Below are 72,089 nucleotides of genomic sequence, written 5' to 3' on the forward strand. Positions count from 1 at the left end.
TGTAAATAAAGACACCAGACTTTTGAAAAAAATCCTTTAATTGAAAAACCCCAAAAGGCATGTTTTAGACAAGTCTTATTAAAAAAAAACAAAAAAAATTGATACATTGACGTAATCCAGGGCCAATCACGACGTTCGGAGTTGTCCTCGACAACTCGATGAATTAAAACAATAAATAGAAATATTTTTTTTTTTAAACCCAACGCCCGCTGACCCGTCTGCTCTTGACAAGCTCCCGCCGCAGAATGCATTCTAACAGATGCTGGCAAAATATAAACAATTAGGCGGAGCTAGCGGTGAGAGCTAGCTAACTCTGCCCAACTGTTTACATTTGTACGGTACCTGACAGGTGAGCCATGAAAGGACAAAGTCATCATTACTTTGCCAAATCATGGTTCTTTAATCCACTGCGCAGGGGCGTCCCGAGGCTGGGTGACACCCGGAGCGGTGTCCGAGTGTCAACCCGCCAAGACGTCACCGCGCATGCGCGTGACGTCACCACGCGTGTGTGCGATGACGTCATCGCGCACGCGCGGCAGTATTCTGATACCTGCCGGCGGCCATCTTGGTGATGGACGCCGGCAGAGAGAGGAGGAGATAGCCACCCGGCGGGATAAGGTATGCCGCCGGGTCCCTTCCTCTCTCCTGATACTGTCGGGCGTTCGGTCCATGACCGAGCGCCCAACTTTTCAGAGGGGGGTGACACCAAAATGACTGAAAGTCATTTTGGTGTCGCCCCTCCAATGGTGTCACCCGGGTGTGGGCCGCACCCCCCTTGTGACGCCACTGCCACTGCGGTCAGATGCATTGCTTTGGCCAATCAGGGCTCAGAAGGCACTGTGCGGTACGAATAGCCCGCCAAATGCCGAACACAAGAACTAGAGATGTTCGAGTCGAACTCTAATGATCGAGTCCATCACTAATGTTGGTATAGGAGGACATACAGACCATTTTATTACTACATGAGATATACTGTAGAATCCTCTCATTCTACTGAATGCTGTCTCTGCTTTCAGGCTGGACTACTGTGAGCATGAGTTGTTACTTAAAAAGCATGAATAATGTATAAATAATGATGGCACATTATATAATGCTGTCTGATTTAGTTTGCACACATCTGTTTAATGATTACAGGCATTTATAAAGCTACTGTATACATACTTTTTTTTTCTGCCAAAATGACAAACGCACTGTATACATACTTTACATTCATCAGCCCCTGCCCTCAGGAGCTTACAATCTAAGGTCTCTATTAGGGATGTCCCAATGTACCAGGCATTTTCACGAGTACTTGTACTCGTGAAAATGCCCCGATTTTTAAGGCCCGGCCCTTTACCTTTTTAAACAGCAGCGGCCGTCCGAGTTCCCGTACTTTTGGGGACCTCGGCAGCCTGCTGGGGACCTGCAGATAGCTGTCCACGGCAGTGCCAGTCGGGTACTTTATCTCCTCCTTCCCGGCGCAGCCATGGACCGCTCCAGGGGTGGAGCTACCGGTGATGCAGCCAGAGTGGCCGCCCCATGGCTAGAAGCTCGGGGTTCCTGCCCCCCACTGGCAGGGGAGGACTTGGCTGGGAGATGGATGGAGATCGGGGAGCCCAGCAGCGGAGATAGTTGGCCGGACAGCCGACGGAGACGGTCTGGACATGGAGGAGGCCAGGGCCCAGCATTGCCGGTTTGAACGTGGAATAGGCCAGGTCCCAGGATCGCCTGTCCGGACGTGGAGGTGGCCGAGTCCCACCATCGCCAGTGAGTGGAAGTGACTGCAGAGCCACTGCAGATGTCCACATGTCGCCCGGATGAGATTGACACGCAGCCTGGTGAGAGGAATTCTGTTTTGGCTGGCTATGTATTCGCAGAACACATGTCCCCAAAGCAGAATACTATTCTGCCTTAGGGACATGTGTTCTGCTTTGCGGAGATGTATTCAGTTCTGGTAACATCTGTATTTAGCCCAGGTGAGCAACTGCCCTAAAATCATCAGTCTGTGTTGTTTTAGAAAAAATGTCACGTGTCCCTTTAAGAAAAGGTATTGGTAATTGGTATCGGCGAGTACATGAGGGACAGTACTCGTGGTCTTAAAAAAGTGGTATCGGACATCCCTAGTCTCTATCGCACATACATGCAAGGGCCAATTTAGAAGTGAGACAATTAACCTTTCAGCATACCTCCTTGAGTTTCTGAGATGGAAAAGAGGGACACCTTCCAGCACAATATATTTAGGACACACCCCTGCCATGTCTTCAGACCTCAGACCATTAAGAATTTATATGCCAAAAATGATTGGTTAAACCCAGAAGTGTTTTTTTTCCCACCATTACTTTTCCTTTATACAGTAAACTTTCTGTTATCTAGCACCCACGGGGATTGGTAGGTGCGGATAACTGTAGTTTCTGGTTGCTTAAAAGTTAATATTAACTCTTAAGCAACCCCACCCGTGGCCTCATTCACCTGGTGGCTAGCTTAGGCACCTGATAGGTGAATGTAAGCAGCCGGGAGCAATAACCAGACTGCTATTGGATATTTCAAAATTACAATAGCCAACAGCAGGCTGGCCTCTGAAACCCTGGCCACTGAGCCGAGGAGGGGACCTGAGAGAGAAAGTCTGCAGTTCAGCTTGCGTGACAACTAGGGATGCACCAACACTGTTTTTTCTATAGATATTTTGTTTTCGGTACTTGCTGATAACGAGTACCGATACCGGTGCTTCCACTGACATGGAGCCAGCTTCTGTCGTAATGACCCACCTCCGGGCTTCCTGATTGGCCGGAAAGCCGGCTCCATGCTGATTGGCTTGAAAGCCAGCTTCCCAGCCAATCAGCAAGGAGCCGGCTGTTTGACCAGCTTGATGATGATTGACCAGGAAGTCGGCTGTCCAGCCAATCAGCAAGGAGCCGCCTTCCTGACTGCCTGGGAAGCCGGCTCCATGTACCCCTATGGCACTGCAGGTCAGAGGAAACCTTCCTCTGACCGGAAGTTCTGGTGTCGGGGAAGGTAGCGGAGCATTTGGGCGAGTACGGGTACTCGCCCAAATACTCGGTATCAGCACTGATACCGATACTAGTATAGGTGCATCCCTAGTGACAACCATGGCTCCTTCCATACACACAGTGGTGGACTGAGCGTAGCCACCCAGGGACAGAAAGTGTTTTTTATTTGCAGGATTACCAAAGTAAAAATAAATAAAAAGTATACAGTTACCGCACCTAAGGACTGGTGAGCTGCAATATATCACATTTTTTGTTTTTGGGTTGGGATACACATGGGAGCGAATTATACATAATATGTGTGAATGTTCGTTTTGGGGAAAAATTCACAAAAAAGAATGATCTTAATAATGTTTCCCCCAGTTTGAATATAGAGTGTAATAACACATTATGGTCATTAGAAGGCGCTGGGGAGCAATTCAATATTGTAGTTATTTCCTATGTTCCTCATTTGCATCAAGTGGTGATGATGTATTACAACATAAATATGAACTGGGAAAAATATACTAAGAACATTCATTTTTGGTGATATTCGCCTAAATCAAACATTCATAGATATTCACAGACCCCATCGCCTGAGAATCTCTATGAATTGTTATAAACAGACCTCTATAAATTATAAATAGATGTAGAATCACTGTGATATAGTAGGGGATACGACAATGCATGTCTGCACTTTTTTCCCCCAATAATCAATCCAGATCAAACAAATATATATTACCCAGCAAAGTATTGTTTGACATTTTAGCCCAAGCACTTACAGTCATCATGTTTCCAAACAGCTCCAACTTTCTCAGCTCGGCTTCCCTGAACGTCCTGTTTAGTAGGGACAGAGCAGTCTCTAGCAGCTGTCTATCTACTAGCTTGGAGAAGGGAGGCAGGAGACAGAGATCAGGGAGCAGAGGAGTGACTGTGTATGTTTCTGGAGACACACACAACTTACTAGCACACACAAGGGTGGCTCCATAGGACCCTGCAAGGGTAGTGACTTGTCTTGCTCTGCCTGTGTGTTTCTGGAGACACACACAGCTTACTAGTACACACAAGGGTGGCTCCATAGGACCTTGCAAGGGAAAGGAGCCACCCTAAAACAGGATATCAAGGTGCTCAGCTGATTCTGCAGAGCGCTAAGGCTTTTAAAACAAATAAAAAAGCAGCATCCATTGTAAGCGAGTTAATCAGCATTTGGAATAGCTTAACAACCTTTTGACTTTACTATCACTGTAAGCCGTATTTAGCCTACAATGGCATTTCCTGTACAAGAATGGTGAGGTCTTCATACGTCATTGTGATCGCCGTAACGTTCACATAAACTAACATTTGTGTTCTGGGTTTGCTGCTTCTAGAAGAATGTCTTGTTATCTGTAAGAGACAACAATGAGCACCACAACAATGGCACTTCTAATATCTCAATCATACACCTAGACCTGCAGAGAGAAACAATTCCTTACATAGAAGATCGATCACACACACACACACACACACACACACACACACACACAAGCAGCCTCAACTAATGGTAAGAGAACATGTACAGCGGCTAGAGACAGAGACATGTCTAGTAAAAAGATGACACGTGTACCTTGAGGAGTGAGCGGCGTGTCCCGGCAGGTGAATGGCCACTGACACAGAGGCAGCATGTATTCCGTGTTTTATATTTCAAAGCAGGAATGCCCTGTGCCCTTGGCATGTAAACCCGCTTATCTATCAGCGCAGTATATTTTTGATTCCTTGGTGTCTTTGACCTCAAACATCTGGTTATACTGTAACCAGCCCTTCCCCGATGTAGGGGAAGACGAGGCAGATCGCTGATAGAGAAGATACACCTTAACCCTGCTGTGGCCAAAGCTGTGCTACTAGCTGTATATTTGCTACCAACTCCATCTATAGAACTTAACCACTTGCTGACCGCGGTGTTACACCCCCTTCCTGGCCAGGCCATTTTTCAGTATTCAGCGCTGCGGTACTTTGACTGACATTTATTCCGTTATGCATTGCTGTACTGAAATGAATTGTATACCATTTTTTGGGGACAGATAGAGCTTTCTTTTGGTGGCATTTAATCACCACTGGGGGATTTTATTTTTTACTATGTAACAAAAAAAGTACCTTAAATTTTGAAAAAAAAACCTGTTTCCCTATGAAATGTAATGAAACATTTATTATCACCCCAATTTTTGGGTAAAATATAAAAGACGGGGTCACGTCGGGTAAATAGACACCAAACATGTCAAGCCTTAATATTGCGTGCGCCCGCAAAATCGCAAAAAAGACGAACACACCGAAAATTAGCCATAAGCAATGCTTTAAACGCTTTTACTGCTCATCAGTTTAGTCTTATCAGTGATTAATTGCCCTAAAATGATTGTTCTCACTGCGACGTTCACGGTGATATGTACCATGTGCGGCACAATAGGAGCAATAGTCGTTTTCGCAAATAGGCGCACCCAACGCATGTCTCCGTGTGTATGTGGGGGGTGGGGGACTTTAAAAAAATGTAGTGGTTTTTGTTTAATTTTTTTGGGTTACACTTAACTTTATTGCTATCACATGGGGGGATAAGAATTCCCCTATGTGATAGCCAATTTACATGACAGGTCCTCTTAATGGAGACATCAGGGATCTCCAAGAACCCTAATGTCACCTAGGGACCCCCAATGAAGCTGATGAAGCAGAGATCTTCTTCACCAGCTTCTGTAGCTGGGAATGACAGCCGAATGCGGAAGTATATACATCACTTCCTGCATTCGGGGACCGGAGAGGAGATCAGAGGGAGATTGTGTACTATCTCCCTTTGATCTCCTTTCACAGAGCAGCTGTGCCGGTCCCTGCAGCACCAGGCACAGTGGATCTCGGGACCGGCGACAGCAGTGAGAGTGGCAGCAGCAGGGGGGTGGGTTGCAGGGGGTAAAACCGTACCATACAAACGATTGGGCGTGATTGCTTGTATGTAAACAGTATGTGCTCGCTTGAATGTAAACAGCCATCGCTGTTCACATTTTTGACAGTTCTAAGCCTTGTTCACACCAAATGCAGAGCAGATCTGGATGAGTTTCTGCACACGCAGTGCAGTGGGTTGTGCCGCGCTTTTGATGCGTTCCGGGAGGTTTTTGGTAAAAAAAAATAAAAAAATGTTTTTTTATTTTAAAATGGACTTTCAGTGCGTTCCAGACATTTGCATGCGTTTTGATGTGTTTGCATGCGTTCTAGAGCAGGTAAAATAGGGCCTACTGCAGTTTTTTTACCTGCTCTGGACCTGAACACTGCGATGTGAACTGGAGCTAAAAATACCATTGTAATACATTAGACGCAGTTTTGCTCCGGTCTGTAACTGCTCTGCTCTGCACCTGCTCCGTGCTTGGTGTGAACAAGGCCTTACAAACTCATGTGCGTGCTGAGTGCCACGCACGAGTGGGGGAGGGGAAGGACATCTAAAGACACCCACCTACTCCTATAAGGCTCCCGTCCGGCCGTTTATCTACGGCAAGCGGACGGGAGGTGGTTAAAAAAGAACTCTGGGAATTTAAAAAAAAGTACCCTTGCTGTAGGGCTAACCCTGCACTGTAAGGGTTAAATGATAGGATTGTGTAGAGCCTTGGTTCTAAACTGGTGGCTGGTAACCCAAAAGTGGGTCGTGACCCTGTGTTCAGTGGGTCACCGAGTGCCTTCCACTATTCGAGGTGAAAGGCTCCTCAGCCTCACCCAAACGCAGCACTGTCAGTTCTCAAGCCAAGCAGCCATTCAAAATATACTGCCTGGTGCTCAGTGTAAGCTTGAGATGAGGTGAGATGGGAATATAGCCGTGGGGGAGCTCCATCCATACGTACATTGCTTACGTGTTCTATGGAGGTGCCTGTACCAGAGTGACGTCACATTCTGGCTCCCGCCACCTCTACAGGGCGCACAAGGGAGCTGTACAAGCAATGCACATATGGATGGAGCTCCGTCACAGCACAGCAACCCACGCTGGACCCCAGGCTGAAGATCCACCACAGTTCCCGTAAGGTAGGGAGACTGGGTGGATCTTTGCATTTTTTTTGGGAGTATGTATGTGTGTGTAAGATTGTGTCTGTGGTTGTGTGCGTCTGTCAGTGTTTTTGAGGGCCCTTTCACACTACTACAGTGTGTTAATCTCACACTCCCATGCGATAAACGCACTGTGCCATGCAAAATCGCACTTACCGCAAATTCTGGCGTGGGAGGTTATACCATTTTTTGGGGACAGATAGAGCTTTCTTTTGGTGGTATTTAATCACCACTGGGGGATTTTATTTTTTACTATATAATGAAAAAAGTATCGAATTTTTTTTTTTAAACCTGTTTTCCTTATATTATGAAACATTTATTAATACCCCAATTTTTTGGTAAAATATAAAAGTCGGGGTCACGTCAGTTAAATAGACACCAAACACATCAAGCCTTGAAATTGCGCACGCCCGCAAAATCGCAAAAAACAACCACACCTAAAATTGGCCAAAGACAACACTTTAAAAGCTTTTACTGGTTATCAGTGATTGATGATCCTAGAATTATTGCTTCCACTCTGACGTTTGCGATGATATGTAACATGTGCGGCGTAATAGGCGCACCCGACACATGTTTGTTTGTTGTTTTTTCTTTTGTGGCTTTAATTTTTGTTTTTTTACACTTAAAATTATTGTTATCACATAGGGGGGATAAGAAGCCCCCTGAGTGATATCAAATTATATTGACAGGTCCCCTTTATGGAGACATCTCTAAGACCCCTGTCACCTGGGGACCCTCAAACCAGCTTCTGTAGCCGGTGAGTGACAGCTGAATGTGGAAGTGAGGTAATAAATATCACTTCCGCACTCACAACACCGGAGGGGAGATCGTGTACGGATCTCCCTGCACAGAGCCACGTGCCGGTCCTGGGCCCACATGGAGCACAGGAAGCAGCGGCGGAGGGAGCGCACGAGGGCACAACGTACAAGCGATCAGGCGACTCTATAGACGCCGGACCTCTTGTATGTAATAAGCCAACTCTGGCTGTTTTAAATTTGGACCGTTTTTCTCGTACGCGGGCACAAAGGACGTTTTAAAACGCCCACCCGCATCTAGAAGGCACCTGTCCGGCTGTTTATGTACGGTCAGCGGGCCGCTGGTGGTTAAATCTAAACTCCAGGCAAACAGCTGAATACACAGAAGCAATACATATATGGGAGGACCTACCAAAGGATTTGTATTTCTGTCCATCCAGTCCTGCAATTTTCACAGCTTTGTCACAGAGCACAGACCTGTCTGCTAGGAGACACTTTCAATTCCCCTTGCCCCACCAAGCAACTGGCTCATCTCCAATCAACGTACTCCTTGCTCTGCAGTACAACTGATTGGTTACTTGTGCTGCTTCTCCCTCACATTTAAAAAATACATTAATGTTGTATCACAGATTACAAAGCTGTATTTGTCTTATAGCTACCTGAAGTTCACCTTGAAAACTACAAATCCCATCATGCACCTGCCTCTGGGAGTCATAACTTTGGCTGGGAGAGTCTTGCAATGCATCATGGGATTTGTAGTTTTACAAATGACAGAGGGCCCGAGTTTGCCTATCCTATAAAACAATAAACAGGCCCGTGGAAAAGTAAAAATCGTTCGGATCCATAAGGAGTGTACAAGCAGGAGAGCTGAAGTGGATGCTGAAAGAAAAGACAAAAGCCTCAGAACTGTCACCGGCCATCAGCTACAGCAGCGCCTCTTTCTCTCTAGGAACCTTCCCTCCTGCACTTGATTCCGGCGGAAGAATTAGATAGCGCACAAATGTCAAACATGGCAGCGCCCGCAAAGTACCGTGCTGTGGAAGGTCGTCGCTGCTGATAAAGCTGGTTTAGCCTCCATTGGAGGTGTATAAAGGAATATGGGTATATGTAACCCGTGTTGGAGGGGGCTGTTCCGTACCAAGGCCGTGTGGCACTCCCGGTTGTGGACGGCCTCATATAAGACAGGCAGGGAGTGCACCCAGTGGATTACACTGCCCGGACTGGGGGTACAGGGGGAAGACATCTTAAAGGGAGTGCTGGGCAGGGGGGCCGTGTGTCATGGATGTCACCAGGACAAGTGCAGGAGGACAAGGACAAAAGGGGGCACAAATAAAGAATGCTTGCACCCCAAGATCTGCAGAACCAACCCAAAGAGACAGCTGGGGAAATCTCTCCTCCATGGGCATCAGAGATCACCGACATGTCTGAGTGACCAACCTGTGTTTTCTGTCATCAGTAGGAGACAGCTCAGCCTTCTGGCTCAGGATGGACGATGGGGGGTGAACCTTCATTCTGCCCATCGGACAATGTCAGGGGGTGACAAGACTTGTACACTCACACACAGATCCCATCTTCATTCTGGTGTTCAGATGTTGTCAGGTGATGAAACTACACAGACACACAGGTCCCGGCCACCTTGGAATGTCATGTTCTTTGGAACTGATCACTTTGCACTGGAGTCTCTGAAATTTCTGCACAGATACAGGTGAACGGCCTCGCTGTGATAAAAATATTGTGAATTCGTGATTTATTCAGGGTCACTTCTTGCATTGTGTACGCTTATTGTAAAAGCTGAACTGGATAAGCAAATACTGTCTACATACAAAAGTCATGTGTATTCCTTGAATCTTGGTGAGCTTTGTGTATTCCGTCACACATTTTAACGTAATCCCGCCCAGTTTTACAGCGGCCGGCTGTAACCCCATTACCCCATCTGCCTGGAACAGCTGATCGGTCCTCAAATGTCACTTCCATTTGACTCTGTGAGTGTGATTTCACATTCCACCGTACTCACGAAGTTGGATAGAAGTGACATTTGAGGACCAATCAGATAGGGTAATGCGGATCGGTTCTCCTGCACATGCGATCTGCAATTCTGATCTGCCCTGGAACAGCTGTCAAAGCATTGGAATGCTTCACCTATTGGCGGTCACATATTCCATCGTTGTAAAACTGGGCGGGATTACGTTAAAATGTGTGACCGGTCACACATTCTAACGTCACAAACTTTAAAAGAACAGCGGCAGCCTGTAATGGGTGGGGCCTGCTGTGTCCCTCCCACAGCTCTGATCTCTGCACAGGCTATTTACAGCATAGGGATGATGTCACTTCTACTTTTATAAGGTAATATCTGGGTTGGCACAGGCATTTGGCGTACACACATTATTAATTAGTATATTGAAATGAAAATGTGTGCCCAGTTTTAAAACAGAACTACACCCTCTTATCCACATCTAAGTAAGGTGCCATCTTATCCTCTATTTGGATTGCAGTTGCCATGGTGCTGCACATGTGATCAGCTATGATATCGGTCATTTGAGGGCTTAAAAGTTCGGTTGAGAGCCGCAATAAGTACACTGGCAACCTTCACAGGTGGCACACCTTAAAAGTAATTGATTGGGAGACCGTTATGTTGGTGGGTTACGTTCCGCTTTAATAACTGCGCTATGGCCCTTTTCTAGCATTGTTGTCCCAACCTTATTCACCCCACACATATAGGAGCTATCGAGGTTTTGGAACTTTTCCATTTCAATATTAAATATGCAGTACCACAGGGTTCGTTCTTGGCACTATGGGGAGAGGTATTTCTTATAATACGCAGAAGATAAATACGATTTTAGATGCCTGTAGGAAGACAAAGTTGTTCAGCAATGCAGTCATGATCCAAATGACCTCTGACCCCCAGTGCTGCCATAGATGGCTCTGTCTCATCTCATAGGGTACAGACAGCTTTTAAACAACTCCAATCAGCATCCCCTCTAAAGGTGGCTATACACTTTACAACCCTGGCAATACTTTTGTCTTGTCAGGGTTGTAAAGTAATTAAAAAAACATACGATCTGCCCATCTTGGACAGGCAGATCGTACTTGCGATCATCGCAAGCCCGCCCCGCTGAGGGGCGGGCGTCCGATGACCGCAATGCTAAACGGGCAGTGTGCGCTTGCGCACACCGGCCCGTGCAGTGTGCGCACGCGCACACTGCCTGTTTGCAGTCATTGGAACCCGCCCCTCATTGCAGTCATCAGAAGCCCGCCCGGGCTTGTGATGATCGCAAGTACGATCTGCCTGTCCAAGATGGGCAGATCGTACGTTTTTAAAATTACTTTACAACCCTCGCAAGACAAAAGTCTTGCAAGGGTTTTAAAGTGTTTGGCCACCTTTAGAGTGGCTGCCCAAAAGTTATTTTGCCTGACTCCATGGATGAGTTGGATCAGGCAACTGTCATCTTCTATCATGGACAGAACAGGGAATATTCATCAGGATGAGTTTTTTTGCTTCCACCGATAACACTTGAAAAGGCTGAAAAAGGTTATTGACAACTGTACATTTTTTATGTGCAATGACAATCTAGCCCCTGGGATTTGTACAGCTCGCTGTCTAAAACTGGAATGTCTGCATTGTCTATAACAAACTCTCGGCTCTTTGTTCCCATGCAGAAAAATGACATAAATTAGATATTGATTAAAGTGTAAGGCAAGCGTAACGCATATTGATAGAGGTGCATGAGCAGACCCACTCTCTCAGGTTTGGATGCTCTGATCCACACCACTCTAAGACCCCGTTCACATGTAGCGAATTATCGCGCGATTTCCGCCGCGATATCGCGCATTTTTGCAGCGCGATATCGCGAGTAGTCGCCGGCCAATGCTATTCAATGGAGCTGTCTTAACTCCATGTCGCTCGTCGCGGTCGCAAGTCGCTTCTACCGGACCCTTTTTTCGGCGGATTTTGCACGATTTTGCCTTTTTTCTATGGAGCCCGACGGAGAAGGTCGCGCTATCGTCGCTGGAACGTCGCCCCGAAAGTCGCGCTATCCCGGCCGTGCGGATCCGCTGTAAAAGGTATGTCACTACGTGTAAATGGGGTCTTACAGGGCTATTCACAAAAATATGAAGAGTTTGGAGGAGACAGGAGAAGTGAACAATCTAGGAAAACATAACTGAACTGGAAAGTGAGCTGAATGGGAGAATGTTTCCAAATCAGCTATGTTGTCCTAGATTGTTCACTTCTCCTCCCTTCTCCAAACTCTTCACCCTTTTGTGAATAGCCCTGTATGTCTCTTTGTCTGGGTATAGTGTGGGTGCTGGCTGAGAGCTGTCCATGCTCCATAGAAAGCGTTGACCTGCTAAGGAACCGCTGCACACCACCAACGTCAACAAAAAACGTTATTTCAATCCAACAGCTGACATGCTCTTCTGTCCCTGCCTGTAGACCAGCCACCTCTGACACATTTCACCCCAACAGGCTTATTCAGAGCAAAAAGGTCCATTGGGGTGAAATGTACGCAGGTGGCCATGCTCCACTTAACCCTTGCGGTTCGGGGGTAGCCCCACTACAAGGGTAAGTTTGCGGAATCCAGAGATTGCCAGGGAACAAGCATCTTCAGAAGGTGAGCAGTTGCAACCTCCATATTTTTCATTGTGTAGTTTCCTCAAAGGAGCACAGCCAAATTACTGTGCAGTTTAGGAGCTCTGATAATTTCCATAGCAGCTGCCTTCCCAGCTTTTGAGACAAGTTTGACAAACCAGCCCTGCAGAACTAAAAATATACAGTGCATACTTGTATATTATATGTCTTATAGTTTATATGTCTAATTTGCCATTTTCATTCTCTTCTATTAAAAACGCAGTAAAACAGAAGAGGCTCTCGTTGGAAGGCTGGAGGTGGTTTCCCTACCGTCTTCATTGCCGAAAGGATTTCCAGTAACAAATTATGCAAATGACCAAGGGCTTCCCGTGCACAAGTGGCCGGACACAGGGCAGTGTAACAAGTTTGATGTGGGAGTAGTGGCTTCGTTCGGGCGACTTCTCAGTGAAGACCTTATTGTAAAATTCCCTTAGTAGGTAAAATACAGTGTATTATTTGGGCGGTCATGTGTCTGATGCTATGCTGACCCGTTGTGTTTTTTTACAGTGGGATCTTGAACGTACACCCTAGTCTCCTTCCCAGGTGGCGAGGACCAGCTCCCATAATGCATACAATGCTTAATGGGGATGAGGAAACTGGAGTCTCCATCATGCAGATTAGACCAAAGAGGTACAGTATAGCAGCTGTATTCTGTAGGGCTAGTTTGACCTTGATAGGGTGGCTGAAGAGTTCTTAAAGGCCACTGCTTCACTGTGCTAGCAAGTTTGAAATCTTAGAGAGTATCAGGGTTTAAAGTTTGTTACCCTTTGAGTGTAGCAGTGCTGAGAGTCTATTCTATTCCTACCATTGTAGATAATACCTCGGATATAACTCATATACCACATATCATTTCTTACTGGACTCAATCCACCATGGGGGCTAAGTAAATGCAAAAGAAAAATTGCTGTTGGTAATAGAAACAGCAAGAAATCTGATTTGTATGCACAGCAGCTCCACGTTATCATAAATGAGACCCATAGTATGTTCAGCATTGGTTGGAATTATTTTTGATGTGATTTATTTTTATTTGTGTCTGTTTAGGTTTGATGTAGGTCCTATAGTGATGCAGCAGACACTCCCTGTTCCTCCTATGTGCACTTATAAGGAGCTGGAAGCAATGCTGTCTGAACATGGAGCTGAAATGGTAAGGGCTCAGCAGCCTCTTGTGAGGTAGATAGTCAATATGAAGGAAGGACCAGCACTCCAAGATAAGATATGTGGTGCTTTAGTGAGAAATCAAATGAGCACAATGCAAAGTACCAACATTTCAGGGTCTCAAAGGTGATAACATGCAATTGTAGCCATGTTGTTTTGAGCATGTTATTCCCTTGACAGGGGGGTCCTGCGAGCCTCTCGCATGCTAATGTTCCCACTGTGTTTGTATGATTTCATACAGATAGCAATTTAGATTGTAAGCTCTCATGGGCAGGGCCCTCCGTACCATCTTGTCTTGAATTGTATTGTAATATCTTCCCTATATTGTAAAGCGCTGCAACTGTTGGCGCTATATAAATCCTGTATAATAATAATATTCAGAACAATAGCACAAATGTTATTAGAGAACTGGACTTTCATTCATATTACTTTACAGTAAATGTGTCACTGCTACTGCAGTGATGGAAATGTCCATTAAAGTGTGCGGGATGATAACAAGGTGGACTTTCCCTTTTTTCTCTTTTTTTTCAGCTTGTATCCGTTTTGAAAAATCTACCTGATTGTTTAAGCGTCGCTAAAGACCAGCCAAAAGAAGGTGTAACATTTGGTAAGTTTTTTCCTGATAACTTTTTCTTTGCTAACAGTGTTTTGTTAGCAGTCAGATTTGATGATTATATTGGCCAGGAAAGTCCCCTTAATGAAGGGAGAACAGTTTCAAATGATGATCAGGAATGAGGGGAAAGACACAGTGATCTTATCCATGAATGAAATAGAGGTCGGAATCAATAGCTCAGTCTCAGTGTTTGCTGATGATACCAAGTTATGTAGTGCAATAACTTCACAACATGACATACAGGTGAAACTGGAATAATTAGAATATCGTGCAAAAGTAATTGCAGTAAGTGCTGCAAAAGGGGCCCAAACCAAGTACTGAGTACATATGCATGCTTGTACTTTTCAGAGGTCCGATATTGTTCTATGTACAATCCTTGTTTTATTGATTGCATGTAATAATCTACTTTTTTGAGGTTGTGGATTTGGGGTTCTTGGGGTTTTCATTAACTGTAAGCCATAATCATCACAATTATGACAAATCACGGCTTGAATTATCTTGCTTTGCATGTAATGAGTCTATCTCATATATTAGTTTCACCTTTTAAGTTGCATTAGTGAAATAAATGAACTTTGCACGATATTCTAATTATTCGAGTTTCACCTGTAGAATCCTACAGCAAGACCTAGATCAAATTAAGGAGTGGGCTGCAACATGCTATTCAATATTTATATATGTAAGGTTATGCACTAGAGAGCGCATGTATGCAAAATACACATTATAGGATGGGGGAGGGTGCAACTCTGGCCTTCCAGCTGTGCTTTAACTACAAATCCCAATATACCTCTGCTTCTGGGAGTCATGTCTGTGGCTGTCAGTCTTGCAATGCCTCATGGGACCTTCAGTTCCACAACAGCTAGGTGGCCTCCGTTGCCCACCCCTGCTTTAGAAGGTGCTCCGTTGGGGGTGGAGAAAGATCTGGGGGTCCCTTTAGACCACAGACTCAGCACCAGAATGCAATGCCAAGCTGCATCTAACAAAGCGAGCAGAATACTATCTTGAATAAAAAGAGGGATTTTTGCAAAGGAACAAAAACATAATTTGACCACTTTATAAATGACTGGTTCGGCCACATGTTGATTATACCATTCAGTTTTGGTCACCAGTCCTCTGGGAGGATGTCCTTAAACTAGAGAAAGTTCAGAGATGGGCAACAAAACTAATAAGGGAGAAGGGCCCAAATTACAGAGATCGACTACAAAAATTAAACTTGTTCTCCTTAGAGAAGAGACACAGAAGAGGGGATATGATTGCAATGTACAAACTCACTGCAGTCCCCATTGATATTGGGAATAAACTGTTTCAACTAAGATCTCTGAAGAAGGCATGTGGACAGAACATGAGATTGGGTGCGTTTCGGTTTAATTTTAGACTGCGTAAGTGACTTTTTACTGTCAGAGCAGTAAAAATTTAGAATTTATTTCTGCAGTTGATTCAGTTGAAAGTATTGATAAATTCAAAAGTTAGTTCACTAAATATACAGAGATATGGGAGTTGTTAGGAACATGTGTACACACTCTGCTATACATAACCAATGAGCTACTCCCTGCTCAGTGGCGGGCAGCGTGGTGATGGATCTCTTACAGGTGGGTCGTGTTGTCATTCCGTTGTTGTGAATGATGAGCCCTGTCATTAACCACTTCCGGGCCGGCCCGGAGCTCTCTAGATCTGAGCGGGCGTATTTAGACGTCCGCTCAGACACACCCCCTCGCGCGCGCCCAGCGGGAAAAGGCCGAAATGTAAAAACAGGCAGCGATGCCTCTTACCATACAAGCGATAAGTCCCCGCCCCCAATTTTTTTTTAAAGTTACACATAAAAAGAATAAAAAAAAACAAAAAATATTTTTTAAGTCCCCACCCATACATACACGCATGCAAACATGCGTCAGGGGCGCATACGTGCAAAAAAAGACGATTGCGCCCATTACGCCGCACATGTTACATATCGCCGCGAATGTCGCAGTGAGAGCAATAAGTCTAGGGCCATCAATCACTGATAACACTAAACTGATGAGCTGTAAAAGCTTTTAAAGTGTCGCCAATGGCCAATTTTGGGTATGGTAGTTTTCTGCGATGTTGCAGGTGCGCGCAATTTTAAAGCTTGACATGTTTGGTGTCTATTTACCCGACGTGACCCCGACTTTTATATTTTACCAAAAAACTGGGTAATAATAAATGTTTCCTAACATAATGTAAAAAAATACTTTTTGTTTTCCAAAATTTTCTGTAATTTTTCCTAATTATAGTAAAAAATAAAACCCCCAAAAAATGGTATAGAATTCATTTCAGTACAGCGTTGCATGACGGAATAAATGTCAGTCAAAGTACCGCAGCACTGAATACTGAAAAATGGCCTGGCCAGGAAGGGGGTCTAAACACCTGGTCTTCAAGTGGTTAAGAACAGCACAAGCTGCCTGTAAAGGATCAATTGGCTACAGTGCTATTATGTAGCTGCCCCATAGAAGTGCCCATAAATTGGGGTTCAGTTTAGGGAGGAGGAGCTTATAACCAGCAGAAACATAAATCAATTGTCCTTTTGGTACACAATGTGACCACGGAGGATCAGCATGGGACCAAGTGCTCCATGCACTTGGTGCTCTCGGGGATTTCACAAGGATTTAAAATGATGTTGCTTCTTCTCCAAGCCTGTAGTTGTAGCTGTGTGTAAATCAGTATAAAATGCATACTGAACATGTATGAGAGACCCTGTAAGCACACTGACAGTCTCTGAAAAGAGCCTCAAATATACTACAAGTTATTTTTTAGGTGGCTATAATGAAGGCTGACTCTTCCATTTAGCAATCAGAAAGGGCATTGTAAGACAAACAGCAGAGGAACGGAGGAAGGTATACATCCGCTAAAACCCTTGTGATGTATATAGTTACATAGTATTTGAGGTTGAATAAAGACATTAGTCCATCAAGTCCAACCTATTAGGATCTCGTTCTAGGAGTACCCGTACCCCTGTATATGACGGTCCCTTAAGAAATCGTCCAAAAGTTTCTTGAACAATTCCACAAGTTCACTGCAGTTCCATATCCTTGAATGTGCTGAGGGCTCTAAGTTAGCTGGAATAGACCATCTGCAGCCCCAAAACTACCTGCATACTGAGTAGGGTCTAATGTTGCAGCTCCGCTTGTTTTTTTTCTTTTCAGCCCCCAAGGTCTCTGCTGCCGTTAGCTGTGTCAGATGGGAGGAACAGACTCCAGAGGAAGTCATGCGTCTAGAACGTGCTGTTGGATTTGTGGTAACCAGTTTACAGTCACTTTCCAAATGTCTAATAAACTGCTGAAGGTTTCATTGTTTACATTGATTTTTGGGCATACAAGATGGATTCACAATCGCTTGTTTTTAGACATGCAGGATATGTGTGCTGGGCTTTCTTGGTTAAAGCCCCTATTTTGCTGTCTTTCTTTCTATGAGAAATGTTAAAGTGAAAGTTAAAGCTCAACTCTAATCAGATATAAACGACACACATGAATGCATCTTGGTATTCATTCAATAAATCATTAAATGTATTCCTTTTAAATGACACTGGTGTAATGACCTGAAATAGACTTGATATTTTCCAATCCCCTGTACAGCAGCACTCAGACTGGAAGCCAATTAGGTGTGCTGCGTTCAAATGTGCTGAGAAGAGAAAGCAGAGTATGTAGAGAGATGACCTCATTGATTTCCTGCTGCTCATTCACTGTCCACTCAGCAATTGGGATTGAAAAGACACCAATTTATACCTCCTACTGTCTATAACTCTACAGTGGTGTCATGCACCTGGCTGTGCTGTCTGGCAGGGCTGTGTATATCTCAGGCCTGGAGAGACAGGAATACAAATACTTTGTGAGGTAAAACAGCTCTCTTGTATCTATTTAATCTGTGTATTTAGCTGTTTGCCTGGAGTTCTGCTTTAAGGCATCGGAAAAAAGATAAAGGACTATTGGTTAACAATTGTTGAGATAAGACTTCAGCCACAAAGTCAGTTTAGTGTGCACACACACTGTGGTCTTTTTTCATGGGGTCCCACTCTTCCTGCTAGATTTTTTTTTTTTATTTTGCATTATGAAGGATGTACAGTAGCTGAACCCCCAAAAACTTGCAGGTAAATTGCAACTGAGTCAGGAATTATGGCAGGGAGATCTTGCTGTTGGAGTATCCAAGTCATAATAAGCCCCCTAGGCTCCAGTTATATGCAAAATGTCACTTTGGGTAGGTGGACTGCCAGTTTAATGCAAATGGATATTTCCAAGCTGATCACTTTCACATGTATATTAAAGTAACTGAAAATATATTTTCACTTTAACAAGCAGGTAAATCTGATAACATATCCTTTGAGTGTATTGCAATTCCATCAGATATGGAAGCATTTTCTTCAGGTATAAGAAGTTGTATGTGAATTCTGTAATGCGTCTCCTCCAAAATATAATTGCATTCTCTGCTTTGTTGTAGATGCCACTTCAAGCAGTATGGAAGGGCTCTCCTATTAAACTGCTCAATTTCGTAGAAGTCCCCGATTCATTGATCAGTTCAGGTTTGTTGAATGAATTGTATTTGATGCAATTGCTGTAGTTACTATTCTCAGTAAGCAAAGTGTCATAGCAATCCACTTTGTGGTGATGTATCTTTGTACAGCCTATTTATGTGCCACACTGAGGAAAATCTGTTCTGTACCTGACACAAAGCTGCTCATGTTTTCTGAGACCAATGGAAAGAAAACGAACATAAAACCATGCCGTGTATTTTTCTGTACTGCTCATTATACCGTCAGCCATTTTTTGTGTCAGCAGCACTGGTCCTGATGGCTCCATTCTTTATTTTTTTAGCTTCTGTTTGTCTTGTCCCTTATAACCATTTAACTGTTAACAGCAGGGAGAAATACATTAGGTCACCTTGGCATGCCAGCTGTTTTGGAACTACAAGTCCTATGAGGCATTGCATGTCTCTGGCAGCAACAGGCATGATGGGATTTCACGTTTCACTACTGCTGGAGTGCCTATGCCTGCTCTAGGGCCTATTCACACTATAGTAAAACACAACTTTTACTGCAAGAAATTGCATTTTGGGTGGAAATATCATGCTTTCCATCTATGTGGACAGTATAGTGTGTTTTAAAAGGAAATTATAAGGGTGTTACCACATGCAATACATACATAGGCATGAATTAGAGTAGAGGAGCACACTCGGAAAATGTCAGGAGGAAGCAGAAAAGGACCAATCTGTTAAGACTAGAAAAAGAGTACAGATGTGAAGTTGTCAATAACAACCTATTAGACTGGATTTCTGATTGGTCACTATGAACAATAACTCCACTTTTGTGTTCATTTTCTTTTTCCCAGTTTTAATGAATCAGCCCCAAAGTAGCAGCTGCTCACATTCATTCATACCTAGCAGAGGAAAGTCTTAGTGTGTTTCATTGAATTTTGAGGAGGCTTACTCCCTGTGAAACACGTTGGTTTCAAATTCCACCATGTTCTTAAGACAAAAAGAGATGTATTTTTAGTGTTAATTCCTCAGCGCAGCAGCCTTGATGTACTGGTCTGAATTCAGCAAAGTGAACTCTGGTTGGATGTGCTTACAGTGAACCTAGGTAAAGCAACAAGTTCAGATAATTAACCCCCTCCCTCCTCACATATACTCGCCTGTCAAAGTAAAGCCCTACCTGAGCTCAGGTACCGCTGATCGCTCAGCTAGCAATCTTCTCTAAGTGGAGAGCGGTGACTGTTAGTCACTGATCACAGAAGGGATTCCCCCCCTCCCTGCATTTATCTCTGGTCATCCAGCACTAATTTAATGGACAGATGGGGAGGGGGCGGGCACAACTGGCTCTGGTTCTAGAGAGGCATCGGGGTAGATCCCGACAATATTGTTGGAATCTGTCCCAGCTGCAGCGTGGCTCTGCGCTGTCAGCAAATAGGGGGCAGTAGCACGCTAGTTGGTGACATTGGGTCACAGGAGGACATTAGTAAATATACTTCCATGACCCAAAAGAGGACTAAAAGCACCCCGCCCCTCCCAAAAAAAGGATGGCATTAGTTCTCTTTTAAGTGAACATATTGCTTTGTCCTGCCTTTTGGAACTGGCACTCTTTTTAGTGATGACAGCAAGGTAGAGTCAAGCCTTGGGCATGATACCACTTTGTTTTGGTTGCAGATTTTTCCAGAGCCCCGGGAACTATTAGATATCTTCCTGGACCTGAGATCTTGGTGGTACGATGCAAGGTGAGTGTATTTATCATATAGATTGTATCTCCTTGTAATTCATAAACATTTGCTCACTGTAACTACTGACTTGCAGTAAACCTGAACAAGTAATAAACATTTAGCTTTGCCTGTCCAGTGCATAAAAAGCTGGCATCTAATTGGCTAATATGGCTCCTTTGCTGCTTCAATTATTCTTTCAGCTGTGCTTGAGCTCTTTGAAAACTGTAGCATTTCTAACTCTGTTTGTTGGCAGGATGGCTGGGTTGGAATCAGAACGGTGAAACTAAAGAAGAACCTATCAGCTAAGGATTTTTATAATGGTTACCTGCACTCCTCGTTCACACAGAAATCAGGCATGTCTATGGAGGAGTGCCGCTTCACTACACTGTATGTACCAGGAAAACCTAACAAGGCAAAGTAGAAACCTGCCTTTGTATGGAACGTGTGACACCGGCTCCAAGGATGGAAAGTGTGCATGGATCAATGAGGAGCAACGCTGGCTATCCTGCATGCATTAGTCTGGAATAGGAATTGTCTGGATCACCAACAGTGACCAGATTCTGTTTCCCATACTCCAAATTTGTATGCGCTGAATGTGATTCTATAGGCAGCAAGGAGATTCTTGTTTTAAGAAAAGGTCCTAAGAGGGAAAGTGGCAGCTGAGTAATTATTTGTAATGCGGAGTAGATTTCAGACTCTAAAGCAGAGGCCTCCATCTTTGGTAATTTAATGTTATCTACTAAGTATGGCCAGGACCTTAATTGGTTTGTTGTTAAATGTATCTGTCATAGAAAACTTTGGCAGGGATATCCAGCATGCAATCTATGGTTGCTATAGCAAGATAAGGCTGAGCAGAGAGCCACAGTGTTTCCCACATTCCACGTGCAAGGAAAGCATGTTGTTGGCAGGATGTCGGGATCAACCTTGTTACTGTGAAAACTGTACTAAACAAAATGTAAAAACCTATGCAATTATATTTTTTATTTTGGTCACTCCACACCTTTAGCATGATCAGGAAGCAAGCAAACTTCTGATTTTTAATATAATTGGGGAAGGTTCAATTCCCTTTGTAGGGAATATTTCTACAACGCAGGTAAAAACAGCAGTAAAACCTCCACATATCAGGATGTGATATTTGGATGCGTCTCCAATAGGATCCCAAACCATGAAAATTGTCATGACATGGCAAAGGTTCTAACCCTTCCCTGCTCTATTCCAAACTAAAATGTTCTGGCGCCAAAGCGAAAGTCTGGGATGCCAGAAGAGCACAATATAGATAATAATGCTTACTGATAAGCTGGCACAGAGATTTGTCGTGCTCCAGTGATGATTAGATGAGAGACGAGAGTGGTTAGTTTTCAGTCCTTGTAAAATGATTGTGTTCAGAAAGGTTATGAGGCAGTCAGTAATGGAAATGCACTATGAATAAACTTCTTTCCACCTTTTTAGATTTTCTGATGATCATGTTCAGAATACATGTGCCAGTTTTAGTAGACATGTGTCCAGCAAGTTGTAAGTATGCTTAAAATCAGAAGAAAATAGCAGAACAATAAATCTTCTTTAATAAAAGATTTAATTAAAATGCAGCATTCTTGTACCATTGTGTTTACATAGGAAGAATGATCGGACTAGCCGAGAGCTTACCTGATCGTAATAAATACATTATTGTTTCTTTGTATAAAACACCAGTGTTAGAACTTATCTTTTTGGCATAAAAGTGAGGTTTAGATAGTAGTAAAAGTTGAATGGCACTCCCAGTTCCACATTGACCAGCAATGAGTCCTCATTAGAAGTAATGAGCAGCAGTAACGTGGTGCTTTAAAAAATATCCCCTCAGGATGGTTTCACCAAAGGAAGATACCACTGGAAGAGAGAAGGCAACAAACATCACACAGAATGGAAGAGGAAAAATGTAAAGGTGTTTTTACAGAACCAAATATCAGTACGGCAATCCTGTCCTTGTGTAGGACAGGTCACCTTAGATTAAGGGATGCCTGCTTCCAGGCCTACTCAGATCCTTCGTCAGGCTTTATACTATTTTATATATACAAAATTGTATAAAGCCTGATGAAGAGATCTAATGAATCCTGAAAACTTGCAGCAAACTTTCTGCCATGTAGGAAAGACTAAAGCAATAGGCATTTTAAAAGAGACAGGACAACATACAGGTGAAACTCGAATAATTAGAATATCGTGCAAAGTTCATTTATTTCACTAATGCAACTTAAAAGGTGAAACTAATATATGAGATAGACTCATTACATGCAAAGCAAGATCATTCAAGCCGTGATTTGTCATCATTGTGATGATTATGGCTTACAGCTCATGAAAACCCCAAGAACCCCAAATCCACAACCTCAAAAAAGTAGATTATTACATGCAATCAATAAAACAAGGATTGTACATAGAACAATATCGGACCTCTGAAAAGTACAAGCATGCATATGTACTCAGTACTTGGTTTGGGCCCCTTTTGCAGCACTTACTGCAATTACTTTTGCACGATATTCTAATTATTCGAGTTTCACCTGTATGTGTTTCCTTTGGTATAGAGAGAAATGGTTGAAAGCTGAACTCCAGGTATGAATCTTTATGTATACTTACATCCAGCTGCTCGGCCCAGTGCCATACAGGACCTGGAAGATTGCTGTAAAGCAATGTATTAGCTCCGGATGCTACAGTGCTTTACAGGATACCCGTAGTCCTTCCAGTTATAAAATATGCATACTAACATTGGGCCAAACTGGACCAATGTAAACAAATATTTATACCTGGAGTTCACCTTTAAAGTGACACTTAACTCAGGAGTTAAATCTTAAAAATGCATTCAGGTACATTAACTATTAGCAAAAATGTATCTTATTTGTGTATCACTCGGCTGTAGCTCCTCAAATCTGAATTGGTGCTGACACTGTCCTTCCTTCTGGAGGGGGGCTACTTGTGTTCCCCATGGTCCCTGTGTGTGTTGTAAAGTAGTCACAGCTCCAAGCTCACTCATGTTTAGATTACTAATTTGTACTGAGATTGTAGTCCATCATAGGAGGGAGCTTGGAGCGGTGATTACTTTACAACACACACAGGGATCATGGGGAACAAAAGTAGTCACCCTCCAGAAGGAAGGACAGTGTCAGCACCAATTCAGATTTGAGGAGCTACAGCCGAGTGATACACAAATAAGGTAAAGTTTTGTTAAATCTTAAAAATGCCCCAAATTTTAACTCCTGAGTTTATTGTCTAAGTTTGTTACAGGCCAACTTGAATTTTTTAACCAAAATGGCGATGGAATTTGTCATTCTGCTTTAAGACCAGTAAACATACCAATATGGAATATGGGACTTTTCAAGGTAAGTAACAGAAAAACCATGACCTCTATACAATTGTGGTCCTGGACTTGAGCGCATTACCTTACAAGATGAAAGGCCTTAGTGCTAAACACTTGAGTGTAACAAATGTTGTGTTTAGCTTTGCGTATCATTACCTCTTCTGACATCCCAGCTGATTTCCTGCCCTCAGTGTTGAATGGCGGTTTCAAGTATCCTCTGAAAAATTGTGGTACAAGTTCATGGAATGTTGATAAGCAGTCCTAAGCAAAGAGAAAAATGCACCATAAGCTTGAGGTTGAGCTTTCATAGAAACGTTTGGATTATTGTATTGATAGATTATCTGATGCCAAACTGGTACGACAGGGCTTGGCAACCTTGGTACGCCAGCTGTTGTGGAACTACATAAAGCATTGCAAGGCCCTGACAGGCACAGGTATGACTGGCAGAGGGATGATAGGATTGGTAGTTTCATCGCATCTGGAGTGCTGGAGTTGCCTACTCCTGAGGTAGAGTATTGGTAAACTGGTGCGCTACACAGCCCTGTTCTGTCACACACAATACATGAAGTACTATAATAAACAAGAACCGCCAACACCATTGAAGATATAAAATAGTGACTCTCGGGGATATTAGAAAAAGCACAATTAGTATTATTCCTTCAAACTGTTTAGCTTAATACTAATGAATGTTTCAAAAGGTATTGGGATGAAATCATTCTGTCACACAAAATAAATGCCTGTCATTCTCTGGCTGGTGAAGCATGATCTTTGGGGTCCATAGGTGACAGAAGTCTAATAGACCCCTGATGTCTCCATAAAGAGGACCTGTCACTGTATCTGCATTATCACGTAGGGGACTTCTAAGTGCAAAAAAAAATATGTTGCAGATTACCACGAACGTTGGAGTAAGAGCAATAATGCTGGGGCCATCACCCGCAATGCTAAATTAGTCAGTGGTAAAAGCTTTTAAAGTGTCTCCTATGGGCAATGTCGTATTTTTTGCCATTTCACAGGTGCGCACCATTGTAAGGCTTGACATGTTTGGTATCTATTTACCCAACACAACCCCATCTTTTATATTTTACCAAAAATTGGGTATTATAAAAGATGTGCAAGTAGAATATGTAAACTTATGATAGAGATTTGCAACAGACAAATCCATACATAGAAACATATCTAACACCATTATGTGGGAGATAAACATGGTCCATATTCCTGGTAGGTGATGAATAGTTGCCACACAGCACCGAATCACCGAGTGTTGCTCAGACTTACCCGCTGCTCTTTGGCACAGATGTAAGTGAACCACTTCAGACCAGCTGCTACGTGAGTGATTTCATCAGTGTAGATGACTTCCAGTACCCGGGCTGAACCTTCATCCCCCTGAGCTAGGAATCGCTGTAATGTCTGCGGGTGGACGTCTAGACCTCTAAAAATAGCACACAATTAATACCCCATTATTTACTGAGAACAGAACTCGATGCGCACACAGTAATCCTGCAGATTGCCAACATAATCCACAAACACAATGAACATACATTAGTCAAAGAGATCTGCCCGATGCAGGCACCACAGGGTTCCAGCCATCAACATGTAGGCACGAGGGTGCCATTCACAGACTCTGGCCACAACATTACCCAGGAGAAAAGGATTTTGCACCTTTTGTTATTTATACAATGTACACCAGTCCCCATTTCATGGACCACACACAGCAAAATATTAACGTGGAAGTCTTTTTGTTTTTTGTCAACGGGAAACTAAACCTAGGGGTTAAATCTTAAAAATACACACACACACACCTATCTATCTATACACACACGTATATATAAATGCATACATATACATACACGCACACTCCTGAGCATTAAGGATAGCTTAAAGGTGACACTTAATTTAGGAGTTAAATATAAAAATGTATTCAAGTCCCTCAAATTAAAAAATGTATCTTATTTGTGTATCACTCGGCTGTAGATCCTCAAATCATCTCTGAATTGGTGCTGACACTGTCCTTCCTTCTGGAGGGTGGCTACTTTTGTTCCCCATGGTCCCTGTGTGTTGTAAAGTAGTCACCGCTCCAAGCTCGCTCCTGTGATGGACTACAATCTCAATACAAATTAGTAATCTAAACTTGAGATTGTAGTCCCTCACAGGAGCGAGCTTGGAGTGGTGACTACTTTACAACACACAGGGACAATGGGGAACAAAAGTAGTCTGATAGACACAATAGAAGGTGGGAGAAAATCCCTCCAAAGTAAGGGAAATCCCTGGGGGTCTGTAGGGTCACCAGAACTAGTGTCCCCATTTGAAGATTCACCATCTATTCCTGTTCTGGTGATCACCCAAATGGGTTTGGGATGATTGGAACAGTCACCAGGACAAAAAGAGGGGGCTAATCGCCCTAACGCAGACACATACAGTCAATGCTAAAGCCTGATGAAGGGACCCTGTGTGTTCCCGAAAGCGCTTGTTTATATGACAAAGAACTTCAATAACTGAAGCTTTTGCTGTCCTAAAAGGACTGGTGTGCTGGTGACATTTTAAAAAATTCTGCTGATATTTGCGGCTCCATCCGCAGTCACTGCGAGCACCCCCGCACTACACACACAGGGACATTTCGGTAAGGAGTGCAACAAGGATAATATTTATTAAGCAAAAACAACCTGGCTGGTTCCAATCCCTCTCCACTCTATCCAAAACTAAAAAAAAAAAAAAAAGTATGGAGAAAACTCACCCAAACCTATGAGGAACATACAAACTCTATGCCGATAGTAACCCTAGAGTCCCAAGAGTGTGTAGAACCAGATTGCATATATGACAATGTTACCTGGCTTCATGGACCATATGTACTATAGCCAAACGTCCAAGGAGGTCATGAGCAGTGTCTGAAGCCGACTGCCACAATCCTAGAAGATACAGAAAATGTGAAGTCACACAATCTTTTTCTCAATTGTGTGCCGCGCTGTCAACAAATCCCAAATAAGTTCCTGAAACCAATACATTATCAATCAAATCCTTCATCCAGTAACATCAATTTCATTAGTGGTCGCCACCATTCCTACTATATCACAACTGATACTCTGCAATAATCACATGAATCACTTCAACACACAAACTGTGTAAATTATCACATAAAAACCGTGCGAAATCCCCAAAATGAATTTACATCAAATTGATCCAATCAGCGGTTTAAATTAATACATTAAAAGGAGAACTATGGAGGTGAAAATCACTCAGCCTCATAGTTCGAGCCGACGTGTGACAATGAAACTGTCACAGGTCGACTCAATAGATTGGGAAGTGAGCTCGCTCACTTCTCGATCCTGTCTCTGCAGAGAGCCGTGACTGTCACTCACGGCTTCCTGCAGGGATTCCCCCCCTCCAGCGCTGACTGGCGGAACGGAGGGGGCGGGTACAGCCGGCTCTGCCTCTAGATAGGCAGAGCCAGCTGTCAATCACGCAGCTGGGTGGATCTCGACAGTAATGTCAGGATCCGTCCCGGCTGCGGTGGTCTCAGTATAGCTTTTGTTGACAGGAGGACTCTAGTTTGTGTCCCCCCGTTACGCTTAGGAGAACTATGGGGAAAAGCCTTAACTCCATAGTTCTCCTTTAATGTCGTACCAATCTCATCAATACATAAGCTGTGCAAAAAAAAAATAAAAAAAAAAATCACAAATAAAAAAATCATGCACGTTTTTTCCCTCCTTGTTTTATCTATATGTGATTATTTGCACAGCTTATCATCAACTTATCAGTTGTGGTATGGTAGAAATGGTGGAGACCACTAATTGAGTTGATTTGATTGATCATTTATTGGTTTCAGGAATTCATTTGGGATTAGTTGACAGTGTGGCACACAATTGTACTGAGAAAAAGTGAAAGATGAAGGTTTTCTGTTTATAGTGCATGCAAGCTGGTTGAATATTGTTGCGCGGTAATTGGATATATTTAAGTCACATGACCCTACTTTGCAATAAATGCAACACTTAATCTGACAGTACGGGATATAGCATGATAAGAGCGTACCATTGTGTACAGGGAGTTCACCAAAACTACTGGCCAGCTCTGTAAGGCGCTTCTGTAGAAGGCAGTAATGCTGAGAAAGAGATGAAGCTACAAGTTAGATGTATGACATATAGTAAGGGGATTATTTTCAATGCAGCGTAGACAACAAACCTTTGCTTCGTCTCCAGCCACTTTCACAAAGTCTGAGAAGAACTCTCTTGGAAGCTTCTCTCCGGATTGCAGTTGGAAGCGAGCAAAACGTGCAATAATGTCCCAGGACAGGTCTATGGCCCACTGCTCGATGTTTGCTAGGGAGTGCAGCAATGCGATCCTACTGGACTACAAGCACAGAAGACAGATGTATCACCATACCAAAATAAGTCAAGGGAACTTTAACACTAAATATGCGTTTCGTTTGAGTAGTTTAGTACCAATTTACAAAAAACAAAAAAACTTTATTAAATTCTAGCAGCTTCAGAAATTAAATAATTACTTAGGAACATTTAGACAGATCCGCCATTAGACTGTTTATACAGGTTTTTTTTTAAACTGGAGCAGACAGAATCTGCAACAGTTGCCCATGGCAACCAATCAGCTTATTTCTTTCAAAGCTTAACTAAAACTGAAGGGAGAAGCTGATTGGTTGCTATAGGCAACTGCTCCAGTTTTGATAAATTCCCCCCAATATGTAGTCTATTTTATAAATGTTTTCACACAAGATTTACACAACTTTCACCCGGGATTCACAAATTGTTCCAACTGGATTCAATTAGAAAATTGTGTGAATCTTGGGCTAAAGTTGTGTAAATCTTGTGTGAAAACATTTAGAAATGGACCCCTTTTCAGTATATTTTTTTTCATAAACGTAAAACAGCAAAATCAGCTCAATGTGCGTAACCATTCAATACGTGATGCTTTAAAGAAGAACTCTGGGCACAAATGTTATTAACTGCAATTGCAATTCTCCGAGCCGGCACCCCTCCCTCCAGCCTGTCTTCTCCTACTCTGCAGCGATGGTATGTCCCTCTGCATCCTCATGTCCTATACACAGTGTATAGTGCGTGATGATTTACAGGACCTTAGACCGCTGCAGTAGAGGGGGAGAGAGTCTCCAGGCACCGGTCTAAGAGCAAGCTGGCTTGGGTGAGTATAACTTTTTTTTTTTACCCTAGGAACAAATAAACAGTTAAACCTTGCAGTGCGGAGGTAGACCCACTGCAAGGGCTAATACAATTTATGCTCCGAGTTCTTCTTGTCATTGTATATGTTTGGCTGCAGTCACTATTTGGCTGACAATTTTCGGCCTGGCTTCTTCAACAACAGTTGGTTGAGTAATCGACTTTTGCCCAGCTGGCAGGGCCGCCCACAGTTATTGGATTCCTGTGAATCAGCAGAAATTCTAGCAATGTATGGCCAACTTTGGTTTGGGAAGTGAGCCTGTGTTCCAGGTCTTTGTAGATGAATTCCATAGTTTGATAGAGCGGTTGTGTGATTGATAATGTGTGTGTGAAGGTTATGTAAAAATAAAATATACAATTATGTAACATTTTTAACATAACAAAGATGAAAAAAGATCCCTCAAGTTCAAGCAATCCAGCAAAGTTCTAATACTGACGCAATACTGTTGTGTCCAGTTCATTGTATTTATTTGAGATGGTCTTTGGATATTTTATTAAAACCCGAGCTGGAATGTGTTGTCAGAACACAAGTTCAGAGTTGCTGTGGATACAAGGATACTCATCGTTCCGTACAAAATGAGTACGTGTTACATGAAGCTCAGACAGCTCCTTGGATTGTGTGGAAACTAACATATCTGGAAGGACCTTTAATGGATTACGTCAAGAGAGGTCATTTATCCTACTTCCTAGAAAGAGGAATTCACAGAAGGAGAAGGTATAAAGTAAAGGGAGTTTCATTATGAAGGTCAGTTTTGTTAGCAACAATTGTCAGGCCAAAGATTTTGGAGAGACGATTGGGAATGGCGCTGTCACAAGGGAATTCTGGAAATTAGACAATATCTGCCGTCAATGGTACTATATTATAAGTCATTGTCATTATGGTCTCTTGTCACAAGGGCAAGTTTAAAGTGACACTAAACTCAGGAGGTAAATCTTAAAACTACATTCAAGTACTTTAACTATTAACATTATTGTACCTTATTTGTGTATCACTCGGCTGTAGATCTTCAAATCATCTCTGAACTGGTGCTGACACTGTCCTTCCTTCAGGAGGGTGGCTACCTTTGTTCCCCATGGTCCCTGTGTGTATTGTAAAGTAGCCACCACTCCAAGCTCACTCCCGTGATGGACTACAATCTCACGTTTAGTTTACTAATTTGTATTGAGATTGTAGTCCATTATCGGAGCAAGCTTTGAGCAGAGGCTACTTTACTTTTCCTCTATATACCCATCAGTGCCCTTTCATAATTATATAAGGCTAAAATGTCATTACAACCTACCAGTGTGCCGCCTTTTCCTCTCTTGATCCTGCCAGGTTGTACTATGGTGAGATTTTCTTTTCGTTTTGGTTGGTCTGGAGGTTGTGTCTGACCAATGTCTGCAATCTTTCCCGTGTGCCATAATTCCTGTGCCTGCTGCGTGAGTTTTGCCTGGGAAGAAGTTGATTTAATTAACTGAAATTGTACACAGCAAAATCTTCAACACAATGTCACCAGTTTCTCAGAACGCACACAATCAACACTGCTCTGTGCTAGGTATAGTAACAGTTGTCACATTGTGTAAAAACCACACAACATAGATGACATTTAGGTGTTGCTTAATTCAAAATAGAAATGTATGCATTAGATCACACTACATATACTGGAATGATTCAAATGGCCTTGTGGTCCATCTCATATGTTATAACTAAAGAAGACTCTACACCCTAAAACAGCTTTGTACAACAAATGGTCCCAGTGACAATAATTTTGTATACATATAATATAGAACGTTATGATAGGAAGAGGGCCCAAAGAATATCAGTTCTTCTAAACCCCAGGCTTTTAAATAAAAAAAACACTACAGGCTCAGCACATGAAGACAACTCGCCTTATGAAAGAAAACCTGTGCTGGGAGCGATGGAAATACCTGTCACTTTCAAGTATAGAGGAGCATAGGAGTCACCCATATGACAGCATTGGTACTTAGCGGTTGGTCCAGCACTGGCACTTGGTATGGTGAGGGAGTCATGCCTGTGTAAACTCCACCTGGAAATCCAACTTGAGCTTACACAGGGTAGTTTAACCTTGCTCCTCGTAGCTGAAATGATATTGTAATGATAATGAAGGGTGTCATCCCCTCTATCTAACAGCTACATGAACAGTCACACAGTCACTCTGTACATGCGATATAATGCTCATGTATAGAATGCATACCACAGGAAACATTTCTTGTCTGTAGCAACCAGCTGCCAAATCTAATTTCTACACTTCATATTGAAAAGTAGAAGAGATTCTGAGGCACACGAGAAATTCTCCTGTTAGCACACTTTTCCTGCATGAACCCTTGTAAGAGGCACATCAATAACTGCAAAACCAATAAAAAGAAACCACAAGAGTATGAGAGGGATATGCACACAGATGCAGGACATGCACTACAGATGTTGGCTTCTGGTTGCACAGCCTCCGGAGGCTGAACAGGCTACTGGTTAAATGACTTAAACGCACAGCTTCCAGGTACCCCCATGCAATACTGCCCAGACCATTCCAAACTTTAGCTACCACTCATCTGACCTTTCTTGCTGGTGCTTCATATCTACAGGGGAGGCTCCCAGCAGCGGAGAGTTATGCCTTCATTAATCCTGACATTTTTTGTTGCGTGGAGGGACATGCGTGCCTGTGTGTCTAATAAGATGGAAACTACTCAGTAGTGGCTGTTTCACTCTTCTATGTCATGTAATAGCTCCATACAAGAACGCTATATTGTACAAATTGGAGGCAGGGTAGAGATCTTTAGTTTTACATAGGACCAGATTCAGTTCAATTCATGTGTACAGTTTGTAATGTTACCAAGTCAATCAATCCTGATCTCACCTTCTCTTCTGGATCTGCAGTACTAAGGATTCTACAAGCCCAATAAGTCAAGGAACATTCCTCTTCTACCCCTTTTGCTCTTTCTTCAGACTCTGTATTGCCTGGGAAGGAAAAAAAACATCTGTTATGGCATTATGTTGCCTGTAAAGGTGAATAAAGTTCAGTTAATAAATCCGATCTATGTTGTGCAGATTTGTAAAATGTCCAACGTCTTCATAAATAAGATCTGCATTACGTCCGCAGAAGTCTGTCAGTTTCGTCTACTTTATGAGGAACAATCTAAACAAGAAAGTGGCAAATGTGTGAGGTTTCTGAAGTGCATGTAAACCCCGACAATGAACTTCTCCCATTTGGTCTGTCAGATATACCATTGGATGTATTTTGTTACAGAATATCTGTTCCATAAGTGCAAAAAATACCGATGATTGCATTCAGAAAAATCAGTGCTGTCCTGTGCAGACTTCCAGTGTCATGTCAAGGTGCCCTCCTGGTGTCATGTCAAGGTGCCCTCCTGGTGTCATGTCAAGGTGCCCTCCTAGTGTCATGTCAAGGTGCCCTCCTAGTGTCATGTCAAGGTGCCCTCCTGGTGTCATGTCAAGGTGTTCTCCTGGTGTCATGTCAAGGTGCCCTCCTGGTGTCATGTCAAGGTGCCCTCCTAGTGTCATGTCAAGGTGCCCTCCTAGTGTCATGTCAAGGTGCCCTCCTAGTGTCATGTCAAGGTGCCCTCCTAGTGTCATGTCAAGGTGCCCTCCTAGTGTCATGTCAAGGTGCCCTCCTAGTGTCATGTCAAGTCAAGGTGCCCTCCTAGTGTCATGTCAAGGTGCCCTCATAGTGCCATCTCAAGGTGCCCCCCTAGTTTCTATCTTTAACTTCAGAACACTTAAGCTCTATATACGTATCAAATTTCAGTCGATTGTTGCTGAAACTGACTAAATTTGATCTATGGCTGGCATTGTACGCACCACCCAATTGCAATCTGAAAATCAAAGGAGCTGGGTGGAAAACTGTTGACTGAACAGATGTAGTCACTGTTCGGGAAATCTGACAGCTGTGTGTGCCAGTTGCTTCAATACAACAGCCAGCATGGGAGGTTCCTCCATCCACACTGTTTAGCGTGGAGAGGGGAATCTACCAATTTCTTTTCTTCTGCCAATGGTTTAACCTGTATGCTGGCCTTAATCTCTGTGCTGTAGAGATTATAAGGCCCCATTCACACCAAGGCGTTATCATTTTTGTACGTTTGTAGGGTTCATCTAGCTTTTTTTGCACATTTTTGTGCGCGCACATGAAGACGTGCGTTTCGACTCGCAGATTAGGAGACATTGTGGTCAATGGACGAATGCATGTACAAACGCGCAAGAAAATTTGCAACATGCTTCTGTCGCACATTTCCATGAAAGCCTATGGGGGGAAAACGAGCTGCAAACTCCCAAAAGAAGCTCATGTCATTTTTTCCTGTGTTTGGCGTTGTGCTGCTCAGGTGTGAACAGGAACTGTTGGAAATCATGGGATTTTTCGTGCTGGGCGTTTTGAAGCTTGTTTTCTACTGTTCAAAAATGCCCAGGTGTGAACCAAGCCTTAGAGCGAGTGGAATTCAGAAGATTGACAAAATACAACTCGGCAGGGCTTATACCATTCCTTGCAGTTTTAGTCCATGATGTCTACGACATGCTGGTGATACAATAGTCAACTCCTTGGTTCTCCTTCAGCTTTCAACCAATGCAATCTGTTATCCAGTTTCAAGCATTTCCAATTTAGACCACTAAATGATTGAAGTTGCCAGCAATCGTTCATCTGTGGCAGGGGTAGGCAACCTTGGCACTCCAGCTGTGGTGCAAGTACAAATCCCACCAAGCATCTGCCACTAGGAGTCATGCCTGTGGTTGTCAGAGTCTTGCAGTGCCTCATGGGACTTGTAGTTCCACAGCAGCTAGAGTGCCAAGGTTGCCTACCCCTGCCACAGATGAACAAAAGCTGTGGCTAAATATTAAAGGAGAACTATGAGGTGAGTGAAAATCACTCATCCAAATAGTTCGAGCCGACGCGTGACAATGAAACGGTCACACGTCGGCTTAATAGGTCGGGAAATGAGCGAACACATACCATCGCCTGCTCACTTCCCGATAGTCTCCCTGCAGTGAGTGGTGACTGCCAGTCACCGCTCCACGCAGGGATTCCCCCCCCTCCCTGCTCTGATCCTCCAGCGCTGACTGGAAGGAACGGTAGAGCCCGCTGTCACTCACGCAGCTGGGTGGATCTCGACAGCAATGTCGGGATCCGTTCCAGCTGCGGTGGTCTCAGTATACAGCAAGCTGTAGATCGCTATATACTGAGCTTTGGGTCACGGGAGGACGTTATGTTACTTCCTCCCGTGACCTATGGGGAAAAACACTTACTTCATACTTCTCTTTTAAGTTGTAAAGTAACAACATTTACTAGCGGTTTAGCATCCTTACTGTGAGGGGTTGTGCTGTGAGTGTCCCAAAAACACACAGCAGATTCTGGCCAGCTGATTGGTGGAAGCTAGGGGAGGCGGGGCACTGGGCATTACTCATTGACTGTAAGAGGGTTTCCTCTTTCTTACCAGAAAAAAGACAATGGTGAGTTTATTTTAGGTATACTGCTCTGTTTTGTATTAAAGAGAAACTGTAGGAAGATCATTAAATCCACTCTGAAAAAACATATATGTGCTATCTTAGCAGACATCCCTTCCAGACAGCACAGCCAGGTACCTGATCTCCAGTGCACAGAAAAGAATCTACCCACAGCCTGCACCCCACTCCCAGTCTAACTACTGCTGTGCAATGGATTCTAGGAAGCTACTATAAAGACAGAATTACCTTGCTTACACTGGCTGTATTCAAAAATGAGTTTTATGATGGAATGAATAATGGAATGTATAATGGAACTACATTATTTCAGCATTTCAGCTTTACAATATATTATCCAAAAGGATTATTATACACATTCCTTATAACTGACCCCACATTTTTGCTTAGCATTTCTCCTGGGCAGCACTGAAGAAAATACAATTACCATAATAAAATCCTCTAATATATCAGGAACAAGGACAGCTGACATTCAGTAAAGACTTTGTAGACTCCCCCACCTGATCTTTCACATGTATTATCCTTCCAAGGAGCAAGGGACAGTGCATTTGGAGTCTTGATATATACCTTCCCGTCACAGAGCTTTACTTCATATACTTGATTCTAAAATAAATTATTATGTAGATAGATTAGCCAAAAACACAACGCCAAGCAGAAGCAGCAAACTTAACATATAATTATCAGAAAACAATGCAATGGCCAACTTGTTTTTTTAATCGTATGTAAGAGAAGAACCCCTATCTGTTTACTGCTGACTGTGGCCCCACTAGAGAGACCGTCCCTCACTTTCTGTCCCAGTGACTCCTTGTCTTTGAGGGTCTTACCAGAACTGGACAGGAGGGAAAGTTCCTATTAGGGATTACTAGAGCTTTTGTCATGTTACAGGACATGGATAGCAAGGTCCAGAGGGCAGATACAATGGATAGTAATGCGCAGAGGGGCAGACAAGATGGACATTAAGGTGCACAGAGGCACATAAGATGGATAGTATAATGCAGGAGGCAGACAGGATGGACAGTTAGGTGCAGAGAGGCAGATAAGATGAATCTTAAGGTGCAGAGGGACAGAAAGGATGGATAGAAAGTTTCAGAGGAGCAGGTAAGATGGATAGCAAGGAACAGAGGGGCAGATACAATGGATAGTAATGCGCAGAGGGGCAGACAAGATGGACATTAAGGTGCACAGAGGCACATAAGATGGATAGTATAATGCAGGAGGCAGACAGGATGGACAGTTAGGTGCAGAGAGGCAGATAAGACGAATCTTAAGGTGCAGAGGGACAGAAAGGATGGATAGAAAGTTTCAGAGGGGCAGGTAAGATGGATAGCAATGAGCAGATACAATAGATAGTAATGCGCAGAGGGGCAGAAAAGATGGATGGATAGCAAGGTGCAGAGAGGCAGGTAAGATGGACAGTAAGGTGTACAGGGTCAGCTATAATTAATAGTGAAATGCAGATGGATAGCAGTGTGCAGATATGATGGATAGTAAGGTGCAGAGGGGCAGATAAGAGGGATAGTAAGGGGCAGATAAGAGGGATAGTAAGGGGCAGATAAGAGGGATAGTAAGGGGCAGATAAGAGGGATAGTAAGGGGCAGATAAGAGGGATAGTAAGGGGCAGATAAGAGGGATAGTAAGGGGCAGATAAGATGAGCTGGGACTTGAAATTGACCTCGGCTTAGAGGAAAAGAGGAAGGTAGGGGGCAGGTTAGAGTGGTAATGATCAGCTGAAAAGAAGGGTGGAAAGGGGCAGATAAGAGGGATAGTAAGGGGCAGATAAGATGAGCTGGGACTTGAAATTGACCTCGGCTTTGAGGTCTTACAAGTGATATAGAAGATGACTAAAGCTATGTGTAGTCACCTCTAGGTACCTGCATTCCACGTCTTCAAACTTTAAAGCCCAAACTCCGGCTACTCCAACCAATCCCCCCCCGGAGTAACAAATGAATGTACCTAACCTGTAATCCAGAGGAGGAGGATCCATCATCCAAGCAGAACTCAAAATCATGCCAGGGGCAAGTTAATGCTAAGCGACCATTACACAGTTCTTCTATATCCCCCTGCTCCAGAGGTCCTCCTATTGTATGAAGACAAATAATAAAAACATCCACAGTTAATTACAATTAACAATGAATATATCTCTTCTTTGCTAGCAAAAGACTTCAAACATTGCTATTGTAAAATCTTCTTTATTTACACCAAAAAGGACAAACAACACTCGCAGGGGACCAGGTCCTGGAAAGAAGTAAAGAAGTACTTCTCATTAGTCAGCATGATCATGTGACCAAGCTGACCAATCAGCGTTTGACATTTGTGAACATTTTGAGCATTCTGTATTGTGGGGCTGGGTAGTCTGTACAGACCATTACATTGGCTGACAGGGACTTTAAACATATAAGCGCCGGGGGTGGTGGCGGGATGCTGTGGGTAGGTTCATTTTTTACACAATCTGTCAGAAAGTGAACTTACCTTAAAGACATTATGTGCATGAAACATAGAAATATAGGAAACCAGTACACATGTAATAAATCCTCAATCATTTTTCAATCTATTAAATCATCGTCACCATTTGTCATAGACAGCCAGTTTTGGGGCCGCACAGCGTCCCTTTGTTAGTGCGACAGTGACACTGACTGTGTCCCTATGTCATCCTGGGGAAGGGACCCTTAGTGGCCCTTGAAACGTTGGCTGTGTATGACAAATGGTAACGATGATTTAATACATTGAAAAAGGATTGAAGATTTATTACGTGTGTACTGGTCATTATCTGATCTTCATTAGCGTTTCACACAGCGCCATCCGTGTCATCACTACGAGCGCCACCATCTTGCAAGGTCACAATGCTGTATGGAGTGCAGGTGACTTACGACACTAGCACATTTCAGAATACAATACCTTCGTGTGGACATGCAGAATCCATGGCATAGAATTTCCCATCGCCAAGAATTAAAACCAGATGCTCCCCGTCCTCTGAATATAATCTAAAAGAAAATATTACATACATCATTAAAACGGAAATAAATTTAAATTGCAGCTTCACACCATCAGTCCTTCTATAGTACATAGATTCAACCGAATGGTCCATTCTCTTCCCCTGCACAGACATCCCTGTATTCAGTTGTTGTGATGTCACTTACGCACGCACAGTCCTGCTCTCATTCCCAGCATTCATAGCCGAGCCAAGAGTGCTTTGTCGGGATGACATCATTGGCTGTCTCTGGCAAGTCGCTTGTTATGGCCATGCTCCTTTTGACCTGCTAAAGTGGTCTAAGCATGCGCATACATGACACGCTATAAGGGAGGAAGGGGATGGATGATCGGTAATGGACGCAAACTGCCTGCATCCCTGGCCGCTCATCCGTCCCTGTATGGATGGAAACGCTCGGAAGTTTAGGTATATGCGTACCGCAGCTGTATTCAACCCCTGTGCGCAGACATATCGGCTGTTTTTTTTACGGTGTACGGCCTTTCATGTCCATGTGAATTAGCCTGAACTTGGCAATCTTATAGCGATTTGTAGCTCAGTCACTCAGCATTTTATATCAGCGACCAGCTTGCCAGCAGCAATCGCTCTGCAATGAGTCCTGAGTGAGTCCATAGATAATAACTATGATTTCCTTAGTGAGGACGGCGGTGAGATCGCCAGTATGACATGGAGGATCCAAATGATTGCGTGTGTTATTCTGAGACACAAGTGGAAGTGAGAAATAGTGGTAACTAGAGGGGTGGAAAAAATCCTATTCGTGGTCCAGGAAACTAGATCTGATGGTAAGGGTTTGTCTTTAAGGGGCCGTTCACACATACTGCAGTAAAACGCAGGTCACCGCGCCGGATCAATGGAGGTCACTGCAAGGACACACAGAAAATGAATCACACCACAACGTAGGTGTGATGGGCGGTATGCTGCGATAAAATGCAAACATGCTGCATTTCTGCACACTGTATACCACTGCAGGTCGTCACATGGCACCACAGCCCACCGCGCTGCTGTGCAGGGACCTGGCTAGAGTGCTCACATTGTATACTTCACATTAAGTTAAAAAAAAAAAAAAGCGAACAGCTCCAGCAGTGTACAATACAACACTCTCTGACGGAGCTGCCACAACGCACTAGTTAAAACGGTTATTTTCCTGCACGGGCTCTAAAGCATTCCATGCTGTGCATTAATGTACAGCACATGCACTGCGTTACGGCAGCCCGTTCATAATTAATGCACCAAAAAGTATGACTACCACGTATGACCTTTTTTACAAAAGCAAGTATAACAACACACATTATATGCATTGTGGTTTGCATGTGCTGTACAATACCATACAATGAATAGCACAGCACTACCTTGCACATACAGCAAGTGCACTGCCATGCGTTGTGGCAACATATACACTTTAGTGTGAATGCTCCTGCACCCAAATGCTTTGTGCCGAAATATGTCCCCCCTTTATTATCTTGCAAAGGTGGGGGTATGGTATAGGGGCCTTCAGGGCGTGGTCCAGTGTGGTAAAGTGTACAATACATATCATTTAAGTGCACCGAATACACAAGTGTGACCCTAGGATCGTGCCAGCCCAATGGCTTCTTACTTGGTGCACGGAGACTTGAATCTCTGCTTCTCCCCGACACACTGCCAGCTGCTGTCCTCCACCACTTGCTTCAGGGCGCACACCAACTCCTCCGGGAACGTCTCCATGCCCGCTCACCCTCACGGCTGCACCCAACCGTGAAAGGTAGCACAAGGGCGGAAGAGAAAAGCTACTACAGACCGCGGCTTCGGCCTAGGATCACTGGAGCCTCCAAGGACTACAAAGCTCGCTGGTGACGTCCCCGATCGTCCGCCCCCATCCCCATGGCAACGGACACGGCCCTTCCCTGGTAACTAGAACTCCATCCTGTTGCTAGGGCTTGTTCTGAGCATCTCTTCATGTTCTAGTACCGTAGTAGTAGTACAGCAATGAAAAATTAGGCCCCATTCACACTTTTGTAAAGCGTCCATGTGCATTTTTGTTGCCGTATGTCAGCCTATTAATTTCAGTGGGCTTCTGCATCCGCAACAAACGTGACAAAGAAGCTCACGCAGCATTCTCAGCTGTGAGCTTTCCCGCGTTTGACGTGCGCTGAAGCATGGGCAAAAAGGTGCAGTTAGGTTGCCATCAACAAGTAATGGCACCACAAACACGGTTTTAACGCAAAGCTTTAACACGCACCAATGCGCGCACACGAGTGCTTTGGCGCATTCATGGGGAGTTAGGGTTGCTGACCACCCCTTGGAAAGAGTGAGAGACACCGACCACCGCTGAGAGGGATTAAAGAGTGAAACAGCAAAAAGTTTTCCTGGCACACTCACAAGCTAGCATGTAAAAAAACTTGTCTCACCACTAGGGTTAAAAACGGTTTGGATACACGTCTTCTGCAGAAAATGTGAAAGCCGCACAGCCACGCCAAGGCACCTCTTATAGTGCGGTCCTAACTCTAAACTATGAGAGTCTCCATCTTGGAGCACATCGGGCAGAAGATAAAATTGCAGGGATCCCAACCTGAAAGAAGCAATTTCAGGGAGGTGTCCCTCTCATTTCAGGGAGGTGCCCTCTCCCCCCCCCCATCCGCGGAGGGGGGTTAGTGGGGGGGGCTGGGAGAGAGCACCCCCTGAAATGATGGCAGATAGCACAGGAAGCAGTAGCTTCTTTGCTATCTGCAGGTTTTTTTTTCTGATATGTGCCCGGGTGTCAGCCTACCTCACACATGGACAGATAATTCAAACCGGACCGAGCGGTGCTGTCTCCACTCCCTCTCTCGGTTTTTCTCCTCTGTTAGTGGGAGGATGTGATGTCAGAGAGAGAGGATGTGATGTCAGAGAGAGAGGGAGAAATCATCCTCCGGAAGCAAGCGGGGAGCAGTTTCGCCGGGGACTCGGTGCCTGTGACCGCCCTTTTTCTCCCCTGGGCCTCTCTATTTATAAACAGGTATTTATTACATTTAATCAAAATAAATATCAATTGAAAGGGGGGGTAGTATTGCACATAAAACGTGCCCCCATAACCAGGTAACCTGTGACATCTTTTCTGGGGGCATCTTTGACATATCGTCCAATACAGATCTCACCAGCACTAAGATTCCATGTTAGTGCAAATCCATTTTATTGATAGTTGTCATTCAAACGACAAGCGCTTTTGGGGCCACACAGTGTCCCCTTCATCAGGCTCAGAAATGACATTGCATAAAACTACCACAATCTTTATGTAGACATACTAGAATGTCAAAAGCGCTTGTCGTTTGAATGACAACTATCAATAAAATGGATTTGCACTAGGGATGCTCCGATACTAGCATTGGTATTGGTGCCGATACCGAGTATTTGGGCGAGTACCAGTACTCGCCCGAAAGCTCAGATACTTGCCTCTGATACCGGAAGTTCTGGTCAGAAGGAGATCTCCCTCTGACTGGCATTGCCGACGGAGCATGGCGCTGGCTTCTTTTCCAATCAGTAAGCCGGGCGGTGGATTATGTTATGGAAATTCGCTTGGTTCAACGCACAAATCCATACTGCGCTAGAGTGCGCCAAAGTATGTCAAACACAAAGAATTTCCCCCCGTGCTTAAAAGCACAGTTGTATTATGCTCTTTTGTGCGAGGACTGGCAGTACCTCTTTTGTGTCATGTAGAGTTAGGACACAGGAGAAAGGTGTTGCTTGCTTCAAGATCCATGCTAAGAGACCCAGCACAGGCCTTTGTTTATTGTTTTATACCTGTCAGACAGGAAGTGATGTCTCAAACAGCGAGACAGGAAGTGGGGCAGACATCACTTCAACATAGCCAGCTAACAAAACACATTAATACAATAATCTATTACGACCAGAGTGAGCTTTATCCAGCATTGCTCAGTGAGCAATGCCCAATAAAGTTACTGTGATTCTCATGGGTGTTTATTTACAGGGACAACGTTATATCATCTCCAGCGGTTGATCAGGCGCACTAGAGAGAACAAACGCACGTTCCTTTCATAAAGGCAGATATGTATCTTAAATAATGCTATGTCCTCAAAGCAAGTTGTATACACGCCAAATCAATAAATCCGCGCACCGCGCAGGGGCCCTAGCTTGGCGTCCACACATTTGCTAAGAAAACACTGCTCCACCACGCATAAGATATCTACTCCAATGGTTTAACCCCAGTGCCTATTTAAACCTAGACACTGAGACATAATGACAAAATATTACAATACATTAAAAACACATCCTAATAAAATTTCCACAACAATTATGACCCGCCTCCCGGCTTCATGATTGGCTAGGAAGCCAGCTTCAGGTGTTGCTAAGCAGCCTGGCTTCCTAACCAATCAGGAAGCCGGGTGGCACGTAATGAACCGCCTTCTAGCCTCCTCATTGGTCAGGAAGCCACGCTGCCTAGAAAAAAGTGAAGCCAATCAGGAAGCCAGGGGGTGGGTCATGACATGCCGTACGGCTTCTTGATTGGTCAGGCAGCCTCTGAAGCCAGTGTTCTTTTGCTGGAACACCGGCTTCAAAGGCAGAAATCCGGGCGATGTGTCATGATCCGTCTTCCTGATAATCGAGGCACAAGGCACCAATACCGAGTGCAAACTTGTACTCTGTACCGAAAAAACGGTATCGTTGAATCCCTAATTTGGTGACAGCTGTATTTGAGTTATGTCGTCAGCGGCGCCATCCTCAGTCATTATGAGCACCGTTACTTTTGGGATATCCGGTTAAAGTGCGGCAAGGTATATGGATACTGCTTTGTATAGTACATATCTGGGGACCTGTGGCACACTGACATCTTATGGGGTCATCATTTATGTACAGAATGCATATCTGGGGACCTGTGGCACACTGGCAAGTTGTGATTAACTCCATATGATTTGTGATACATTGTGATTTAACTCCAATGTTATTTAATCACATAATATATGCATAGTGGATACTTTACTACACAAATTGCAGCGAGGCACTACAATGGTCAGGTTTGGCTTAAAGAAAAAGTGGCAACCCTAGCTGAGAGGAGGGCGGAAGAGAGAGAGAGAGAGACACCGACTGACACTGATATTGTCTGCAATCGATGTCCCCCCCCAGCGTCGGTCATTCACAGCCAGTGTGACAGAGACTAGAGGTATATACCAGCAATCAGAGTTGCACTAATGTCATTATAGGCAGACGGCAGGTGGGGCAGAGATTAGAGGTGCATACCAGCAATCAGAGTTGCAGTAATGTTATTATAGGCAGATGGCAGGTGGGGCAGAGATTAGAGGTGCATACCAGCAATCAGGGGTGCATACCAGCAATCAGAGTTGCATTAATGTTATTATAGGCAGATGGCAGGTGGGGCAGAGATTAGGGGTGCATACCAGAAATTAGAGTTGCAGTAATGTTGCATATGTTGCAGGTGCATACCAGCAATAATGGCCTATAATGACATTACTGCAACTCTCATTGCTGGTATGCACTTTATATAATACTGATTGCTGGTATGACCATTATAGGACCATTATGCATACCAGAAATGTAATTATGGGCAGATGGCAGTTGGGCCAGAGATTAGGGGTGCATCAATATAGGCACTGAGCAGTTGGGCCAGAGATTGGAGGTGCATACCAGCAATCAGAGTTGCAGTGATATCATTATAGGCAGTCGGCAGTTGGGCCAGAGATTGGAGGTGCATACCAGCAATCAGAGTCGCAGTGATGTCATTATGGGCAGACAGCAGTTGTGCCAGAGATTAGAGATGCATACCAGCAATAAGAGTTGCAGTGATGTAATTATGGGCAGACGGCAGTTGGGCCAGAGATTAGGGGTGCATACCAGCCTAAGGCTGGGTTCACACCTAGGCAGATTGAATATGCACGTTTTACGCGCGTTTTTTTACCGCGATTTGCGGTAAAAAAACAGCGCCAAAAACGCGCGTTTCCGAGGGATACTTGGCTGTATCCCAATGGAACCGCCCGACCAAAACGCCGCAAAGAAGTACATGTACTTCTTTGCGGCGTTTTGGTCGGGCGGTTCCATTGGGATACAGCCAAGTATCCCTCGGAAACGCGCGTTTTTGGCGCTGTTTTTTTACCGCAAATCGCGGTAAAAAAACGCGCGTAAAACGTGCATATTCAATCTGCCTAGGTGTGAACCCAGCCTTAGCGTTGTAGTAATGTCAATATAGGCACTGAGCAGTTGGGCCAGAGATTAGAGATGCATACCAGCAATCAGAGTTGCAGTAATGTAATTATGGGCAGTCGGCAGTTGGGCCAGAGATTAGAGATGCATACCAGCAATCAGAGTTGCAGTAATGTCATTATAGGCAGTCGGCAGTTGGGCCAGAGATTAGAGATGCATACCAGCAATCAGAGTTGCAGTAATGTCATTATAGGCAGTCGGCAGTTGGGCCAGAGATTAGAGATGCATACCAGCAATCAGAGTTGCAGTAATGTCATTATAGGCAGTCGGCAGTTGGGCCAGAGATTAGAGATGCATACCAGCAATCAGAGTTGCAGTAATGTCATTATAGGCAGTCGGCAGTTGGGCCAGAGATTAGAGATGCATACCAGCAATCAGAGTTGCAGTAATGTCATTATAGGCAGTCGGCAGTTGGGCCAGAGATTAGAGATGCATACCAGCAATCAGAGTTGCAGTAATGTCATTATAGGCAGTCGGCAGTTGGGCCAGAGATTAGAGATGCATACCAGCAATCAGAGTTGCAGTAATGTCATTATAGGCAGTCGGCAGTTGGGCCAGAGATTAGAGATGCATACCAGCAATCAGAGTTGCAGTAATGTCATTATAGGCAGTCGGCAGTTGGGCCAGAGATTAGAGATGCATACCAGCAATCAGAGTTGCAGTAATGTCATTATAGGCAGTCGGCAGTTGGGCCAGAGATTAGAGATGCATACCAGCAATCAGAGTTGCAGTAATGTCATTATAGGCAGTCGGCAGTTGGGCCAGAGATTAGAGATGCATACCAGCAATCAGAGTTGCAGTAATGTCATTATAGGCAGTCGGCAGTTGGGCCAGAGATTAGAGATGCATACCAGCAATCAGAGTTGCAGTAATGTCATTATAGGCAGTCGGCAGTTGGGCCAGAGATTAGAGATGCATACCAGCAATCAGAGTTGCAGTAATGTCATTATAGGCAGTCGGCAGTTGGGCCAGAGATTAGAGATGCATACCAGCAATCAGAGTTGCAGTAATGTCATTATAGGCAGTCGGCAGTTGGGCCAGAGATTAGAGATGCATACCAGCAATCAGAGTTGCAGTAATGTCATTATAGGCAGTCGGCAGTTGGGCCAGAGATTAGAGATGCATACCAGCAATCAGAGTTGCAGTAATGTCATTATAGGCAGTCGGGCCAGAGATTAGGGGTGCATACCAGCAATCAGAATGGCAGTAATGTCATTATGGGCAGGCGGCAGTTGGGCCAATGATTGGAGTTGTATACCAGCAATCAGATTTGAAGTAATGTCATTATAGACAGTCGGCAGTTGGGCCCAGAGATTAGGGGTGCATACCAGCAATCAGAGTTGCAGTGATGTCATATGCATACCAGCAATTAGAGTTGCAGTAATGTCATTATTGGCAGTCGGGCCAGAGATTAGGGGTGCATACCAGCAATCAGAGATGCAGTAATGTCATTATGTGCAGACGGCAGTTGAGCCAGAGATTAGGGGTGCATACCAGCAATCAGAGATGCAGTAATGTCATTATGTGCAGACGGCAGTTGAGCCAGAGATTAGGGGTGCATACCAGCAATCAGAGTTGCAGTAATGTCATTATAGGCAGTTGGGCCAGAGATTGGAGGTGTATACCAGCAATCAGAATTGCAGTGATGTAATTATGGGCAAATGGGAGTTGGGCCAGGGATTGGGGTGCATACTAGCAATCAGAGTTGCAGCAATGTCATTATAGGCAGTAGGCAGTTTAGGCAGAGATTAGGGGTGCATACCAGTATTCAGAGTTGCATTAATGTCATTATAGGCAGTTGGGGGCAGAGATTAGGGGTGCATACCAGTAATCAGAGTTGCAGTAATGTCATTATAGACAGATGGCAGTTGGGCCAGAGATTAGGGGTGCATACCAGCAATCAGAGTTGTAGTAATGTAATTATAGGCAGACGGCAGTTGGGCCAGAGATTGGAGGTGTATACCAGCAATCAGAATTGCAGTGATGTCATTATGGGCAGATGGGAGTGGGCCAAAGAATAGGGGTGCATACCAGCAATCAGAGTTGCAGTAATGTCATTATAGGCAGTCTGGCCAGAGATTAGGGGTGCATACCAGCAATCAGAGTTGCAGTAATGTCATTATAGGCAGTCGGCACTTTGGGGCAGAGATTAGGCGTGCATACCAGCAATCAGAGTTGCAGTAATGTCATTATAGGCAGTCGGCAGTTGGGCCAGAGATTAGGTGTGCCTACCAGCAATCAGAGTTGCAGTAATGTCATTATAGGCAGTCAGCAGTTGGGGCAGATATTAGGGGTGCATACCAGCAATCAGAGTTGCAGAAATGTCATTATTGGCAGTTGGGGCAGAGATTAGGGGTGCATACCAGCAATCAGAGTTGCAGAGGGGGGGGGCCCAAAAAAAAATCTTGCACCAGGGCCCTTTGTTCCTTAGCTCCGCCACTGGTTGCAGTCATGTCATTTTGGGCAGGCGGCAGTTGGGCCAGAGATTAGAAATGCATACCAGCAATCAGAGTTGCAGTAATGTCATTATAGGCAGTTGGGCCAGAGATTGGAGGTGTATACCAGCAATCAGAGTTGCAGTGATGTCATTATAGGCAGTAGGAAGTTGGGCCAGAGATTAGGGATGCATACCAGCAATCAGAGTTGCATTAATGTCATTATAGGCAGTCGGCAGTTGGGCCAGAGATTAGAGATGCATTCCAGCAATCAGAGTTACAGTTATGTAATTATGGGCAGACGGCAGTTGGGCCAGAGATTAGAGATGCATACCAGCAATAAGAGTTGCAGTGATGTCATAATGGGCAGTCAGCAGTTGAGCCAGAGATTAGAGATGAATACCGGCAATCCGAGTTGCAGTAATGTCATTATAGGCAGACGGCAGTTTGGCCAGAGATTAGGGGTGCATACTAGCAATCAGAGTTGCAGAAGGCAGTTGGGTCAGAGATTGGAGGTGCATACAAGCAATCAGAGTTGCAGTAATGTCATTATAGGCAGTCGGCAGTTGGGCCAGAGATTAGAGATGGATACCAGCAATCAGAGTTGCAGTGATGTCATTATAGGCAGTCGGCAGTTGGGCCAGAGATTAGGGGTGCATACCAGCAATCAGAGTTGCAGTGATGTCATTATAGGCAGTCGGCAGTTGGGCCAGAGATTAGGGGTGCATACCAGCAATCAGAATTGCAGTGATGTAATTTATGGGCAGATGGGAGGTGGGCCAGAGATTTGAGATGCATACCAGCAATCAAAGTTGCAGTAATGTCATTATAGACAGTTGCGCCAGAGATTGGAGGTGTATACCAGCAATCAGAGTTGTAGTAATGTCATAATAGGCAGTCGGCAGTTGGGCCAGACATTTGAGGTGTATACCAGCAATCAGAGTTGCAGTAATGTCATTATAGGCAGTCGGCAGTTGGGGCAGAGATTAGAGATGCATACCAGCAATCTGAGTTGCAGTAATGTCATAATGGGAAGGCGGCAGTTGGGCCAGAGATTAGAGATGCATACCAGCAATCATAGTAGCAGTAAAGTCCTTATGGGCAGACGGCAGTTGGGCCAGAGTTTAGGGGTGCATACCAGCAATCAAAGTTGCAGTGATGTCATTATAGGCAGACTGCAGTTGGGCCAGAGATTCGGGGTGCATACCAGCAATCAGAGTTGCAGTAATGTCATTATGGGCAGCCGGCAGTTGGGCCAGAGATTAGAGGTGCATACCAGCAATCAGTGTTGCAGTAATGTCATTATGGCCAGACGGCAGTTGGGCCAGAGATTGGAGGTGCATACCAGCAATAAGAGTTGCAGTGATGTCATTATGGTCAGACGGCAGTTGGGCCAGAGATTAGGGGTGCATACCAGCAATCAGAGTTGCAGTAATGTCATTATAGGCAGTCGGCAGTTGGGCCAGAGACTGGAGGTGCATACCTGCATACAGAGTTGCAGTAATGTCATTATGGCCAGACGGCAGTTGGGCCAGAGATTAGAGATGCATACCAGCCTTAGCGTTGTAGTAATGTCAATATAGGCACTGAGGAGTTGGGCCAGAGATTAGAGATGCATACCAGCAATCGGAGTTGCAGTGATGTCATTATGGGCAGGCGGCAGTTGGGCCAGAGATTGAAGGTGTATACCAGCAATCAGAGTTGCAGTTATGTCATTATGGGCAGACGGCAGTTGGGCCAGAGATTAGAGATGCATACCAGCAATCAGAGTTGGAGTAATGTCATTATAGGCAGTCGGCAGTTGGGCCAGAGATTGAAGGTGTATACCAGCAATCAGAGTTGCAGTGATGTCATTATGGGCAGTCGGGCCAGAGTTTAGGGGTGCATAGCAGCAATCAGAGTTGCAGTGATGTCATTATGGGCAGATGGGCCAGAGATCAGTTTGTCATTATAGGCAGTTGGGCCAGAGAATAGGGGTGCATACCAGCAATCAGAGTTGCAGTGATGTCATTATGGGCAGATGGCAGTTGGGCCAGAGAATAGGGGTGCATACCAGCAATCAGAGTTGCAGTAATGTCATTATAGGCAGTCGGCAGTTGGGCCATAGATTAGAGATGAATACCAGCAATCAGAGTTGCAGTAATGTCATTATAGGCAGACGGCAGTGGGGCCATAGATTAGAGATGAATACCAGCAATCAGAGTTGCTGACGGCAGTTGGGTCAGAGATTGGAGGTTGCATACAAGCAATCAGAGTTGCAATGATGTCATTATGGGCAGTCGGCAGTTGGGCCAGAGATTGGAGGTGTATACCAGCAATCAGAGTTGCAGTATTGTTATTATAGGCAGTCTGCAGTTGGGCCAGAGATTACGGGTGCATACCAGCAATCAGAGTTGCATTAATGTCATTATGGGCAGACGGCAGTTGAGCCAGAGATTAGAGATGCATACCAGCAATCAGAGTTGCAGTGATGTCATTATGGGCAGTTGGGCCAGAGATTAGAGATGAATACCGGCAATCAGAGTTGCAGTAATGTCATTATAGGCAGACGGCAGTTGGGCCAGAGATTGGAGGTGCATTCCAGCAATCAGAGTTGCAGTGATGTAATTATGGGCAGACGGCAGTTGGGCCAGATATTAGAGATGCATACCAGCAATCAGAGTGGCAGTGATGTCATTATAGGCAGTCGGCAGTTGGGCCAGAGATTAGGGGTGCATACCAGCAATCAGAGTTACAGTGATGTCATTATAGGCAGTTGGGCCAGAGATTGGAGGTGTATACCAGCAATCAGAGTTGCAGTGATGTCATTATGGGCAGATGGCAGTTGGGCCAGAGATTAGGGGTGCATACCAGCAATCAGAGTTGCAGTAATGTCATTATAGGCAGTTGGGCCAGAGATTGGAGGTGTATACCAGCAATCAGAGTTGCAGTGATGTCATTATGGGCAGATGGCAGTTGGGCCAGAGATTAGGGGTGCATACCAGCAATCAGAGTTGCAGTAATGTCATTATAGGCAGTTGGGCCAGAGATTGGAGGTGTATACCTGCAATCAGAGTTGCAGTGATGTCATTATGGGCAGTCGGCAGTTGGGCCAAAGATTTGGGGTGCATACCAGCCTTAGAGTTGTAGTAATGTCATTATAGGCAGTCGGCAGTTGGGCCAGAGATTATAGATGCATATCAGCAATCAGAGTTGCAGTAATGTCATTATAGGCAGTCGGCAGTTGGGCCAGAGAATAGGGGTGCATACCAGCAATCAGAGTTGCAGTAATGTCATTATAGGCAGTTGGGCCAGAGATTAGGGGTGCATACCAGCAATCAAAGTTGCAGTAATGTCATTATAGGCAGGCGGAAGTTGAGGCAGAGTTTAGAGTTGCATTCCAGCAATCAGAGCTGCTGACCACTGACCACCAAAGTAAGGGAAACCATTTTCCACTGTCCACCAGTTTAAGTGAAGCCCTTCTCCATTGACCTCCACAGTAAGGGACGCCCTTTTTTACTGACCACCAATACAAGGAAAGCCCTTCTCAACTGACCACTAAAGTAAGGGAAGCATTCAGGTGTTCCTAACAGGCTCTATAAGTAGCAGTACCCAGCATGCATTTAAAGTGGCCTGGACAACTATTTTCCTCCCCTCGCGGCCATGACACTCAAACCATCACCTGTGGCCTAGTGGGAAATCTGGCCTTGATGACTTCATAAATAAAAAGCCAACAGTTCACTGTCATATACATTTATACAGCCTGTCTTAGGGTGGCTCCACTCTATGGAGGAGCAATAGAGTCATCCTTGGACAGCATTGTCACCTTGTGGGGAGGGGGGTATTAGATGCTATTGCAGATTTAGATGCACTTGACTAACAAATTAAAGCCGATCTCCAACTAACCCTGTTTAGTAAAACAATTTATTTTTATTTTTGGGATAAAGGTTTTACCTAATAGAATAAAAATTTACCATTATAAGCACCCCTGTCAGTGTTAAATGGTTTGTCTCAACTCTCTATTTGTCACTTATACTGGACAGTTTGATCTTGTAAAGGAAGATGAAAAATAATAGACTTGCTGGCCGGATCACCAGGAAAAATATTAGGAAAAAAAGCCTAAGAAAGAAAACAAATTCAGTCACCACATTTAAGAATTGGTAGGCTGCAATATATTCCATTTTTACTTTTGGGTTTAGATGCAGTTTCCATATTCAGCCAGCAGAGGTCAGACTTATCTTTAGTTGTTTCTTTCAGATCGTAAACTAAACACTTTTTATGTTCCTTGACACTATGGGGTTGATCTACTAAAGGGGACAACGTTTCGCTTAGCTAAGGAAAGCCCATGTTACTTCAAATATCTATAGATAATAGTTTGTAGGGGAGGTTTCTATTGTTTATAAATTCCCCTGCATATTACAGTTATGTAACGTTATTACATTTTATTTATAGTTATTACAATTATGTAAAGTTATTACATTTTATGAATGCTTTACCTGAATTTGGCCCTATCATGGGTCCCTCAGACTGTCATATCCAGCATTTTACAGAGTTTCCTGATCCATACCGCGATCCACAGCTAAGAATGTGTCCTTATTATAGGTTGAGATGGGCAAAATAACTAGCGCATGTACAACAAATCTTGCTAGGGCTTGCCAGGTAGTCATGATTTGCACAGTCAACTGCTAATTCATCAGACTTCTTACAGGTTCATTAGCAGCTCCCCAAACAGGAAATCCGCACTCTAAGGGCCCATTCACATATACAGCGGTGACCTGTGTTTTACCGCACCAGATCAATGCAGGTTAATGCTAAGACACATAGAAAACAATTATATGTGCCCTGTTTACACCACAACAGCATACTGCATTGTTATGCATTGCACTTGATGTCACCACACGGTACTGAGCTGCTGTGCAGGGACCTGAACGGAGTGTACACTTTGTACACTACCAATAAAGGAATATTATCACCAATAGAATGAGTTTATGCACATACAGTATACCTCTAAGGGCCCATTCACACCATTGCGTTGTCTTTATTGCACAAAAATGTGGGTTTGAGGCATGCTATCGCACAACACATACACTACCTACACACGGTAGCGTGAGTTATGCTGCATTGCAGCGTGCAGTGGCCGGTATCGTATGATTAAGGCAACACTATGGTATGAATGGGACCTGAACACGATAAATGCAACTAATGCGTTTTTGGCCAGTTTCTAGCAAAAGCATCCAGCATAGATGGGAGTCTTTTAATATTTCCGCGTGCATGAGCCCTTAGAAGCAACAAGCATATTCAGATGGAGAACGTTAGCAGTAGCAGTCCATATGTCTCCTCAGGGCACATTTCCTTTAGCTCATTAGCTGTTAAGTAAGAGTTGATTTCTTCAAAGGACTGTGCCATGTAATCATGGTTATATATATTTTTACTCATTTTATGTAAACATCTTAATCTGATTATTAAATTAGGTTAATTCTGTTTAATGTTAGGGAGGATAATGTTGACTCAAGTTAACAAGTAAACCTAAAGTGGGCAAAAAGGTATTTAAGTGGCGGATAGTAGGCATGATGCATCATAATGAAGAGTAAAGCTTTTATGGATCACTATGCAAACAACCCATGAAGGTTAAATATTCCTAGGGGGTCTATATATAAACAATTTGTAAAGCCATTAGTTCTGTAAAACTGTGTGAACTTTCGTTCGGTGTGAACAGATGCACAATCTAACGTTCTTAGTATATTTTCTTCACAAGTTGAATGTTATAATGCCATGCTGCATTATGGCCACTAGATGGTACAGAGGAGTATAGGAAATAAGTATTTATTTAATATGCTCCTCAGCGCCATCCTGTGGACATAACCAGGTATTACAGTATTATTCAAAATTACATTTGACTTGTGAAGAAAATATTCTAAGAACATTCATTTATTTCTCTATACACACAGAATGGATGTTCACAAAGCTTTGCAGGGTGAACCGTTCTGTGTTGCACACTCGGCATTGTGTGACATTTGCCACAACTGAAAACACAGTGACAATAATTCTTGCTGTACATTTATTTTCTATTATCCGCTACCGTATTCCATCAAAAATCATTATGATAGCAGTAAATGTGAATGATTGTACATCTGTCTCTCTTACAGATTGTAGTAGCATCATGGAGATTCTTACTTTATTTACTCTTGTATTAACATTTGTATTGTGATCATTGTATTAAATCCAGTTGCCGAGCTCAGTTCTAAGCTGCAATAAGGCAGCTTTATAATTATTAATAAATAATTAGGTGTATTATTTTAAACGCAAGCAGTGTAAATACCTGAATGTGACCTGGTTTCAGCCTTTTGAGGTCCCTGTACAGCAGGCAGAAGTAGCACAAGGAGCCAATCTGTTCATATGCTGAGAAGAAGCATGCTGATAGCAGAAGAGAGAAAAGTGACAAAGAGATGACTATGCAGCTTCTCCTTTCACTGTCACATTACAGGGTGACCTGGGCTCAGAGGAAGCGGGTTCAGTGATGCTGGCCATCAGACTGAGGACATATGTTGCCAGAAAAAAAGTACTGCGGGGGAAATCTCTGGATTGAAGCTGAATATTGCAGCAAAAGTTGGTTTTGTTATTTTATCTTTTAATAGGCGATTTATTGTTCTCTTACTTGTGGCTGGAGTTCTGCGTTAATAGCATAACAATAGTACAATCAAAACTAGAGATGCACCAATATGGAATTTTTAGACCAAAACTAAAAAATGTGTTAGGCCGATACGGAAACCGAAATATTTCCCTTTTTAATATAGAAAAAGAGATTGAGGGCACAGAGTCCTAAAATCTCTTTTTCTGCAGCCCGTGTTATGAATGAACAGGAAGCCTCTATACTGAGTGCTCCTGTCTATTTATAAACTGTGGAGATAGTATCAGTTACTATGTCCACAATCATGAATGAACAGGAAGTGATGTAGATCGCTGAGTGCTTGTAAGCTGCTCTCCATCCCGACTGCTCCGCCTGTTACAGGAGGTCGAGGGGGGTGGTGCGGGAGGAGAACTCAGCCTCCTGACAGCTCACTGCTCCCCACTCTCTATCTTGACTCTCAGCCTGTCACAGGACCTGAGCAGGGTGGTGCGGGAGGAGAGCTTGGCATCCTGAAAGCTTCTCTCCTCCCTGCTGGGCATCGGTCTGTGTCCCCTTGGATTCCCGCTGACTCTGCCAACAGGGGCGGGGGAGAGTAGCGAGCATCGGAGGGGACACAGACTGGCACCCAGCGGGGAGGAGAGAAGCAGTCAGAATGCATTGAATTTTCTGCCACATTTTCTGCCGTTATGGTACTTTCTGCATTTCCCCCGAAATGTTTTGGCGCATTCCTATTAAAAACCCATTAATGATGTTTGTATTTTTTACAGATAGAAAAGTGAAAGAAGAGCCTTGTATACGATATGAGTCGCTGGAGCTTACCCAGGACTATAGTCAGTCACCTGCTGTAGTCACCTGGATGTACCAGGTATTTATTTATTCATTAGAGATTTTATTTTGTGCCATCAATCCATGCAGTGCTTTACATTCTATTCATTCACATTGGCCCTTGCCCTTGAGGCGCTTATGACCTAAAATGTTTTTTTTTGTAGTTACCTGAACTCAACGGAGCAATTGGTGAGCAAAGACGAGGTAAGTTTTGCTTTAAATGAAACTGCTAACACCCTTCAGCAAACTCTGCAATTGTGCTAAAATCAGAACATTCATTTGAATTCATGTCTCTGTAATCCACCACAGTTAGATTCCAGAGAGCTCCTACTAAGTGCGGTAGGTGGATCTGTTTCCTGAGCTTCCTGTTCTGTTCAACATCATCTCTCTGCTTGAAGCAGAAGTAAAGAATATAATAAAATGTAAAAAATAAAAAATTGCAGTCTATAAAGTCTCTACTGGGGAAAAAATCTTCCTCTCTTCCCCAGTGATTTGATATTTTCTGTGTACACTATATGGCACATATGCCATACATTGTACACACCCAACTCATTCACAGTAACTCTAGGATGCAGTGAATGGGCCAGGTGTTGGGGAGGATGTAACTCCTGTGCACATGCACGGGAGCTACATCACCAGTGGCCACACAATGGCCAAAGAGGACTTTGCAAAACCTGGAAGTGTTGGCGGTGGAGATGGTGGCTGCCAGGGACAGAGCTGGGAACCAAGGATCAATCCAATAGCACTGGAAAAGAGCACATCTGTAAGGTAAGTGTGCCCTAATGTGCAAGTATGCTGTACACAGCTCAAAAACATGAATCTACAAAGCAGTTTACTTCCACACTTAGGTGATATTAAAGTCAAAATGTGTTTAAACTATTTCACATGCTGAATAAAACACTTACAATGGGTACTGCTCATTCATGTAAAAAAATGTTTTGTCCCCTGCAGAATCAGCTGATCCCTGAGCACTGGCCTTGATATCCTGTTATTAGGGTGGTTCCTTTCCCTTGCAGGTGCCCATGGAGCCACCCTTGTATGTGCTAGTAAACTGTGTGTCTCCACAAATACCCAGACACAGCTTGACAAGAAACTCCTTTCCCCCATGCTTCTCCCTCCTACAAGAAGTAGATGGGCAGCTACTGGAGACTGTGCTCTCTCTTGGAAGCTTGTATTCCTCAGGAAGTTCAGGGAAGAGGAGCCGAGAGAGTTGGAGCTGTTCAGAAACATGATGACGTTAAGTGCCTGGGCAAAAATGTAAAGAAATTATTTGCTGGGCAATATATATTTGTTTGATCTGGATTCATTATTGTGTAGCCCCCATCACCTTCTGTGATGTGGTTACTAGACATTTAGTGATAGCCCGGGCTGTAGTCAGCCTGGCTGGATTATAGTGGCGATTATCTGGTTAATTCCAGGTGTCTGGCATTGTCTGTACCCCTCTGGGTGGAGTGTCATATTGTGGGACAGCCAATGAGAGGCACTGTAGTGTATGTACAGTACAGCAGCCAGTCACTGGGTTTCTCTCAACCAGTGGTGCATGCTGGGATAGGGTACATATACAGGAGGGATTTGCCATGTGCTCAGGCTAGCCGGGACCAGCCATGGATTAGGGTGGGCATAGGCTGGTGTGAGGGAAAGGTTTCCCTGAGGCCTCCAACATGGAGGGGGCCTGTGTTGCTGTCGGAGGAAGAGACCCAGGACCAATGATGGCTCATGAAGTTTCCTGGAACCTAAGGACTTCAGGAGTATGGCCGGTACCTTTCCTGTGGATCTATATTCATCCTTGCTCATCTGCTACTTCAGTTGCTATCCGCTGCCTCCCAAGTGGATCTACACTGATATGCCAACCGGGTCTGGTGTCAAAGTCTGTTACACCCTGGAAGCTTAGAACCCCTATATCCTCTCTCCCCAGTGAAGATGTTCAATAAAAGTTATTCTGCATTATACTACTGGAGTGAACATCAGCTTTTGTGAGCACTAGTAGAAGGGCGGATAATGCTAATGGGTGGGCAGCTGAAGAACATACCTTAGACAGATTAGAGATGAACCGGGCATTTCAGTGGCTCCTTCAGGGGTGAGCACTACAATTGTTAGAAATTTGGAGAGTTTAATACTACTTTAATGTATTACCAATCACATTCAAACCTCTCCGCCATCACAAACAGGTAAAGTGGCTCCCAGATCACCAGATTATTAACAAATCAAAAGTACTGAGCAGGTAGGTCATATTCCCAGCGTGCATTTCAAAGCTTCTTTTTCAGCTTTGCTTTTTGAAAATGATAGAGAAACGGAACATGTAATAAAATATAACACAAGGGCTGAATATGAGCATCAGATGATGGTAAGGGATCGCCCCTGTCGAGGATTAGGTCAGTATGGCTTGTAGTTAAGTCTCTGATGGGACCCGGTTAGTTAGTGGTAAATCTCCACCAGCGTAGCCTGTGGGTGTCTACTTCAACTAGGAATGTAAACTCCGATCTGACACGTAATGTGTTACATATTTTATATCTCTAGGTGGAAGACTATAATCGATTTCCAAGCCAGCGGTTACATCACATAAAGGCTTTTTTCTCCCGCTTTATGATTTGGTGGAAAATTCCTGTAATTCAATGTGGTTTGCTTTACATCCGCTTAATCAATCGTAGCGGCTCCTGTTGCGTGCCACTGTTTGTGAACAGGAAGCAGACTTTTTAGGAACTTAATATGTTATTTTCATTACCTGCGTTTGTTTTTATAATGTTCAACCTGTTCTTTATTTTAAGAATGTGCACATTTTAAAACACAGTTTCTGTACACTTTTTTTCAAAGATTCTTTTTCTTACTGCATTTTAATCGGCCTTAGGCCCCTTTCACACGGCTGGTCCAACCAGGTCCTCCTGTCAGTTTTTCAGGCGGACCCGATCGGATGCCCAATGCTAGTCTACTAGTCTATGGGCAGCCGTGTGTAAACGTACAAGCGTCCGTTTACACCCAGTTACCCCCATCTCCAGCCATGTCCGGAGAAACAGACAGATCAAACATCCATTTTGCCGGACCGGATTGTGCCGGATCGGGGCAATCTGATGTAAACAGATACATGTCCATTTACATCAGATTCCCCATAGACAGACATGGGGTCCGGCAGTTACCATTTTCTTCCTCCATCGCAAGGTGGAGAAAAAAAACTATGGACACAGATGTCACAGTGGTGATATCCACTCCGTACTGCTGTGATCAAGAGAGGATATGTGCACTGATCCTGATCAGCACGTGTGAAAGGGGCCTAAAAGGGACACAAAACTCAGGAGTTAAATCTTAAAATTGGATTCAAGTACCTTAACTATTAGCAAAAATGTATCTTATTTGTGTATCACTCGGCTGTAGATCCTCAAATCATCTCTGAATTGAACACTGTCCTTCCTTCTGTCGCTCATATCTCACTCCTGTGATGGACTACAATCTCCATACAAATTAGCCAACTAAACATGAGATTGTAGTCCATCCTGGAAGCGAGCTTGGAGCTGTGACTACTTTACAACACACCCAGGTACTATGCGGAACAAGAGTAGCCCCCCACCAAAAGGAAGGACAGTGTCATCACCAATTCAGAGATTATTTGAGGATCTACAGCCGAGTGATACACAAATAAGATACATTTTTAAGTTATGGTACTTGAATGCAATTTTAAGATTTAACTAGACATGTAAGTTTTGTTTTCGTCCGAATTTCAATGAGTCTAAGGGCTTGTTCACAGCGCAGAGCAGATACATAGCAGAGCAGTAAGCATCCAATGTATTCCAATATTATTTTGGGCTCTAGTTCACACCACAATGTTCAGTTCAAGAGCATGTGGAAAAACTGCAGCATGCCCTATTTTTTCTGCTCTGGAACGCACCAAAATGCATGCAAACATCAAAAACGCATGCAGAAGCCCTGGAACGCACTGAAAGCCCATTTTAGACTAAAAAAACTAAACAAAATGAAACAGTCCGGAACGCGGCACAAACATGGCAAAACACACTGCACTGTGTGTGCAGAAACTCATGCAGATCAGTCCCGGGTTTGGTGTGAACAAGCCATAAATGCGAACGAATCCTTAATGTTCTTTAAACAGGAGTGCTATTAAATTTAGTTATTGTCAGATTATAATCAGTGTGATGCTGATCTATAGCGCATATCCATTTGGTTTCTCCTGCGCAATCTGTGGTTGTTTGTATATGCCTGCTGCTGGGTGCGTCCTTGCCACAGAGAAGAGCAACCAATGAGAGATTGTTATGAGTAGGTATCCCTCTTCAGCCAATCACTGTGAGGTGAATGGCCACTGGTGCATGTTGGGAGAGGATATAAATACTTGGGGTGGACCATGTGAGCTCTCTCTTTCTCTCCCAGGCCCTGCCTGAGGGGAGGCTGCTATGGACTGTCTGACATGGCTAGGCCTGAAGCCTAGGGACTAGCCATGTGTTTACACTGAGGCCTGAGTCTGGAGGTCCAGTGGCTGCTACTGATACTGAGGATGAACATGACTTATGACTTCTGATCTAAGTACTGCTTTGCCTGATGTTCTTTATACAGATTGCTGTGTCTTGCCTAAAGGTCCTAGTCTGTGAATGGCAGCAGTTACTGTGTTCTACCGATGAAGGAGTCTACATCAGCCCAATTACCTGGCTGGTCAGAGCTCCTACCCCTCAGGAGCTAAATCTGAAGCCATGTTTGAGTTGTATACCTTCTTATCAAAATCCCTTTGCTGTCCATCTGAAGCAGTGCAAGTCATTTTCTGAAAACGTTTATTCTGTGTGTGTCTGTGTTCATCTCTGCTGCGTCTACTAATCTAATAGAACCTGAAGGTCAATGAGGGAGACTGCACTAAGTCAGTCAGATATACCATATCCAAATATACCTGTACACATGCCCCCTTTGCAATTCTTAGGTATAGGTCTTCTTTAGTAGATAAAAATGACAGGGCAAGGAATTCTCTGTATACTTTTTAGCATATGCTTCGTAGTCCCTCATAAAGTGAAGGGTTAACATACTTGTAGAGTGAGAGGTTAACATGAAATACTATAGGTCAGACTGAAATAGCCACATTCATTGCTGCTGCTTAAAACAGGGAAGAAAAAGTGTGGGTGTTAGAGCCGCAATATAAACATGAAGTCATGATGCCGTCATTGACGTCGGTCATTGATGTTTTAGATCAGTCTAAGCAGACACAGCTCATGATATAGTGAGCTGCTCAGGGCATGATAAACCCTCATTCAGATCTGTTCTGACAGCTATAAGTGTGAGTGCAATGAAATGTTCATAGATCTCTGAGGATGCGTATACTGTATTTATATCACTTGGAAGGAATGGGCAGTATGTCTATAAAAAGCCCTTGTTCACACATTTTCCCTGAGCAGCCTGCTGTCTTTGAATAAATAGAAACCTCTGTGCCAATAAGTGTATATATAAAGAATCTACATACAATCCCAAGTAGAGTAACAAATGTATGGGACTTGATTTACTATAGCCAACACTGCCAGGAAAGGTGAACAGTAATCACTTTCCCTTGCGTTGACATGGGAGGTGACGGTTGTACAGTACTTACTGGACAATCTCTTTGGTGAAACCTACTGCAGATAAGCAATAAACTTAATTTACTAAAGCATAACTGATAATACAGTTTCCGGCAGCCAGCATTTATAAAAATGTGTTACAGGGTCATTTTACCCAAAATTTATATCCTAGTTTTAGTAGATACTGGAGAGGTAAACTACAAAAAATGACACGACCAGCGCCAAATATACACAACCAAAGGAGCCCTCCTGTGGTCCAAAGGGTTAATTGGAATCCAGCACGGCCACCCCGTAACAGACCAGGGATCCTAAAGGCAGCATAGGTAAGAAAGAAAACACCGGGCGCCTGACCTGGTGCAGTAATCCTTTTTATTGATGAAAATAATAATAAAATACAATACTTACAAGTGGAGCAAGAAAAATGTCAAATTGGACTGATAGCTAGAGGAAGCGTGACTCTGCTTTTACTCCTAGACATTTCATTCACCTCCACAGCAGTTCATCTAGTGAGGACTATCAGTCCAATTTGAAATTTTTCTTGCTCCACTTGTGAGTATTGTGTTTTATTATTATTTTTACCAATAAAAAGGATTACTGCACCAGGTCAGGCGCCCGGTGTTTTTTTTCTTTCCTATGGAGAGGTAAACTACCTGACAATTTCTTATATTTATTGAGGGATGTTGTGAAGTTGCTAGCACCAGTCACTCAGGGAACATGCCCCACATTTGTTGGCAGACACTGGCCCTTCCAACAACTGTCAGACCTGTAGTGCAGAGCTGAGGAGGAGTTTTGGAACACTTCCTTTAGCGCTGTGTTTCAGGTCTGACAGGGGGCAGATGGGCTGGCAAATTTAAGCACATTCAGAGCACTGCACCTGTGTTATACTTGTTACAAAGCTGGTGTACATGGCCTGAGCAGCACTTGTTTCCTGAATAGCCATCACAGGCATCAACACACAAATGGGCCTCACTAGAATTTCTCTTAGCAGAGCTTAGATTTTCATTGCACCTTTTAAAAAAAAGATGCATTATGCATTCCTTCAGCTAAGCAATAATCCTAGTGTGCTGGTGAATATAGTTATAATCTATCTCCAGCTGGTCTACATAATAAGTTAAAATATCAGACATTTTCGTAAAATTGCTGTAGGTCTCAGTGTATGACTATTGGATTTAGCTATGTATTGTTAAATACTTCCACATCCTAATTTATCCTATTAACAGTCATGGCTATTGCTAGTACTCCCTTGCACTCTTTGCTTTACATACTTTTGACCCCTGCACTCTGTGAGTTATGCACTCCTGACCCCTGCACTCTGTGCATTATGTATGCCTGTATCCCATGTACGCTCTTTCCCTTGCATACTTCTGACCCCTGCCCTTTATAGGCTTCATACTCTTAAATTCTTGCACACTGTGCATTTTGTTGTCATGATCCCAATATTCTCTACATCACACACTCCTGTCCCCTCCATTCTATACATCACCTACTCCTGACCCCTGCATGCTGTGAGTTAAGTACTCCTAATCCCTGCAGTCTGTGTGTTATGTACTCCTGTATTTTACACACTTCTGACCTCTCCATGTTATGAGTTACATGAAACCTGCACTCTGTACATTTCACCAACTCCCATCCCCTGCACTCTGTGCGTGATGTATTCCTGACCCATTGTCTCTATGCCTTACATACTTCTGACCCCTGCATTCTGTGCATTATGTATTCCTGACCTGTATGCTTTTATACCTTGCATACCCCTGACCCCTGCCTGCTATGAGCTACGTACTCTTATTTCCTGTGCTCCGTGTATTTTTTTGTCATGACCCCTACACTCTGTATTACACACTGCTGTCCCCTGCACTCTATGCATTAGCTACTTCTGACCCCTGCATGCTGAGTTACCTACTCCTAACCCCTTGAGTCTGTGCGTTAGGTACTGCTGACCCCTGCACTTTGTGCTTTACATACTTCTGACCCCTGCACTTTATGAGTTACATACAATTGAACCCTGCAATCTGTGCATTATGTTGCCATGAAACCTGCACTCTGTACATTTCACATACTCCCAGCCTCTGCACTCTATGCGTTATGTATGCCTGACCCCTGCGTTCTGTGCGTTATGTTGCCCTGACCAGTGCATATTATTATATCTCCTAGGCTGAGACAATAATTCATGGCATTATTTTCTGTTTGTTGGACCAGGTGGTGTGCTTTGTAGCTCATAAGTGGACTGTTTGTGGTCTTTGCACTACTTTACCAGGTCACTAGGTATATCCAGTTCACCAATAAAGTGAATTTCTGCTTCCTTGCAAACCCAAGCCTGGAGTGGAACATCTGAAACACAGCTGTATTACCTTCCTTGTTAGTAGCTTTGGGCTTCCCCTGAATAGTAGTAGCCCGACGTTTCTAGGACAGAGCCATGGAGGAGGACAGGATCTTTGTGCAGGTGTAAGATCTAACTGGTTACTGAAGGGCGGGGTTAGCTAAGGTTCAGTTGAGGGTTTTGGTCCACTTTTAAGATTGTTTTAAAAAAGAAACTGCCATGCAAAGAAAATACATTTAAATGGACTATATTATCAAACAAATAACGTAAAAATGTAATGTAATGTTTACAAAGGACAGAAGTCACTTCCTAAGTGTATTTTGATTGGAATCCGTACTTCCTGGTATTGGAATCCGTACTTCCTGGTATTATAATGTATGTAATCATAAATATTTGCTACCAATACATTCATTTCTTAGCTTAGTTCCACTAATATTTTAGCCTGGAACAAAATCCCACTTCAGGGCTGCTGTAAAATTACAATAACACCACCCTGTGGTTTAGTTGATTGGATTATCTGAGAGATGTAAAAGAGATGTAAGAGGCAAACCAATAATAAGTAATGTCCGATAGTAAGCCACAACAGGAAGTGAGAGGAAATCCCTGGTGGTCAGCAGGGTCACCACAATCACCAAAATCACTCTGAATAGAGTCCCTTTCACTCTATTCAAAACCAGAAAAGGTTTTGGCTACAGCTGCCTATATCTCTGTTTGATTTGACGTGTGGCTTTCAATGTAGGTAACTTTTGCTTTTGCATTTTTATCTTATACTTAACTTGAATTCTCCAGGTAAATGAAATCATAGTATGTTTTTCCTGGTCATTTCCATCAGCAGTGGCCATTTCAAAGTCATATGGTGTTGTCACCCTCCTCCTCCAAACAATTCTGCATAATGTGTAATGAGTAACTGAAGAATACAGCCACAAGGGAGAGGCACATTTGTTATGGTGACAAGTGCTGATAGAGTACATTTTATCTTCAGCATTATAAAATGTCTTGGTAGTGGCACAGCAGTCAGACTTGGAAATGGAGATGCAGCACAAGGAGGCGCTCAGTTGTGCTGCAGTGATCATATGCTAACAAGGAACATGCTGATAGGAGGAGAGTGACAGACGCATGAACTTATCACTCTGCTGCTTTTTCTTTCACTGTCCAGTCACAGGCGGGAAAGGACAAAAGTGTTACTTAAAGCATGAGTCCGGGTAAAAATGTTCTTAACCCCTGCAGTGGGGCTACCCCTGCACTGCAAGGGTTAAGTGCTTGTTTTTGTCTATGTTCAAGGTTATACTCACCTGAACCTCCAAGCCAGCTTGCTGTTAGACCAGCCCATGGATCCTCTCTCCCCCTCTGCTGCAGAGGTCTAAGATCCCTGAGTCATCGTGTTCTGTGCAGTGTATAGGACGTGAGGATGCCGGGAGACATACAATCACTGCAGCGGAGGTGGAGACAAGCTGGAGGGAGCACTGTCATAGCCAGCTAGATCTAAGCTTCGGGTGAGTATAACTTTATTTTTGGCAAAAACAAGCACTTAGCCCTTGCAGTTCGGGGGTAGCCCCACCACAAAGGTTAAGAAAATGTTTACCCGAAGTCGTTCTTTAACTACAGCAGCCAAAAATCAGGTCTCCTGTTCTGCCAGACAGGGCTGAGTTGTGTGATAGAGCTGTGTAAATCTTAGAACTGGATGAATAGACTTTCAAATCCATTGGCGGTTAAAGCGGCTCCCAGGTATGTATTTCCTCTGTGTTTTTAGCTGTTTCCTGGAGTTCAGCTTTGGATATTACACTGTCCTGATATGACCAGCTTTGGATATTACACTGTCCTGATATGACCCGTTGAAAAGAAAATTCAGACACAATTAAAATGAAATGAAAGTAGGAAATAAATACTTTGTTATTTACATTTTCAAGTACAGTATTGCAGTTTAACATTTTACTTGAATAATATTCCCCAAAGGAACAGCCATTTCAGGAGAGGAAGCCGTCAAACCACAATGCACAATTTGAACTGATGGAGAGAACACATTTCAGTCCTCACATTTATTGGAACCATATTTCTTTTTTTTCCAGATCATTGGCAAATAGCCACCGGCATAATAATATCTCCGGCACAGGGGCCAGTGATTGCTTTTCTACATTGTACATCCAATCTGAACTCTGCTCACCTTATTTTAGGTGCTATTTCACAATGAAATCAAATTTATTAACATCTTTTTATTGAAAAATACTTGATGTACTTCAAAAGAGAAAGTCCAGAAATCACATTGACATTCCATTCCATTGGAGGGCAAAATAAATTAGGTGACATTGTAATTGTATGTTCTGTGACCTAGGAGAATATTTCTACTATGCCGGTAATACAGAACACAGAGGTACGCCTTCTAATGAACTATAACCTTCATGGACAAGCAAAACTACATTTAAATGGATCCCATCTGGTTTTGCCTAAAGAGGAACTCCAGGAATTTACTTTCAGTGCAGGCTACCCCTGCACTGCAAGTGTTGAGTGCTCCCTTTATCTAGAGGGGTCATATAAAGCACATATACTTACCTGATCTTTGGTCCCGCCAGGCTGCTAGACCAATCCTCACAACATCTTCTTCCCTGGGCTCCGACTGTCTAAGGACCACTGACATAATCACATCTTATGCAGGGCCATTGACTTGCATGAGATGCAAGGACACAGCGGGACATGCCACAGCAGTGGTGGGGAGAGGTGTGGGGCCGAGGCTCAGATGGGTGTACATGCCTTATTTGACCCCTCTAAACAAAACAAGCACTTAACCCTTGAGGTGCAGGTTTAGCATCACTGCAATGGTACTTTTTTAAATTCCCGGAGTTCTTCTTTAATTACATAATGCAGTGGTGTGCAGTAACCTGGGAAACCAACCAGAAATCAAGCATGCAAATAAGTATTGAATGGGTTTCTGGAAACCAACACTCTTTGTTTAGAATGATTAAATACATTTGCATGTGAAAATTTAGGACACTTAAGTTGACCGTACGCAGCTGGATAATGGTGTTAGATTGGACCTAATGTGCCAGTGATTCCTGCATATGAGGAACCTACTGACTGTGCCAGAAATGACTATTAGATGGCTGAAATGGAACATGTAATTGTGCAGTAAAGGAATCTGTTAGTATGTTGAGGGTTTTTTTTTTCTGTGGCCATGTCTGACCAAACCTATTGAGAGCATGTCCTTTAGACTATTGGTTGAGTAGTATGATGTTCCCATTTATGTCCAGCTTAAAGTGTATTTCCACTTTTGCATCCAATTTGGGATAAGACCTATTTTATTTTTGTCCAGCTTAAATTGTATATGTGGACAAGTACTAAAAAATACCTGGTGATCCCACCAGAAAAGCTCTTAACTCCTAACTGCCTATAGTGAGCCCACTGCTGCAACGATCACAAGCAGTGTTTTTCAGCTTGAAAACAGACAATGAGTATAGGAGAAGGGTGAGTGCTGAAAATTCAGGAAAGGAGGAGAGGGCGATGTGCTGATGTTTTTCAGCAGAGAAGAACTCAGGCAGAGCTAACAACATTGCTTGGGAATTCAGGGCTGCTCCATAAGTGTTGTCAGCTTACTACATAAAATAAGGAGCTAAAAGCATTTCTAGCAGGAACATCAAGTCACATGAAGAAATGTGCATGTATTGGAAAGGTTTACTACATGTTTTTTTTTTAGGTTTTTGCCTACACATACACTTTAGAGCAATCCCCAATTTGTTAAGTATATGAGCATGCCACTGTAAACACGGATATCTTAATTACAGGTATTATAAGAGAGAGAAGCTAGTGACTGTTGGAACCGATAACATTGACATCTATGATACAGCTTTGATTCAAAAGTGTTCCTTGATATCCTGGATCACCTTTGAATCAAAGCTGTACCTGAACGTGGCTGTGTGATACCCAAATGAGGACCATCAAATGGTTCTTGGGGCTGGGCACTGATGAATGAAGATCTGCCAGACTGTCATCTCCTGGGGCAAGCCCGACCCCCTGCTGGTATGTACTGCCCACACCTGTGTCAGCAAGGAAGCATACATGCTGAGATGGGGGCAGGGGCATATGATGGAACCTTCTTCCTGTGTGATCACCTGCACTAACCTAGGTCACAAGCAGGAACAATGGTAACCTTGGTGACCTCTTGGACAAGACAAGTATTTCTGGACTCTACAATCAAGAAGAATGTGATTCGTTAAGGCCTGCTGGAGAGGAGTGTTCTGAGCATAGAGAAAAACCCATGGCATGTGTGACAGAGAGAGAGTATGTGGTATCTAGCTGAAGGATCCTAACCTCAATTCCTATCCCTCCTGACCCCCTCCAAATCCCCTTTCCCTTAATTGTAATTATAATGTTTTTTATATCCCTATTTGTAAATAAACCCAACACTTATTTAAGATTCAGTAATTTAAGGCACCCCAAATCAGAGCACATTCTACAGTGACCCTTTTTCTGCTTGCATGATTTACTTCCTTCAGCTCTTATCTGCTAAATATATACTATAAGATTCAGTACTGTGGTCTTCCATCACAAAATGGTAAATGGATTTTACTCACATGTGCAGTGCAAAAATGAGCACATACAGGAAAACCTAAAGGAAAACTGCACTGAGAGAAACCCGAAGGATGCCACATGGGACATGTTTTGGCATATGCTAGTTGCCTGGCTGTCATGCTGCTCTAAACAGTCAGCCAGCATAACAGCCAGGCAAATAGCAGCAATGACAGTCCTTTAATTTCGCTTAGCAAAGGATAACATTTTCATTTTACAGAAATGTATATAGTTGAACTGGAATTTTGCATTAATGCAGTCTAATGGCATAATTGCTTTTTATAGCATAATACCCCAAATGCTACACTGCATCATGCCACAATAGCTGTTCTCTCTTATAAACTGGAATTTATAGACCACTTGAGTCCCTCTCCTAATGTACCTCTGCAGCATTCTATTTGGTATTGTACAAAGAAGGATATTTTGATGTATGTATATATGAACAATGAAAAATAAATGCTACATTTATCAGCCAGTATTCTGGAGGAGGCGGCAGAGGAGGGAAGTGCATTGCTGAATAGTACAAACTACAGGATGACGGAAGGAAGGAAGACATTCCAACAGACGCATACTATAATTCAGGTCTTTTCAGATTAAATACTAGTGTAAAGAGGTAAAGAGTCTGTGTGCCATTAGTAATTTCACTCAATCAAGAAAATAAAAGTCTCTTTTTAAATTCTCCCCTGACTGCTGTAAGGTTGTAAGGAAGTACAGCAGTGACAGGTGATTATTTTATTTTCTTTCACATCAGTTCTGTTCATTCCTGTGGTTCGTGGGCGACTAATCGAGAAAGCCTTGAGTACAGGTATGGATACGTGTATATATTCAGTTTAGTCATTTGTAACTCTTCCCAAACCAGCTCAGCCAGTGATTTTAAAACTGACTCCTCACTTGTTAGCCATGGCAATTAGCAGACATTTTTTAACATACCAATGAAGGTAAATGATATGCTAAAAACTGACCTGACATTCGTTAATTATCTACTGAGTATTGCTGCGCTGTCTGGTAGCTAAGAGAGACTGTAGTCTACTTGTTAACCTAGGTCCGCTGCTTTCTCTTTGTTGTCTTCCATTTCTGCCACCCTGTCTGGCGGAGCTTGCAGCAGCCAGTCCATTCCCACTGCGGAATACACTTGGCTGGCCAACATCTCTGTCCAAGCAGTTAAAAGTAAGAGCTACTCCGACATTACTCTTCATGACCCTTGATGTACCATCAGAGGTGCCATCAAAGCATCTGCCAAGGGCAATCTCTTTAGCAGTTCTTGGATCCTGATCAGTTACTGTGTAGATGCCATAATTGTGCCCAAGAGGGTCAAGAGGACCTAACATGGTATACTCATTGGTGTCATTGTTGACAGCCATTGGCAGGTGGTTGACAAGGTATTCATGCAGCATGGTGTTTATGACTTCTCTTCGACAACTTCCTTGTGGGACAATCTTTACCAGTGTACGGTCAACTCGATCTTGATCATACAACATACCGCTACATTTGAATTCAATGCATGCTGCAGAGAGGTTAGATTCCTCCATATCTCTGGTACTACGCACATCTCTAATTCCATAGAGCTGTCCAACTGTCTGAGGATGTGTGCCACCCATGTTTCTAGATCTTACAATAATCTCTTGAGGACCAACAATCTTAACTTTCATGAAACAGGCTCTATACTCCATTGGCTTTGGCCACCAAGCTAAATAGTCTGCAGTCCAGCTCATTGGGTCATCTTCATTAAAAGACACAGCATTAAAGTCATATCTGTCACCTTCCACTCTGTAAAATCTGAAATGTGCAGCACTGTAGGGTGCCTCTTCGCACTCTTGAAGTTTTTCATAAGCATAAACAGGACCGTTGCTCTCTTCAGCAACATTGGGACTTGGCTTAGCTACATTGATGCTAAAAGCTGTTTTCTTGACCTTGGTATCATCATGATCAGTTCTTCTGTAGTTCAGTTTATTCAGATACGGTTGAGGAACACCAATAATATTTGGATTAAACTTGGGAGAAGACGCTACTGCTTCTAGCTCTTCTCCACCCAGAGTGGCTGTTACAAATGCAGAGTATGCATCTGGGCTTTGGTCATCACAAAATGCAGGCAAACAGGCTCCATTTGAGCTAGTTATGGCACTGTCAAAGCGACCCCAAGCACGAGGATTGGAAGAAAATCCTGATGTAGGTTCCATATTTATTAAGTTCATCACTACACCTTCTATTTGTTCACTTGGTAGAAACCTTTCACTCCGGTATGCACGAACTTTGACATAACATCTTCTGCTTTCAGGAACATCAAGATTAAACAGTCTTCTTTCCCTTATTTCCATGTTACCAACAAGGAAAGTTCTCTCCTCTCTTTTACCCCGTCGAACTGCTGCTTGCACAAAGTCTCCTTCTTCCTCCCAAAGCCCAGTTTCTGGGTTTAGAGACCATAACTTCATTTTCTGAAGGTGTTCTGACATTTTGACCTGATTGGAGTCAAGGTAGACCTTAACTGCTCCAGCATTTAAAGATTCTATACCTTTCTCATCAGTAAAGTCAACAGAGAACATTCCATAAGATCTTAGTGGCATGGTATCTCCTTCCTCATTTACAAAGTTTAAGTCACTCTGTGCAGCAGGAGCAGTTGTTATATTTCGTGGATCCAAAAATGTGACACTGGCTTTAACCTTTCCATTGTACGGTTCTCCATTCTGTCGATAGAAAGAGTTTGGAGGAATTTCCAGTTCAGCCATGGGATCACTGTTTTCCATGTCTCCGAGTGATATCTGGTTTGTATCCATAGAGTCCAATATTACTGGCTCTTTTCGCCTAAGAAGATGAACTTCATGAAACACAGCACCCCCTTTTTTATTAAATGGAAGAACCTTTGTGGTGTTAACAAATTTCTGTAGTCGATCAACAAAAGTAAGAACCAGTCTCTCCTTGTCTGCAGGAACTTGGATGGAGAAAGTGCCCTTGTACCCTGTCATGCTGATTCTTGCATTTCCCATGTATATATGTCCAAATCTCAAGGGCTCTCCTGTATCAGCAGCAATAGCTCTTCCACGGACAATTATTTTGGTCTCTGTGCACTTGAGACAACCACACTCAACAGCCACTTTAACTGGAAGAACATAGTCCTGGCATGAGATCTCTTTAACTTGTGTCTTAGTTATTCCACAGCAGTAGGGCACTGCATCTTTACATCGCAGTCCATTCTCCAGATCTCCAGGACAGGAAGTAGAGGGGCATTTTCCCACGTCGTAGTAAAAAGAATTGGTGCTGTTTTGAAAACAGTCATGCGGAAGCCTAATGAGATTTTTCTCTGGTTTGGGACTGCAGGCAAGTTTTTCATTAGCTGAAAATATAAAATTAAGAATCAATATAAACACCTTAAAATATTATAATGTTGTATTATTATACTATCATCTAGTCAGTCATAATGTAGTATATACGACCCCCTCCTACATTGCTGCTTCCCAAAATATGTGTCCTCACCCTTAACCACTTAAATAAAGAAAAAAAGTTTTTTTTCAAGCAAATATCACCTAAACAGCTCAATCAAGAGCTTCTGCTTTCCTGAAATTCCATAGAAGTCAAAAACAGTAATTTTCTGGTCAAATCAATTTCGCCAAAATCTCTCTGCTTATTCCTCATTACAAAAAACATGGAGTAACCATTCAGAAATATTGGACATGAAAACGAAGAATGGCCACTTTGGGGATGTTATACTACACTAAAATAAATAGTAATTGTGACATTTACTTTTAAATGGACTGAAGCCAATTTCAACATAAAAAAACATGCACATGTTTTTTTGACATTTATCAAGATTTTGGACTTTCTCCTCCCAGCCTCAGTACAGGTTTGCTTATGTGAAGAAAATCAATGTTTTTTTCTAAAATGACAGGTTTATATTGATTGCTTAATCTATAGAGGAAATATAAATACTTGTTAGTGATTTCTTTCTCTATGAGTCTAGAATACATAAACTGCATGAAGATTGATATTTCATAGTCAGATATTAATGAATTATCAATCTCAACATAGGTTGCCCATGTAACCAATTCTAGATTTAAATGTCTGCAGTTAAAAAAACAGTTGACAAATTCTGACTGATATTTCCAACATCTCCTTTACTCTAATTTAAAGTGAATACAGACAGGTTTTTAGATATATTTTATTTATTTATGTATTATGGTCAAGACTAATCTTTACATTATTTAAAAATTAGTAATTTGTAAAACATTTAAATCACATTAATACACAGTATTGCATATTATTATTTTGTATTTTCATACCAGCCAGCAGATGGCACTCTGAGCTCTTTTTCACATGTTTACCTGTCTATCCTAAGCCTGTAGTCTTCAGCACACAAAAGCTCAAGCTGAAATTTACACACACAACCAAATTATTTAAAACAGTAATTCATCTATTTTATATTAAACTTTAAGCAAAGAGAAAGAGCTTTTGCCGTGCTCTCGCTTTTGCAAAACCATAATGCGCTGTAAATCCCATGTCACTGTGCATTCTGTATTAAATGTCTATATAAAATAATTTAAAATGTATTAGTATGTAAAATGACCCCAAACCATTATAGAATTAGTATACATGGTCTGACTGGCTTTCATTCTTTGTTTCATCTCACCAATGAGCTTGAGCTTAGCAGGACTGGATTTCACAAATCCGGCATCATTTTTGGCCTTGCAGTAGTACTCTCCAGCCTGGCTCGTTTGCAGCTTCCTCAGAACAAGCTGGTTACTGAATTTATAAATGCTATGATCTAGCAAAGTATCATTATGGTACCTGTAAAAAGAAGAAAGGTTAGAGTTGTGGAACAAACATAAATTGTCGTCAGTAACATACATTCCTAGCTGCAGCCCTTTATGCCTCCAGGTGGGCACCAATGTGCCTTGCTAACGGAATAACATTAAAAGAGAACTATGGTCTACAGCTCACGGTATACTGAGACCGCCGCAGCCGGGACGGATCCCGACAATGCTGTCGAGATCCACCCAGCTGCGTGAGTGACAGCTGGCTCTGCCTATCTAGAGGCAGAGCCAGGCAGAGCCAGCACTGGAGGAGCGGGAAGGGGGGTAATCCCTGCAGGGAGCTGTGACTGACAGTCACGGCTGTCTGCAGGGATATGGAGAAGTGAGCGAGCGACGGTATGTGTTCGCTCACTTCCCGATCTATTGAGCCGACGTGTGACAGTTTCATTCACTCAGCTCATAGTTCTCCTTTAATTACTTTAGCAGTTATTGTAGGACACTTATACGATCTAGTGTTTCAAAACCTTATCCGTGGGCAGCCTACATGTATTACATTTGTATAGGCGTGTGTTCAAAGTCTCACAAGCCACAAGAACCAATACTTACAGGGTTTAGGGTCTGTTTGATGAAAATCAGAAAATATTTACTATTAAATGTACTCTAGGAAAATTTTGGGATATATACACTGTGACTTAGTAATGGAAGGAACAGATTTAGATGTCTGGGATACAATCTAAGTCAACAGTTAGGAAATGATTATGCTACTGTACATCAGGCAAGTGTAGCATATCCCCATTACTCACCACAGGTATTGCTCTATGATTGGTTCACCTACAGCATTGCAGCAGAATGTCACACTTTGACCCACTCTTCTGACCTTGGACTCAGGGTTCTCCACTATATAAGGCTTTTCTAGGAGAGGAAAAAAATTTATGAATGTATATAAGCTTTGCATATATGTATGTATACTGAATATATATTGGTCCGGGCTACAAAAATTAAATAAATAGTATTAGAGTATTTTTATTTAGTCAGTTACTGTACATATGAATATTTTTTATTTTTTGTATGTAATCGGCAGGTTAAGCTATAGTTGCCTGCCTATCAATGCCATATTTGCTAAAAGATGCCAATTGATTACAGAGTTCAGTAGCTTGAGCTGAAATGTAAACACACATGAATGAGTCACAGTAGTGACCTGCCCTTCCTCTTGCTGTTTTTACTTGGCTCTAGCCAAAGTTCTAAGTTCAGTGGTCACCAAACTGCAGCCCGCAGTTGTTAACTGACTTTAACCGGCCCTTGTTACACAATTCCTATCTCTGACACAAACAATATGGCATGATTCCTCCCACTGACACCAAGGATGGGGCATGATTCCTCCCACTGACACCAAGGATGGGGCATGATTCCTCCCACTGACACCAAGGATGGGGCATGATTCCTCCCACTGACACCAAGGATGGGGCATGATTACTCCCACTGACACCAAGGATGGGACACAATTACTATCACTAACACTAACAATGGGTCAATATTCTTCATACTGACAAAAATGATAGGGCACTATTACTCCAACACTAACT

At 43.4% G+C, this 72,089-nt stretch overlaps 3 protein-coding genes across 3 annotated transcripts in view; 1 reads left to right on the plus strand and 2 right to left on the minus strand.

Moving 5' to 3' along the window:
- The first annotated feature begins 9,326 nt into the window (after positions 1-9,326).
- MTFMT (mitochondrial methionyl-tRNA formyltransferase) lies at positions 9,327-20,837 on the plus strand. Its single transcript, XM_018572245.1, has 9 exons — positions 9,327-9,470; positions 12,616-12,825; positions 12,900-13,022; positions 13,434-13,536; positions 14,079-14,154; positions 17,316-17,407; positions 18,604-18,685; positions 20,305-20,372; positions 20,608-20,837. Exons 1-9 carry the CDS (start codon positions 9,355-9,357, stop codon positions 20,773-20,775), a joined length of 1,038 nt encoding a protein of 345 aa, XP_018427747.1. The 5' UTR covers positions 9,327-9,354; the 3' UTR covers positions 20,776-20,837.
- Positions 20,838-22,187: 1,350 nt separating this feature from the next.
- Positions 22,188-39,103, minus strand: LOC108800272 (uncharacterized protein HI_0077-like). The gene is made up of 12 exons (XM_018572244.1): positions 38,898-39,103; positions 37,213-37,298; positions 36,276-36,394; positions 34,818-34,920; positions 31,709-31,809; positions 30,137-30,286; positions 27,850-28,017; positions 27,700-27,769; positions 26,501-26,579; positions 24,952-25,105; positions 23,833-23,937; positions 22,188-22,217 (listed from the first exon to the last, which is right to left on the minus strand). The coding sequence occupies exons 1-12, from the start codon at positions 39,002-39,004 to the stop codon at positions 22,188-22,190; spliced, it is 1,272 nt and encodes a 423-aa protein (XP_018427746.1). The 5' UTR covers positions 39,005-39,103.
- Positions 39,104-66,744: 27,641 nt separating this feature from the next.
- The window catches only part of CILP (cartilage intermediate layer protein), a 34,046-nt gene continuing 28,701 nt past the window's right edge, over positions 66,745-72,089 (minus strand). The window contains exons 7-9 of the mRNA XM_018572242.1: positions 71,310-71,418; positions 70,383-70,540; positions 66,745-69,092 (exon numbers count right to left, since the gene is read on the minus strand). Coding sequence (XP_018427744.1) covers positions 66,745-69,092; positions 70,383-70,540; positions 71,310-71,418 — 2,615 coding nt within the window. The remainder of the gene's footprint in view (positions 69,093-70,382; positions 70,541-71,309; positions 71,419-72,089) is intronic.

The sequence above is a fragment of the Nanorana parkeri genome, unplaced genomic scaffold, assembly GCF_000935625.1.
Source record: "Nanorana parkeri isolate BGI_ZX_2015 unplaced genomic scaffold, ASM93562v1 scaffold1974, whole genome shotgun sequence".
Lineage (NCBI taxonomy): Eukaryota > Metazoa > Chordata > Amphibia > Anura > Dicroglossidae > Nanorana > Nanorana parkeri.

What these genes read in the sequence shown, in the direction of transcription:
- MTFMT (XM_018572245.1), top strand. Translation starts at nt 9,355, where the DNA reads ATGTTGTCAGGTGATGAAACTACACAGACACACAGGTCCCGGCCACCT. An exon ending in CTGAACATGGAGCTGAAATG is followed by an intron (nt 13,537 to 14,078) that starts GTAAGGGCTCAG and finishes CTTTTTTTTCAG; the next exon opens with CTTGTATCCGTTTTGAAAAA. An exon ending in TCTTGGTGGTACGATGCAAG is followed by an intron (nt 20,373 to 20,607) that starts GTGAGTGTATTT and finishes GTTTGTTGGCAG; the next exon opens with GATGGCTGGGTTGGAATCAG.
- LOC108800272 (XM_018572244.1), bottom strand. Translation starts at nt 39,004, where the DNA reads ATGGAGACGTTCCCGGAGGAGTTGGTGTGCGCCCTGAAGCAAGTGGTG. An exon ending in TGAACTCCCTGTACACAATG is followed by an intron (nt 26,580 to 27,699) that starts GTACGCTCTTAT and finishes TGTATCTTCTAG; the next exon opens with GATTGTGGCAGTCGGCTTCA. An exon ending in CAGCTGGGATGTCAGAAGAG is followed by an intron (nt 22,218 to 23,832) that starts GTAATGATACGC and finishes TCTCTCTTCCAG; the next exon opens with TGGTATCTTCCTTTGGTGAA.